General features: G+C 39.9%; 1 protein-coding gene across 1 annotated transcript; it reads left to right on the top strand.

Annotated features, from left to right (window-relative positions):
• Positions 1 to 53,070: 53,070 nt before the first annotated feature.
• On the top strand, positions 53,071 to 66,599 carry FLG (filaggrin). The gene is made up of 5 exons (XM_045475123.1): positions 53,071 to 53,181; positions 55,772 to 55,930; positions 56,530 to 59,674; positions 60,035 to 61,096; positions 61,457 to 66,599. Exons 2-5 carry the CDS (start codon positions 55,793 to 55,795, stop codon positions 66,070 to 66,072), a joined length of 8,961 nt encoding a protein of 2,986 aa, XP_045331079.1. The 5' UTR covers positions 53,071 to 53,181; positions 55,772 to 55,792; the 3' UTR covers positions 66,073 to 66,599.
• Positions 66,600 to 72,089: the final 5,490 nt, after the last annotated feature.

Here is a 72,089-nt window from a genome sequence, read left to right as displayed (position 1 = left end):
GAAATCTGACACAGGAACAAATAGAAAATATGGAATGACTGATAACTAGCAAACAAATTGAATAAGTAATCAAAATTCTCCCAAAAAATACAAGTCCAGTGCCACATGGCTTCCCAGGGGAATTCTATCAGACATTTAAAGATACCTATTCTTCTCAAACTGTTCCAAAAAACAGAAATGGAAGGAAAACTTCCAAAGTCATTCTCTGAAGCTAGCATCACCTTGATTCCAAAACCAGACAAACATCCCACTAAAAAAGAGAATTACAGGCCAATATCCCTGATGAACATGGATGTAAAAATTCTCAACAAAATACTAGCAAAATGATCCCAAAGTGCATTAAAAGAATCATTCACCACAAGCAAGCGGGATTTATTCCGGGGCTGCAAGGATGGTTCAATATTCACAAGTTAATGTGTTACACCACATTAATGTAAGGATCAGAACTACATGATCCTCTCAATAGACGCAGAAAAAGCATTTGACAAAGTCCATTTGACAGCATCCAATTCTGATTAAAAATAAAAAATAAAAAAAATTTAAAAACCTCAACAAAGTAGGGATAGATGGAATTTACCTCAACATCATAAAGCCCATATATGAAAGACCCATAGCTAATATCATCCTCAATGGGGGAAAACTGAAAGCTTTTCCTCTACAGTGAAGAACAAGACAGGGATGTCCACTCTCACCATTATTACTTTAGTACTAGAAGACTTAGGAGAGTTAAGATGGCGGAGGAGCAGGGAGACCCTAAGCTTGTCCCATACCTCCAACACTACTAAATAGTAATCAAATCATTCTGAACAGGCAAGAAATCAATTACAGGTCTGAGAGAACAAAACCACAAGTTTGCAAGTAAAAAAGTGACCACCTTCCGGAAAACAGGAGGTGCAGAGATATGATTTGGGGGAGACAAAGCTGTGGTTACAGCAGCAGAGAGGGAGCCTGTTTATGGAAGCTACCGCAGAGTATTATAAGCAGCAGATAGCAAAATCTGAACTTTTAGCAGTCTACTATAGTGGGAGATGTGCCTGGCTCAAAGGTGCTTAGGTGGCAAAGTGGGGAGGAATCCCAGGAATGACCTCATGGTCTGAGGATCCCCTGGGTTGAAAGAAGGGTGGGTGGCGCCAATGTGCTACACTGTTTCAGGCATAGGGGAAGGTTACTGGGACTGAAGGTAGCAAGCAGGGGTTCCGGCTTTCTGCTATGTTTTGACATAAATTCTGAACAGCTGTGAGGTCATGGGATCACTTTCCTCGGCAAAAGGCACAGTGAGACCCTCCCCCAGAGGAACAGAGTGCATCTCTGGAGTGGAAGTCCCTAAAATTTGGAGTTTTGAAACTCAGTCACGTGCCTGAGATTAAAAAGCTTGGATATAGGCAATGTGAACACAGGGTTCTGATGGAAACTGGGGACAAAAGAGGGGTTATTGATTGCTCTTCTGCGAGGGTTCCCTGAAGAGAGGGGAACACAATCTTTATGCTCTGGGGCTAGACAGAAGGGCTCCACTATATTCATCCAACCAATCAGCAGTGAAAGCAACACAGCACCACCTACTGGAAGCCAGATCTGCCGACACTAAGCCCCAACACCTGAGACGGAAGATGCATTTCCCCTGAAAGAAGTCAGCCTGAGAATAAATACAGCAGGCCCTTTCCCCAGAAAGGACTTGCTTGAACCTAGTCTACTGACCAAAGAGTGATACAAAAGTTCAGCTCTAGCAGAAACAGGATCTAATTTCATGTTTATTTTTCTCTTTATTTTTAATTTTCACTTATTTTCTTTGTTAAAATTTTTTATTACATATATATATTACATTTTTTATTACATATATATATATATATATATATATATTAGATTTTTTCAATGCTTATTTTGGAGAGAGAGAGCACGCACACTGGTAGGGAAGGGGTGGGGGGGAGGCACAGAGGATCTGAAGCGAGGTCTGTTATGACAGCAGATAACCTGATGTGAAGCTCTAACTCATGAACTGTGATATCATGACCTGAGACAAAGTCAGATACTTAACTGAGCCACCCAGGCACCCATATACATATATACATACATATATATATGTGTGTGTATATATATATATATATATATATATATATATATATATATACATATATATATATATACATATATATATGTATTTTTTTTAACTTAAAAACTTTTTTGTTTGTTCATTTTCATTTTATTTTATTTTACATTATTTTTATTTTTGGATCTAGATTTTTTTTAACAAGCAGACCAAAACACGCCCAGGACCTAGCTTGGTTTTTTTGTTTGTTTCATTTTTGGTTTTTTTTTTTTAGGGAGATTTTTTGGTTTTGCTCTTTGTTACTTTTTTCTTTTCTTTTCTGGACAAAATGACAAGGAGAAGAGGAAGTAGGACTCACAGCCAGGGATTTAATCAATACAAATATAAGTAAGATATCTGAACTAGAATTTAAAATAACAACTATAAAGTGGTGCCTGGGTGGCTCAATCAGTTAAGTAGTGGACTTCAGTTCAGGTCATGATCTCACAGTTTGTGAGTTCAAGCCCCACGTTAGGCTCTATGCTGACAGCTCAGAGCCTAAAGCCTGCTTCAGATTCTGTGTCTCCCTCTCTCAATGCCCCTCCCCTGCTCACACTCTGTTTCTCTCTCTCTCAAAAATAAACATTAAAAAAATTTTAAATAACAATTATAAGGATACTAGCTTGCCTTGACAGAGGCAGTGAAGATAAAAGAGAATCCCTTTCGATGTCCACTCTTGCCACTGCTATTCAACATAGTATTGGAAGTCTTAGCCTCTGCAATCAGACAACACAAAGAAATAAAAGGCATCCAAATCAGCCAGGAGGAGGTCAAACTTTCACTCTTCACAGATGACATGACACTGTATAAGGAAAACACAAAAGATTCCACCAAAAAACTGTCAGAATTAATTCATGAATTTAGCCAAGTTTCAGGATATAAAATCAACACAGAGAAATTGGTTGCATTCCTATACACCAACAATGGAGTGACAGAAAGAGAAATCAAGGAATCAATCCCATTTACAGTTGCACCAAAAACCATAAAATACCTAGGAATAAATCTAACCAAAGAGGTGAAAAATCTATACACTGAAAACTATAGAAAGTTTACGAAAGAAATTGAAGAAGACACAAAGAAATGGAAAAAGATTCCATGCTCCTGGATAGGAAGAACAAATATTGTTAAAACGTCGATACTACCCAAAGCAATCTACATATTCAGTGCAATCCCTATCAAAATAACACCAGCATAACACTCTCCAGTTCCATCCACATTGCTACAAAAGGCCATGAGACTCTTAAAAACTGAGAATTGAGGGTTGATGGGGGGTGAGAGGGAGGGGAGTGTGGGTGATGGGTATTGAGGAGGGCACCTTTTGGGATGAGCACTGGGTGTTGTATGGAAACCAATTTGAAAATAAATTTCATTTAAAAAAAAAAAACAAAATAGCACCAGCATTCTTCACAGAGCTAGAACAAATAATCCTAAAATTTGTATGGAACCAGAAAAGAGCCCTAATAGCCAAAGCAATCTTGAAAAAGAAAACCACAGCAGGAGGCATCACAATCCCAGACTTCAAGCTATACTACAAAGCTGTAATCATAAAGGCAGTATGGTACTGGCACAAAAACAGACATTCAGATCAATGGAACAGAATAGAGAACCCAGAAATGGACCCACAAACATATGGCCAACTAATCTTTGACAAAGCAGGAAAGAATATCCAATGGAATAAAGACAGTCTCTTCAGCAAGTGGTGCTGGGAAAACTGGACAGCAACATGCACAAGAATGAACCTGGGTCACTTTCTTACACCATACACAAAAATAAACTCAAAATGGATGAAAGACCTCAATGTAAGACAGGAATCCATCAATATCCTCGAGGAGAAAGCAGACAAAAACCTCTTTGATCTTGGATGCAGCAACTTCTTACTCAACCCGTCTCCGGAGGCAAGGAAAACAAAAGCAAAAATGAACTACTGGGACCTCATCAAAATAAAAAGCTTCTGCACAGCGAAGGAAACAATCAGCAAAACTAAAAGGCAACCGATAGAATGGGAGAAGATATTTGCAAATGACATATCAGATACAGAGTTAGTATCCAAAATCTATAAAGAACTTATCAAACTCAACACCCAAAAAACAAATAATCCAGTGAAGAAATAGGAAAAAGACATGAAGAGACACTTCTCCAAGGAAGACATCCAGAGGGCCAACCGACACATGAAAAAATGCCCAACAAAACTCATCATCAGGGAAATACAAATCAAAACCACAATGAGATACCACCTTACACCTGTCAGAATGGCTAACATTAACAACTCAGGCAACAACAGATGTTGGTGAGGATGCAGAGAAAGAGGATCTCTTTCGCATTGTTGGTGGGAATGCAAACTGGTGCAGCCACTCTGGAAAACAGTATGGAGGTTCCTCAAAAAACTAAAAATATAACTACCCTACGACCCAGCAATTGCACTACTAGGCATTTATTCAAGGGATACAGGTGTGCTGTTTTGAAGGGACACATGCACCCCAATGTTTATAGCAGTACTATCAACAATAGCCAAAGTATGGAAAGAGCCCAAATGTCCATCAATGGATGAATGGATAAAGAAGATGTGGTATATATACAACAGAGTATTACTCGGCAATCAAAAAGAATGAAATCTTGCCATTTGCAACTATGTGGATGGAACTGGAGGGTATTATGCTAAGTGAAATTAGTCAGAGAAAGACAAAAACCACATGACTTCACTCATGTGAGGACTTTAGGAGACAAAACAGTGAACATAAGGGGAGGGAAACAAAAATAATGTAAAAACAGGGAGGGGGACAAAACAGAAGAGACTCATAAATATGGAGAACAAACTGAGGGTTACTGGAGGGGTTGTGGGAGGGGGGGATGGGCTAAATGGGTAAGGGGCACTAAGGAATATACTCCTGAAATCATTGTTGCACTATATGCTAACCAATTTGGATGTAAATTAAAAAAAAAACATAAAAAATTAAAATTAAAAAAAATAAAAATTAAAGAGAATCCCTTTCTGCAGAGATAAAAGAACTAAAATCTATTCAGGTCAAAATTAAAAATGCTATATCCAAGATGCAAACCTGAAAGGATGCCATGACAGCGAGGATAGATGAGCCAGAGGGGCAAATTAGTGACAGAGAATATGAAATTATGGAAAACAATGAAGCTGAAAAGAAGAGGGAAACAAAATTCAAGGATCACAAAGGCAGACTTAAGGAACTCCTAGGAATCTCAGAAAACAAGAGAAAAAAAAGGGCAGAAGGCTTATTCAAACAAACTATACCTGAAAACTTGCCTAATCTGAGGAAGGATCAGACATCAAAATTGAAGCACAGAGTACTCCCATTAAATTCTTCAAAAGCTGACCATTGCCAGGACATATCATAGTCAAATTCACAAAATACATAGGTAAGGAAAGAATCCTGAAATCAGCAAGGCAAAAAAGCCCTTAACCTACAAGGGAAGACAGATCAGGTTCACAGTAGATCCGTCCACAGAAACTTGGCAGGCCAGAAAGGAGTGGCAGGATGTATTCAATGTTCTGAATAGGAAAAATATGCAGGCAAGAATTCTTCGTCCAGCAAGGCTGACATTCAGAATAGAAGAGACAAGGGTTTCCCAGACAAACAAAAACTAAAGGAGTTTGTGACCATTAAATCAGCCTTGAAAGAAATTTTAAGGGGAGACTCTTCAAGTGGAGAGAAAAAAAAAAAAAAAAAAAAAAACCAAAGCAGCAAAGACTAGAAAGAACCAGAAAACATCATCAGAAACACCAAATCTACAGGTAACACAATGGCACTAGATTCATATCTTTCAATAATCACTTTGCATGTAAATAGACTAAATGCTCCAATCAAAAGACACAGGGTGTCAGAATGGATTAAAAAAAAACAAGTTCTATCTGTATGCTGCCTATGAGAAACTAAATTTAGACCTGAGGACGCCTGCAGACTGAAAGTGAGGGAATGGAGAACCATCTAGCTTAATGGGCACCAAAAGAAAGCTGGAATATGGCCAACTAATCTTTGACAAAGCAGAAAAGAGCATCCAATGGAAAAAAGACAGTCTCTTTAGCAAATGGTGTTGGGAGAACTGGACAGCAACATGCGGTAGAATGAAATTAGACCACTTTCTTACACCATTGACAAAAACAAACTCAAAATGGATGAAAGACCTAAATGTGAGACAGGAAACCATCAAAACCCTAGAGGAGAAAGCAGGCAACCACCTCTTTGACCTGAGCTGCAGCAATTTCTTACTTGACACATCTCCAAAGGCAAGGGAATTAAAGCAAAAATGAACTATTGGGACCTCATCAAGATGAAAAGTTTCTGCACTGCAAAGGAAACAATCAAGAAAACTAAAAGGCAACTGACAGAATAGGAAAAGATATTTGCAAATTACATATTGGATAAAGGGCTAGTATCTGAAATATATAAAGAATTTACCAAACTCAACACCCAAAAACCAAATAATCCAGTGAAGAAATGGACAGAAGACATGAATAGACACTTTTCCAAAAAAGATATCCAGATGGCCAACAGACACATAAAAAGATGCTCAACGTCACTCATCAGGGAAATACTAATCAAAGTCATAGGGAGATACCACCTCACACCAGTCAGAGTGGCTAAAATGAACAAAGCAGGAAACTACAGATGCTGGCAAGGGTGTGGAGAAATGGGAACCCTCTTGTACTGTTTGTGGGAATGCAAATTGGTGCAGTCGTTCTGGAAAACAGTGTGGATTTTCCTCAAAAAAATAAAAATAGACCTACCCTATGACCCAGCAATAGCACTACTAGGCATTTACCCAAGGGATACAGGAATGCTGATGCATAGGGGCACATGTACACCAATGTTTATAGAAGCGCTTTCAACAATAGCCAAATTATGGAAAGAGACTAAATGTCCATCAACTGATGAATGGATAAAGAAGATGTGGTTTATATATACAATAGAATACTACTTGTCAATCAGAAAGAATGAAATCATGCCATTTGCAGCAATGTGGATGGAACTGGAAGGTATTATGCTGAGTGAAATAAGTCAGTCAGAGAGAGACAGATATCATAAGTTTTCACTCATATGTGGATCTTGAGAAACTTAACAGAAGTCCATGGGGGAAAGGCAGGGGGGAAAAAACAGTTACAAACAGAGAGGGAGGGAGGCAGACCACAAGAGACTCTTAAATATAGAGAACATACTGAGGGTGGATGGGGGCAGTGGGACACAGGAGAAAATGGGTGATGGGCACTGAGGAGAGCACTTGTTAGGATAAGCACTGGGTGTTGTATGTAAGCCAATTTGACAATAAATTATATTTTAAAAAAAGAAAATTGGAGTAACCATACTTCTATCAGACAAACTAGATTTTAAAAGAAAGACTGCAACAAGAGATGAAGAGGGGTATTATATCATAATTAAGGGGTCTATCCATCAAGAAGATCTAACTATTGTAAATATTTATGCCCCCAACTTAGAACACCCAAATATAAAAATCAATGAATAACAAGCATAAAGAAACTCATTGATAATGATACAATAAGGGAGATTAACATTCCTCTTATAGGAATGGACACATCATCTAAGCAGAAAATCAACAAGGAAACAATGGCTTTGAATGACACACTGGACCAGATGAACTTAACAGATATATTGAGAACATTGCATCCTAAAGCAGTAGAATACACATTCTTTTTGAGTACACATGGAACATGCTCCAGAAAAGACCACTTATTGGGACACATCTGTCCTCAACAAGTACAAAAAGATCAAGGTCATACTATGCATATTTTCAGATCACAACTCTATGAAACTTGAAGTCAACCACAGAAAACAATTTGGAAAGCCCTCAAAAACATGAAGGTTAAAGAACATCCTACTAAAGAATGAATAGGTTACCAGGAAATTAAAGAAGAAATTTTAAAAATGAATGAAATCCAATAAACATGAAAACAAGACAGCACAAACCATTTGGGATGCTGCAAAAGCAGTCCTAGAGGGAAATATATTGAAATTCAGGCCTATCTCAAGAAGCAAAAAAGGTCCCAAATACACAACCTAACCTTACACCTTAAGGAGCTAGAAAAGGAACAGCAAATAAAGCCTAAAACCAGCAGAAGGGAAATAATAAAGATTAGAGCAGAAATAAATGGTATGGAAACAAACAAACAAAAAAATACCAGTGGAGGGGCGCCTGGGTGGCGCAGTCGGTTAAGCGTCCAACTTCAGCCAGGTCACGATCTCGCGGTCCGTGAGTTCGAGCCCCGCGTCGGGCTCTGTGCTGGCAGCTCAGAGCCTGGAGCCTGCTTCCGATTCTGTGTCTCCCTCTCTCTGACCCTCCCCCGTTCATGCTCTATCTCTCTCTGTCCCAAAAATAAATAAACGTTGAAAAAAAAAAATTTTTTTTTAAATTAAAAAAAAAAAAAATTAAAAATAGATCTACCCTATGACCCAGCAATAGGACTGCTAGGAATTTATCCTAGGGATACAGGAGTGCTGATACATAGGGGCACTTGTACTCCAATGTTTATAGCAGCACTTTCAACAGTAGCCAAATTATGGAAAGAGCCTAAATGTCCATCAACTGATGAATGGATAAAGAAATTGTGGTTTATATACACAATGGAATACTACATGGCAATGAGAAAGAATGAAATTTGGCCTTTTATAGCAACGTGGATGGAACTGGAGAGTGTTATGCTAAGTGAAATAAGTCACAGAGAGAAAGACAGATACCATATGTTTTCACTCTTATGTGGATCCTGAGAAACTTGGTGGAGGACCATGGGGGAGGGGAAGGAAAAAAAAAAAGGAAAGGTTAGAGAGGGAGGGAGCCAAAACATAAGAGACTCTTAAGAACTGAGAACAAACTGAGGGTTGATGGGGGGTGGGAAGGAGGGGGGGGGGATGGGTATTGGGGAGGGGACGTGTTGGAATGAGCACTGGGTGTTGTATGGAAACCAATTTGACAATAAATTTCATATTTAAAAAAATAAAATAAAATAAAATAAAAAGCCAAAAAAAGAAATAATAATAATAATAATAAAGAAGAGTTAATACCTATTCTTCTCAAACTGTTCCAAAAAGTAGAAATGGAAGGAAAACTTCCAAACTCATTCTCTGAGGCCAGCATTACCCTGATTCCAAAACCAAAGATCCCACTAAAGAAGACAATTACAGGCCAATATCCCTGATGAAAATGGATGCAAAACTTCTTAACAAAATACTAGCAAATCGAATTCAACAGTACATTTAAAAAATTATTCACCATGATCAAGTGGGATTTATTCCTGGGCTGCAGGGATAGTTCAATATTCACAAATCAACGTGATACACCACATTAATAAAAGAAAGGATAAGAACCCTATGATCCTCCCAATAGATACAGAAAAAGGATTTGACAAAATACAGCATCGATTCTTGATAAAAACCTTCAACAAAGTAGGGATGGAAGGAACATACCTCAACATTATAAAGGTCATATATCAAAGACCCATAGCTAATATCATTCTCAATGGGAAAAAACTGAGAGTTTTTCCTCCATGGTTAGGAACAAGACAGGGATGTGCACTCTCACCATTGCTACTTAACATAGTACTGGAAGTCTTAGCCTCAGCAATCAGACAACAAAAAGAAATAAAAGGCATCCAAATTGGCAAGAAAGAAGTCAAACTTTCACCATTTGCAAATGACATTTGTGCACTCACTGCCATTTTTGACCGACATCCACAGAAATGAATCAGGCAATGCCTTGGCCTCTCCATCCATGGAAGCCCTTTCCTGCCTATCCACCCCAGGCATTCGGACCTGTCACTGCCAGTAGCCTCTGTGCTCTGTGGTTTTCCTCCCTCCCGCCCTATTCATCCCCTCTCTGATTCTGCAAGTCAGAGATTTCTCTCTCCCCCCAGCCAGCCCCAGCAGCAGCAGCCAGTCATATCCATTGTTTTGCTCTGGTGCAGTATACCACCGGCCAATTCCCCTGGAGGTTGCTATCCGCCCCAGCCACATACTGCTTCTGCTCTGTGCATGTACAGAGGTGCAAGGGCAAGAAAGGTTTTCTATGTAGAAAACCCAAAAGAGTCCACCAAAAAATTGCTAGAACACATGAACTCAGCAAGGGTGTAGGATATAAAATCAATGTGCAAAAATCTGCTGCATTTCTATACACCGATAACGAAGCAACAAAAAAAGAAATCAAGGAATCAATTCTACTTGCAAATGCACCAAAAATAATAAGGTATCTTTGAATAAATCTAACTAAAGAGGTAAAATATCTGTACTCTGAAAAGTATAGAACACTCATGAAACAAATCGAAGAGGACACAAAGAAATGGAAAAGCATTCCATGTTCATGGATTGGAAAACAAACATTGTTAAAATGTTATACTGCCCAAAGCAAACTATATATTTAATGCAATCCCTATCAAAATATAACAACAGCATTTTTCACAGAGAAAAACAAGCAATCTTAAAATTTGTATGGAATTACAAAAGATTCCAAATAACCAAAGCAGTCCTGAAAAAGAAAAGCAATGCTGGAGGCATCATGATTCCAGACTTCAAGCTATATTACAAAGTTGTAGTCATCAAGACAGTATGGTACTGACACAAACACAGACACACAGATCAAGGGAACAGAACAGAAAACCCAGAAATGGACACACAACTATATAGTCAACCCATGTTTGACAAAGCAGGAAAGAATATCCAATGGAAAAAAGTCTCTTCAACAAATGGTGTTTGGAAAACTGGACAGCAACAAGTAAAAGAATTAAACTGGACCATCTCTTATACCATACACAAAAATAAATAAAAAATGGATGAAAGACCTAAATGTGAGATAGGAAGCCATCACAATCCTGGAGGAAAACACAGGCAGCAACCTCTATGACCTCGACCAGAGCAACTTACTAGATATGTCACTGAAGGCAAGGGAAACAAAAGCAAACATGAAGTATTGGTACTTCCTCAAGATAAAAAGGCTGCACAGTGAATGAAACAATCAACAAAACTAAAAGGGCAGCATATGGAATAGGATAAGATATTTGCAAATGACATATCTGAGAGAGGGTTAGTATGCAAAATTAAAGAACTCATCAAACTCAACACCCAAAAATCAAATAATCCAGTTAAGAAATGGGTAAAAGACATGAATAGACACTTTCCAAAGAAGACATCCAGATGGCTAACAGATACATGAAAAGGTGCTCAACATCATTCATCATCAGGGGAATACAACCCCTGTCAGAAGGGGTTCACTTCACACCTGTCAGAAGGGCTAAAATTAGCAACATGAGAAACAATGGGTGTTGGCAAGGACGCAGATAAAAAGGACCTCTCTTATACTGTTGGTGGGAATACAAACTGGTGCAGCACTCTGGAAAACAGTATGGAGGTTCCTCAAAAAACTAAAAATAGAACTACCCTACAACCCAGCAATTTCACTATTAAGAATATACACAAAAAATAAAAAATATAGAAGAGTACCTGCATCCCAATGTTTATAGCAGCATTATCAACAATAGCCAAACTAGAGAGAGCCCAAATGTTCATCAATTGATGAATGGATAAAGATGAATGGATATGTATAATTCCATGTATAATATAATGTAATATTACTCAGCTGTCAAAAAGGATTAAATCTTCCCATTTCCAATGATGTCAATGGAGTTAGAATGTATTATGCTAAGTGAAAGAAGTCAGAGAAAGACAAACACCATAAGATTTCACTCGTGGAATTTAAGAAATAAAACATATGGGAGGGGGCAAAAAGGAGAGAGGGGTACAAACCACAAGAGACTCTTAAAATAGAGAACAAACTGAGGGTTGATGGAGGGAGGTAGGTGGGAGATGGGCTAGATAGGTGACGTGTATTTAGGGAGGGCACTTGCTGTAATGAGTACTGGGTGTTGTATGTAAATGATGAATCACTGAATTCTACTCCTGAAACTGATATTGTCCTGTATGTTAACAAAATTTGAATTAAAACAACAACAACAACAACAACAAAAATAGAACTACCCTATGACCCAGCACCTGCACTAGTAGGGATTTACCTAAAGGATACAAAAATAGTGATTCAAAGGGACACATGCACCCCAATTTTTATAGCAGCACTATCAACAATACCAAATTATGGAAAGAGCCCAAATGTCCATCAACTGATGAATGAGTAAAGAAGTTGTGGTATATATGTGTAATGAAATATTACTCAGCCATCAAAAAGAATGAAATCTTGCCATTTGCAATGATGTGGATGGAGCTAGAGTGTATTATGCTAAGAGAAATAAGTCAGAGAAAGACAAATACCATATGATTTCACTCATAGTGGAATTTAAGAAACAAAACAGATGAACATAGAGGAAGGAAAAACCAGAGGGAAGCAAACCATAAGAGACTCTTAACAATAGAGAACAAACTGAGGGTTGATGGAGGGGAGGTAGGCAGGGGATGGGTTAAATGGGTGATGGGTATTAAGAAGGGCACTTGTTGTGATGCTCACTAGGTGTTAATATAAGTAATGAATCACTAAAATCTACTCCTGAAACTAATATTACATTATGTGTTAACTCGCATTTAAATAAAAACTTGTAGGGGCACCGGGGTGGCTCAGTCAGTAAAGCGTCCGACTTCAGCTCAGGTCATGATCTCACAGTTCGTCAGTTCGACTCTTGCATCGGGCTCTGTGCGGACAGCCCAGAGCCTGGAGCCTGCTTCAGATTCTGTGTCTCCCTCTCTCTCTGCCCCTCCCCCACTCACACTCTGTGTGTGTGTCTCTCTCTCAAGAATAAATAAAAAACATTAAAAAATGTAAAAATTTTTAAATAAAAACTTGTAACAAAAAAATGAAGGAAAAAAAGAAATTTAAATATTATGTTTAATGTCATCCAAACAATTTCTATTGTAGGTAAAATATATGACAGAGAGATTAACCTGTCTATATCATGCAGCTAATGAGAAGTGCTGCTATCACCAGGGTATACATTTCTGATTCTCAAGCCTCTTTCGACTCTGCTAGGGGTTCTGTCTATACATCTGTAATGTTGCATTCTTTAATCTCTGAGTATAAATTTAGGAGTGTCTGAAATTTTACCAGTCTCCTGAATCAATTTAATTTGCCGCTACTGTATGTGTTTCTGTGTATATATGTGTATGTATAAATATATAGATCAAATATTTACAAATGATTCCTATAATCCTTTGACTGCATTCATTTGAAGTTTATATGTAATGCAAAAAAATTTATATTCCAGGTCACTAAAACATTCAATAATTTGTTTTAATCCAATTGAAGGCAGTTGTACCTTATAAGTTACACCAAAAGTATTCCAAAACAACGGGGGGACTTTGGCCAAATTAGAAGAAACAAGGCAAAACTATTCTTCTTCCAAGCTTTCTAGGTAAAGAAATATTTGGATGTGGGAAATTGGATGTCAGTTACTGGTTACTGGATCTCTCAGTACCAGAGATACTACATGCACATAAGTCCTGGTGCCCTGTGTTATAAGAGTTTTCATAACCAGAAAGTACCTTCTAATAGAATACCTCAAACTGAGTGCAACCTGTGTTGAACAATCTAATGCAATTAAACATGAGGGTATAAGCTTCAAGAGCAATGAGCAAGAGAAAGGATGAAAATTGAGACAATTCTGGATTCAACTGGAAATAAACCAAGCCAGTAAACAGAGGACAGCTCCCTCTGTGATAATAAATAATATGGCATTATTAAAAGGCCACTAACACAAACTCTGAAAGTTATCTTAAGCAACATCTTACCTAATCTTTGGGGAGCATGGTAAGTGAAAGTGAAGCTCTGCTTACAAGCACATAGAGTTATCCATAGAAGTTTAGAAGTATTATCTTGTATTATAAAGCCATCTAGCACAAGGAAATATGGAATTTGCAAGGGAAATGAGTCCCTTTTTAAAAGATTATTTAGATATCTTAAAATGTCTCTTCTATTGCTGATTTTTTCCATTTCTTCATGATGTACATTGACAAAAATCTTGTGTCCTCCTGACTGCCTACCATAAAGTACAGCAATTAGGAAGAGAATAGAGTGGAGAGTCATCCTGTCACTCCAAATCACTTAGATGTGTCTCTGGCTTTACCTCCTCCTTTCTTTAGGATTAAAGCTTTAAGGGTTGACTGCCTATCAGTCCTTCATTAGAACATAGACATGAAAGGTAAGAGAAGCAATTTTCCATAGTACAGCTATTAGAAAAGAGGAAATATAGGGGTGCCTGGGTGGCTCAGTCGGTTAAGCGGCCGACTTCGGCTCAGGTCATGATCTCGCGGTCCGTGAGTTCGAGCCCCGCGTCAGGATCTGTGCTGACAGCTCAGAGCCTGGAGCCTGTTTCAGATTCTGTGTCTCCCTCTCTCTGACCCTCCCCCGTTCATGCTCTGTCTCTGTCTCAAAAATAAATAAATGTTAAAAAAAAATTAAAAAAAAAAAAGAAAAGAGGAAATAGAGAGAGACTGAAATATACAAATGAGATGATCTGCTTGGGCTGAAAAACAAAAACAAAAACAAAAACAGGACCTAAGGAGCTCAAGAACTCATATAACAGTATAGGCAGACTACCACCAGCTTAAAATCATTACTTCAAGATTCCTCTAGGGCTGGGGATCAAAAAACTGAGTTCTAGTCTGCTGCTATTACTTACTACAAAACATTCAATATTTGTGTTATTTATTCTATTGTGGATCAAAGGGGAAAAAACCCTAAAATTTATTGAATGCCTACTTTCTATGTTTCACTTTCCCTATAACAATCTTGCACATAAAAAATTATCCATACTTTAAATACAAAATTGAGGGTCAGAGAAATTAAAAAAAAAAAAAAACTTACTCAAATCCACACAACTGGTAAGCAGCAAAGCAGCATTGAAGTCAGACCCCACAAACACAAAAGCCCAGGTGTCGTCTATCCCTCAGGCTACACAATACAAAATTCTGACACCCAGAGAGCACACATCCAATGCTGGTTTCCCTTACCTTCTTTTCTCTAAAAGTCAGTTCATGTCTCTTCTTTTAGATAAACATAGGTAGGTGGGTAGATAGGTAGATATGTAGGTAGGCAGGCAGATGATAAGTGATAGACAGATAGATAGATAGAGATAAGAGAGAGATTATTGAATTCTTTAAATGTTAATTAACATCTTCTCAATACCTCACTTAGCAGTGTCTTTCCCTTTTGTCAAGAGGGCTTTAATAAAACCATTCAACCCTTCTTCCTCATATTCTCAAGATGACTTTTATCAGCTCTGATGTTGTTGAACTGCTTCTCTGGCTGGATGTCTTAAAAGCCAATCAACCAATAAACAAAATCACATTTCATTCAAATTAATTTATTCCAAGTAGCAATAAAACATGCATTACAGCCTGTAATTGTTTCCAATTGGTGCAATTCCATTGGCTGGATGAGGGTTAATGTTGCCTCTCAAAGCACACCACATAAACTCCAGTTTTGAATATTTGGAGTAGGGGAATACCTGAGAGCTTTATTTTCCAGCAATGTTACTGTCTAGTTCCTACTGCTCTTTTCTTCCAAATCCTTCCTCACTTCTCCTAACACCTTTCCAACAAGTTTTGTCAGGCTCAGCTAGCCAAGCCTGTGGGAATAAATGTTTTAGCTCCACCTATGTGTGACAAAATACTCACATTTCTACAGCACTCCTTCAACAAGTAATCCAAGAATGTGGGATAGGCTGATCAGCAATCCCTCTCTGATTAGTTTGGTGGCAGAATCCAGATGATCCAGATAATGTGGGTGTTGTCAATGCAACACCAGGGTCACTCGTTCATTCATTCATTCATTGGAAGGAAGTTAATAACTACTTAGTTGACAGACACTATACTTGGTACTAAAGTTACAAATATGAGAAAGACACTGTCCCTGTCCTTTAGGAGTTTACATGTTCACTGAGGAGACTAACATATGAGAAAGCAATAGACATGAATATTGTAGCAAGTGCTATAAATGACTTACCAAGGGACTGTGTTTGCAGTGAAGTGATAAGCTGATTAAAAGTGAAGAAAAAGGATTCAAAGAAATCTTAAAAGGAGAACTTTGCAGTGGGTCTCCAGAAAGGGCCAGGAGTTACTCAGGATTGCTTGGGAAGACTAATCCAGGCATATATAAATATGAAGTCCATGGAAGATCTAAAATAAAAAAGACCATGGTGAGCTTAGGAAATGTGAAAATAATTCCACATAGTTAATACACAGGTTGTACGTGGCAACACAGCAAGAAATGATGCTAGAAGGATAAGCAGAGGCTGGATCACAATGAACCTTATAAGCCTTGGTAAGAATTTTTGTCTTCATCTATAAGCAATGAAGAATCATCAAAGGCCTTTTTAAAAAATCACATGATCATATATTCATTTCAGAAAATTTTTTTTTGTGGCAGAGAAGCAACACTGGAAATGTGAGGATCAATCTGGAAACTACTATGATAATCCAGGTAAAAGATGACAGAGGTTACCTGGTGTGCATAAGAGGGGTTACCGCGAGATCATGACCTGAGCCGAAGTCGGATGCTTAACCGACTGAGCCACCCAGTGCCCCTGTGTTGCTTGACGTTTATAAATGATATGTATATATCCTTTTAAATAAAATATCGATTAAAAACAACATCTAAAACAACTCATGTTTACACTTACAAAAGTACAAATTATACACAGAAAAGTTTGGAGCCAACTATAGAATAAGAGAGAAATGGAACACAGAAGGAATTTTTCAGAAGCGTTATGGTGGACTCATAATTTAACCCCTTAACGTACTTTAAGAGACCTAACAGGTATTAGAATTGCTTTTTAATAATTTTTGTTTGTTATACTCTGCTTCTGGAAAACTCTACTATACACTTGTGAAAGAATGGCAATGAAAAAAAAAAGACAAATAATGTCTTGATATTAGGATGAAAAGAATACACTGTGACTTCACATGTACCCCAAGGCATTTTGCGAACCACCACCATAGAAAATTTTAGCAAGCACTTGAAAACACGGAATTTTATTCTTGGTTGTTAGGTTTTGAATAAGCTTTCTAGGCCTTGGATCCTCTAGGTAAGAAAAGTGAGGAAATTTTGGAATACAAAGCCAAACTCTGGACAAAACTAATATTGACTGCCTATCATTTTCCAGGTTTAGGAAAAGCTAAAACTCTCATTTTATTGGGTTTCAGCTGATTTTCTTAATCTCAGAGCTCACCTTTCAGAGCTTTCCAGCCCTAAACATTAATTGCTTCACAATTTTCCAAGGAGCGAAAAATCCACAGGACTAGCTTATTTATTGGCGTAAGGAATCAAGGCTGCTGTTTTAACACTAACAAATTCCATTACAATTCTTTAAAAGATCTGTTTGTTGTTAGCTTACTATGTGCAGATGGTGGTAAAGGGCTTTACATGGATTATTCCATTTAATAATCATGTTGACTTTGAGAATTAAGTATTATTAGTCTTTATTTTATAATTGATGAAACTTTTAAACTGTTCTGTCTCTGTTTTAGGAGTCTGATGAGTGGAAAGAGAAAAGGACAGTATAAAAGAGACTCAGTGATTACCTTCAACAGAATTTCATAGCTGAAAAAGACAATGAAGATCAGCTGGATCAATGGCTCTAAACCTTCTGCTGTTTTTGTTGTTCCAGAACCATTTAAGACTCTCTCTCCCAAATGCCGTCCCCATCAAAAAAACATGCACATCCCTACCTACACATCATTGTTTCCTGTAATTTCAGGGACCCTGAAAAGTCCATTCCTAGATATTGCCAAGTTAGAGACCCCATGATAATTCCTTTGTTTTTTGTTTGGGGAAAGTAAATCCCAATCTCATACAACTAATAAGTATCAACTGTTTAATCAGAACAAAGCACAGACCATATCCCAGCCCAGGGCTTTTTCTACCATAGTCTGTCTTTTTGGAAATAGACCAAAGAAAAATGAATTTTTGTAGGTATGGACTGAAGTTAAAAGAGAATTCAACATGGGAGCCCAGATTTTAAGTAGTCTCAATACTTTTTCTTTTCATATATCTGCATATTACATAAACATGCAAGCCTGCTAGTACAATGAGTCAATTTACTATTATAAAGAAAACTCACACCAACACATAAGCATAAAAACTACTGTGCAAACCATCAGTACATACAATGCATTGTTTCAACACAAATATACCACAGAATAATAGCAACTATTTTTAAAATTAATTTTAATTATGAAATAATAAAAAATACATTTTTCCCTTTAAAAATTAGAATACTTGTGCATAAACCTTGTCTCCTCTGACCTTCATCTCAGATCAACCCCTTCCCTCCGCTCCCCAGGGATAGCCACCGGATAGCTGAATTTGGTTCCCTCCAGATACCTTAAAATATTTTTACACACATAAACAGAGACAAAAAGAAAATATATAACATTTAGTGTGTGTGCTTTATATAAAAGATGTTATACTGTATTTATTATTTTTCATTATACATTTTTCACTGAATATTTGGAGATGATTTATATAAATCTAGTTTGTTCTTTTAACTTGTCAAATAGAATTCCATGATATGGATACGCTAAATTTTAATTTAGCCATTCATCTATTGGTGGGCATCTAAGTTGTTTGGAGTTTTTTAGTATTAAAACAATGCTGCAATAAATATCTTGCCATTGTCTCCTTGTCCACGCTTGTGTATTTCTTAGGGTGGAGTCCTAGAAATGAAATTACTGGCACAAAGGGTGTATGCAATTGAATTTTAAATTTAATAGATATTGCCAAATCAACCTGTAAGTAACTACCAATTTACATTCCTATTAGAGGTTCCCTTTTCCCAACTCTGGGCCAAAACTTTATATTATCAACTTTGGAAGTTTTACCAATATTTTAGGTAAATAATAGCATCTATCATCATTTTAATTTGCATTTTCCTGAATACCAGTGAGTTAGTGTCTTTTCTAAATTTTATTGTGTTGTTAGGTTTTTTTCTTTTTTTTTTTCTTTGCCATTACCATCAACTGTTAGGTATAAATAAAGGAAATAAGTCATCCTAAACATAGGGAAGTACTGAATAGTTACTATTCACGAAGCGTGACCATAGATGAACATTTATTTAACACTTCACCAATTTCTTCCACCACCCAGGCCCAGCTCCCACTTCTGGCAACCACCAATATGCTCTTTGTGTCTATGAGCTTGGCATTCATTCATTCATTCATTCATTCATTTATATCTACACATAGCATTTGTCTTTCTCTATATGACTTATTTCACTTAGCATAATGCCTCTAGGTTCCCTCCATGTTGTCAAAATGGTATAATTTCACTCCTTTTTTCTTTCTGAAGTTTTGTTTTTTGTTTGTTTGGGTTTTTTAAATGTTTATTTATGTATTTTGAGAGAAAGAGAGAGAACGGGCAGGGGAGGGGCAGAGACAGATGGACAGAGAGAACCCCAAGCAGGCTCCATGCTCAGCACAAGCCCAATGCAGGGCTCAATCTCACGACAGCAGGATCACAACCTGAGCCAAAATCAAGAACTAGATGCTTAGCCAACTGAGCCACACAGGCCCCTCTCTTTCTCAAATTTTTATTTAAATTCCAGTTAGTCACCATACAGTGTAATATTAGTTTCAGGTGTAGAATTTAGCAACTCATCACTTATATACAACACCTGGTGCTCATCATAACAAGTACCTTCTTTAATAACCATCCCCTCACGGCACCTCCTCTCCAGGAACCCTCATTGGTCTCTATCGTTAAGAGTCTGTTTCTTGGTTGCCTCCTTTTTTTGCCCCATGTTCATGTTTTATTTCTTAAATTCCACATATGAGTAAAATCATATGGTATTTGTCTTTTTCTGACTTATTTTGCTTAGCATAATATGCTCTAGTTTCATCCACATCATTGCAAATGGCAATATTTCATTCTTTTTGATGGCTGAATAATATTACAGTGTGTGTGTGTGTGTGTGTGTGTGTGTGTGTGTGTGTGTGTACACATATCAGAACTTATCAAATTTACATACCAGTTCTATTTTTTGGTGGAGTCTTCTGGTTTTCTTTATATATAGAGTATCAGGTCATCTGCAAATAATGAGAAGTTTGACTTCTTCCCTGCTGATGTGGATGCCTTTTATTTCTTTTTGTTGTCTGATTGCTGAGACTAGGACTTCCAACACTACATTAAATAACAGTAGTGAGAGTGGACATCCCTGTACAGGAAAAACTCTCAGCTTTTCCCCATTGAGGATGATATTAGCTGTGGGTCTTTCATATATGGTCTTTATGATATTTAGGTATATTCCCTCTATCCATACTTTATTGAAGGTTTTTATCAAGAATTGCTGGTGTATTTTGTCAAATGCTTTTTCTGCATCTATTGGGAAGATCATATGGTTCTTATCCTTTCTTTTATTAATGTGGTGTATCATGTTGATTGATTTGCAAGTATTAAGCCAGCCCTGCAGCCCAGGAATAAATCCCACTTGATCATGGTGAATAATTCTTTTAATGTACTGCTGAATTTGATTTGCTAGTATCTTGTTGAGAATTTTTGCATCCATTTTTATCAGGGATATTGGCCTGTAATTGTCCTCTTTAGTGGGATCTTTGTCTGGTTTTGGAATCAAGGTAATGCCAGCCTCAGAGAATTGGTTTGGAAGTTTTCCTTCCATTTCTACTTTTTGGAACAGTTTGAGAAGAATAGGTATTATAACTCTTCTTTAAATGTCTGGTAGAATTCCCCTGGGAACCATTTGGCCCTGGACTTTTGTTTGTTGGTAGATTTTTTATTACTGATTCAATTTCTTTGCTGATTATTGGTCTGTCCAAATTTCCTATTTGTTCCTGTTTCAGTTTGGGTAGTTTATACGTTTCTAGGAATTTATCCATTCCATCCAGATTGCCCAATTTGTTGGCATATAATTTTTCATAATATTCTATTATAATTGTATTTCTGTGGTATTGGTTGTGATCTCTCCTCTCTCATTTGTGATTCTATTATTTGGGTCCTTTCTCTTCTTTTTGATAAGTCTGGCTAGGGGGTTATCAATTTTATTAATTCTTTCAAAGAACCAGCTCCTGGTTTCATTGATATGCTCTACTGTGGGTTTTTGTTTGTTTTGTATGTTAGGTTTTTCTGGTTTCTGTATCATTTATTTCTGCTCTAATCTTTATTATTTCCCTTCTTCTGCTAGCTTAAGGCTTTGTTGTCCTTTCTCTAGCTCCTTTAGGTAAGGTTAGGTTTTGTATTTGAGACTTTCCTTGCTTCTTGAGGTAGACCTATATTGCAATATACTTCCCTCTTATGATCACTTTTGCTTCATCCCAAAGGTTTTGAACCATCATGTTTTCCTTTTCATTTCTTTCCATGTATTTGCTTCTTTAATTTCCTGGTTGACCCATTCATTCTTTAGTAGCATATTGTTTAACCTCCATGTATTTATAGACCATAAATGGTCTAAATTTTTCTCTTGGTTGACTTCATGTTTCATAGCATTATGGCCAGAAAATATGCACGGTATAATATCAATCTTTTTGTACTTGTTGAAGCCTGATTTGTGACCTAGTATGTGGTTTATTCTGGAGAAAGTCCCATGTGCACTCAAAAGTAACGTGTAATCTGCTGCTTTAGGATGAAATGTTCTGAATATCTGTTAAGTTCATCTGGTCTATAGGAGAACCTCGGTAGCTCATTCAGTTAAGTGTCTGACTCTTGATTTTGGCTCAGGTCATGATCTCACGATTGTGAGACTGAGCCCCACATCAGGATTCTCAAGATTCTGAGATTCTCTCCCCACCCCCTTCTCCCTCTGCCTCTCTCTCCCCCAATCTCTCAAAAACAAACAAAAAAAATCCACGTGGTCCAGTGTGTCATTCAAAGCCATTGTCTCCATGTTGGTTTTCTGCTTAGATGATCTGTCCATTGATGTAAATGGGTTTTAAAGTCCCCCATTATTATGGTATTATTATCAATGAGTTCTTTTATCTTTGTTATTAATTGTTTTATGTATTTGGGTACTTCCAAGTAGAGGGCATACATATTTACAATTGTTAGATCTTCTTATTGGATAGCGCCCTTTATTATGATAGAGTCCCTTCTTCAACTCTTATTATATCTTGGTTTAAAGTCTAGCTTGTCTATTTAAGTATGGCTACTCTGGCTTTCTTTTGACATCCATTTGCATAATAAATGTTTCTCTGTCCCCTCGCTTTCAATCTGCAGGTGTCTTTAGGCCTAAAATGAGTCTCTTGTAGGCAGCATATAGAGAGGTTTTGGGTTTTTTTTAATCCATTCTTATAGTCTATGTCTTTTGGAACATTTAGTCCAATTATATTCAGAGTGATTATTGATAGATATGAATTTAATGCCATTGTATTACTTGTTTTGTCATTGTTTCTGGAGATTTTCTCTGTTCCTTTCCAGTTTTTGTCACTTTTGGACTTTCCTTCTCCCTCAGAGTCCTCTTTAGTATTTCTTACAGGGCTGATTTAGTGTCATGAACTCCTTTAGTTTTTGTTTGTCTGGGAAACTCTTTAACTCTCCTTCTATAATGATGATAGCATTGAGGGATAAAGTATTCTTGGCTGCATATTTTTTCCATTCAGCATGTTCAATATTTCATGCCCCTCCCTTCTGGCTTGTCAAATTTCTGTGGAGAGATCTGCAGCTAGCTGTATCGTTCTTCCCTTGTAAGTCAGGGACTTCTTTTGCCTTGCTGCTTTTAGGATTTGTTATCACTATATTTTACAAATTTAACTACAATGTGTCTTGGTATTGGTCTGCTTTTTTTTTTAACTTTGATGGGAATTTTATGTGCCTCCTGGATTTGGATGTCTATTTCTTTCCCCAGGTTAAGGAAGTTTTTAGCCATTATTTCCTCAAATAAACCTTTTTCCCCTTTTCTTTCTCTTCTTCTTCTGGGACTCCTATTATAAGAATGTTATTAGGTCTGATGCAGTCACTGAGTTCCTAACTGTACTCTTGTGATCCATAATTTTTCCTTCTCTGTTTTGTTTAGCTTCATTATTGTCCATAATTCTATCTTCTTTATCACTTATTTGTTCCTCTGCTGCTTCTATCCTTGTGGTCATTACATCCAGTCGGTTTTGAATCTCAGTTATTCTACCTGATTGTTTTTTAGCTCTTTTACCTCTGGGTGTAAGGGTCTCCCTGATGTCTTCCATGCTTTTCTCAAGCCCAGTGAGTATCCTTATGATTATTGCTTTAAATTCTCCAGCAGGCAAATTACTTATATCTGTTTTGATTATATTTCTCACCACGAACTTTTCTTTTCTTTCTTTTTGAGTGAATTCCTCCATCTTGGCATTTTGTCTAGATCTCTGTCTTCTTCTGTGTATTAGGAAAGCCTGTTATGTTTCCTGTTCCTGAGAGTAATGGTTTCATGAAGAAGTCACCTACTGTCCAGGGCATAGCACTTCAGTGAGTGTCTCTGGTGTGTGCTGTGTGTACTCTGCTGCTGTGTTTTGGTTGCTCTACCCTTCAGGTGAGTCATCTGTAGAGGTTCTCCTTGCTTACAGTGGGCAGTATTTGGACCTTGGCCAGAGTGTAGTGAGTTTGAACAGACGTGCTCTGGTCTGTTTGTTAAGTGAGACCTGATACTAATTCCACTAGAACTGAAGCCTTGCGGAATGCTATGGTCAATAGACATGGTACATGCAGAGGTTTCTGCTGGTTTTCTGGGGAAGGGGCCTGCTGCCCTCATGCATAGGCACACTTGCCCAAGAAAAGCAGTACCAGCAGAACTCAGGGGGGTGGGGCTCAGTGTAAGCAGGTTAAGCAGCCTGTGTTGGCACTGTGATGTTTACTGAAGTTAGTTTATCCTGAGGTGTGGGGGAGGCAAATGACACCAGAAACTTCCTTTTTTTCCCAGAGACAGGACTCACTGCTTACTGTTCTCAAGGAAGCACTCCCAGAAGAGCAAATAATTTCTCCTCACACATCCCAGGCATTTTTCAGATCACTGTTTTCACGCTGTCTTGGGTTGTCTGCCTGCCTGGAGCAGCACAGTGCACTTCAGGCTCTATCCTAGCCATACCTGCTGACTTTTTAAAAGTCCAAACTTTAGGGGCCTGGTGTGGTGGGGGCCTGTACTGGTCTTCTGTCTTCTGGGGGAGGGTCTCAATGCACTGGGACTGATGGAGGTTTGACTGAGAAGGGCACTCATGCCAGAGCATAGGACCATGGGATCTGGAGTAAAGCAAGATAAACAGCATCTGATTTAGCCACACTCAGCAGATATCTCTGAGCCCATGCTGGGGGGCAGGGAGGGAAATTGTGCCCACTGGATCTTTTGTCCCTGAGAGGCAACTCTGTGAACATGATCTCCTACAGATGTGCTCCAAGAAGAGCAGTCTCTCCTCATTCACCTTAGCATTCCTCAGATTGTGCCATCTTCCCATGGGTTGCTTGCCTGCCTTCACTTCAGGAGTAGGGCAGTGCCCTCAGGGCTCTATCCCAGCCAGGCCTGCAGACCACTAAAACTCCAGTCTTTGAGCTCCACTTGTTGCAAAAACTCACAAAATCAGACCCTCTCCTTTTCCCAGCTAGTGGCTTTTGGAAAGTGTTCTTGTGCATTCCACTGTGTGCCTGCCCCCCCCCCAACTCTTTCTCTATCTCTATCTCTCTCTCCCTCTCACCTTTCTCTACAACAAGGGCTCCCTCCCCTCTGAAGCACCTGCAATCCATTTCTCCCGCAAACCATGTCTCCTCACTTCCTACCTTCCTCAATGTGTTCTATCCTCTACCTCTGGTTGTGAAGTTTGTTCTGTCAGTCCTCAGGTTGATTTCATGGGTATTCAGAATGATTTGATGGTTATATAGCTGTGTTCAAGGGATGAAGCAAGCCTCTGTCCTCCTACTATGCTGCCATCTTAGCTCCCCTCATTCTTTTTTTATGGCTGAATGATATCCCATTGTATATATCTACCACATTTTCTCTACCCATTCATCCAGTGGACACTTAGGTTTTCCTGTATCTTGACTATTGTGAATAATGCTGCAATGAATATGTGAGTGCCTATGTCTTTTCAAGCCTGTGTTTTCATTTTGGATAAATACCCAGAAGTGAAATTGCTGTATCATACAGTAATTCTACTTTAAATTTTCCATTGTGGCTGTACCAATTTACATTTCCACTAACAGTGCACAAGCACTCCCTTTTCTCCACATCTTTGCCAACACTTGTTATTTCTTATCTTTTTGATCATTGCCATTCTAACAGATGTGAGGTGATCTCTCATTGTCTGATGATTACTGACATAGAGCATATTTTCATGTGTCTGTTTTCTATCTGTATGTCTTTGGAAAAATGGCTATTCAGATCTTCTGCCCATTTCCTAATCAGTTGTTATTTTGCTATTGAGTTGTATGAGTTACTTACATATTGTAGACATTAACTCCTTGTCAAATATATGATTTGCAAATATTTACTCCCATTCTGTAGGTTGCCTTTTCATTCTATTGATGGATTCCTTTGCTGTGCAGGTTTTTAGCATGATGTAGTCCCACTTGTTTATTTTCACTTTTGTTGCTTTTGTGTTTAGTGTAAGATTCGAAACATCATCACCAAGATCTATGTAAAGGAGCTTACTGCCTATGTTTTTTTCTAGGAGTTTTATGGTTTCAGATCTTGTGCTCAAATCTTTAATCCATTTTGATTTAATTTCTACGTAAGGTGTACGATAATGATTCAGTTTCATTCTTTTGCATGTGGCTGTCCAATTTTTCCAGTACTATTTTATAAACTATCCTTTCACCAAGATATTTTCTTGGCTCCTTTATCTTAAATCCCACTTGGTCATGGTAAATGATCCTTTTAACATATTGCTGAATTCAGCTTCCTAATATTTTCTTGAGGATTTTTGCATCTATGTTCATCAGGAATATTGCCTTGTAATTCTCTTTTCTAGTAGTGTCATTGTCTGGTTTTGGTACCAGAGTAATGCTGGCCTCATAGAATGAATTTGGAAGAGTCTTCTATTTTCTGGAAGAGTTTGAGAAAGACTCGTATTAAGTCTTTTTTTGAATGTTTGGTAGTGAAGCTATCTTGCCCTATACTTCTGTTGGTTGGGAGATTTATTATTTATTCAATCTCCTTTTGTAATAAGTCCATTCAGACTTTGTTTCATTATGAGTCAGTCTTGGTATGTTGTATGTTTCTAGGAATTTATCCATTTCTCCTAGGTTGTCCAATTTGTTGGCATATGATTATTCATATAATCTTTTGTATTTCTGTGGTATCAGTTATAACCTCTCTTTCATTTCTGATTTTGAGTCCTCTCTCTTTTTTTCTTTTTTTTTTTTTTTTTTTTTATTTTTATTTATTTTTGGGACAGAGAGAGACAGAGCATGAACGGGGGAGGGGCAGAGAGAGAGGGAGACACAGAATCGGAAACAGGCTCCAGGCTCTGAGCCGTCAGCACAGAGCCCGACGCGGGGCTCGAACTCACGGACCGCGAGATCGTGACCTGGCTGAAGTCGGAAGCTTAACCGACTGCGCCACCCAGGCGCCCCCCCCCTCTCTTTTTTTCTTAATGAGCTTAGCTAAAGGTTTGTCAATTTTGTTTATTTTTTCAGAGAACTAGCTCTTAGTTTCATTGATCTCTTCTAAGTTTCTATTTCAATAATGTCTGCTCTAATCTTTATTTTCTTCCTTTTACTAACTTTAGGTTTTATTTGTCATTTTTCTAGTTCTTTGAGGTGTAAAGTTAGGTTGTTTGTTTGAGATTTTTCTTATTTTTTGAGGTAGAAATTTATTGCTATGAACTTCCCTCTTAGAACTGATTTTGTTGCGTCCCATAAATTTTAGTATATTTCCACTGCTGTTTGTCTCAAGATATTTTTTATTTATCTTTTGGTTTCTTCCTTCATCTACTTATTGTTCAGTTGTTTAAATGTTGTTTAATCTCCAAATATCTGTGAAATTTTTCTTCGTGTAATTAATTTCCAGTTTCATACCATTGTGGCTGGAAAAGATGCTTGATATGATTTCAATCCTCTTAAATTTATTAAGACTTGTTTTGTGGCCTAACATATGACCTATCCTGGAGAATGTTCCATGAACACCTGTGAAGAATGTATATTCTGTTGCTTTTGGATGGACTATTCTGTAAATATGTTAGGTCCATCTGGTCTAATGTGTCATTTAAAACAATGTGTCCTTATTGATTTTCTGACTGGATGATCTATCCGTTGATGTAAGTGGAATATTAAAGTCCCCTACTATTATTGAATTGCTGTCTATTTCTTCCTTTAGGCCTGTTAATATTTGCTTTACACATTTAAGTTCTCCTATGTTGGGTGCATAACTACTTACAAATGTTGTATTCTCTTCCTGGATTGACCCCTTTATCATTAAATACTGCCCTTCTTTGTCTGTTACTATAGTCATTATTTTAAAGTCTATTTTGTCTGATGTAATATAGCTACTCCAGGTTTCTTTTGGTTTCCATTTGCATGGAATATCTTTTTCCATCCCTTCACTTTCAGTCATTATATGTCCTCACATCTAAAATGAGTCTTTTGGGGGTGCCTGGGTGGCTAAGTCAGTTGAGTTTCTGACTCTCGATTTCAGCTCAGGTCATGATCCCAGGGTCATAGGATCAAGCCACACATTAGGCTCCATGCTGAGTGTGGATCCTGCTTGAGATTCTCCCTCTCTCTCTCTCCCTCCCTCTGCCCTTCTCCACCATTTGTGTGCTTTCTAATAATAATAAAAAATAGTAAGAATAAGAATAAGGAGGAGGAGAAGGACAAGGAGAAGAAGAAATAATGAGCCTTTTGTAGGCAGATAAAGATGGGGTTTTTTTTATCCATTCAGCCACTATGTCTTTTGATGGTAGAATTTAGTCCATTTATATTTAAAGCAATTATTGACAGATATGTACTTACTGCCATTTTGTTAACTGTTTTCTGGTTGTTTTTATAGATCCTCTCTGTTCCTTTCTTCTCTTTCTCTCTTCCTTTGTGGTTTATTGACTTTCTTTAGTAGTATGTTTATATTTCTTTCTCTTTCTCTTTTGTGTATTTACAGAAGGTTTTGCTTTGTGGTTACATTAAGGCTTACATACAGATATGTTATATCTGTAGCAGCCTATTTTAATTTGATAACAACCGAAGTTTAATCTCATACTAAAACAATATTTTTACTCTCCCCTGTCATGTTTTATGTTTTTGATGTCACATTTTACAAGATGTGAAATGTGGCAGGAATATTATTGGAAGAATAATGGCTGAAAACTTCCCTAACTTTGAGAAGAAAACATATACTGAGATCCAAGAAGACTGGAGAGTTCCAAATGAGAGGAACACAAAGACACCCATACCAAGACACATTATAATTAAAATGTCAAAAGTTAAAGGAGAGAATCATAAAAGCATCAAGAGAAAAATAACTTGCTACATACAAGAGAATCCCCCATAAGACTACGAGCAGATTTGCAGCAGAAACTTTGCAGGCCAAAAAGGAATACCATAACATATTTAAAGTGCTGAAAGAAAAAGACTTCTAACCAAGAATACTCTACCAGGGCAAAGTTATCATTATGAATCAAAGGAGAGAGAGAATTTTCCAGAGCAAAAGCAAGAGCTAATCACCACTAAACCAGCCTTCTAAGAAATGTTGAGACTTCTAAAGAAGATGAAAAGAAAGGGTACTAATTAGTAATAAGAAAATATATCAAAGAAAGCCACTGTACAAGTACCTATATATAGGGTGCCTGGGGGTCTCAGTCAGTTAAGCATCTGACTTCAGCTCAGGTCATGATCTCATAGCTCGTGAGTTCGAGCCCCACATCAGGCTCTGTGCTGACAGCTCAGCTCCTGGAGCCTGCTTTGGATTCTGTGTCTCCCTCTCTCTCTGTCCCTCCCTGGCTCACGCGCACGCTCTCTCTCTCTCTCTCTCTCTCTCAAAAATAAACATTTTTAAAAAGTATATATACACCTGTTGGGATGAGCACTGGGTGTTGTATGGAAACCAATTTGACAATAAATTTCATATTTTAAAAAAAGTACATATATATAGTAAAGGTAGTGGATTAATCATTTATAAAGCTAGTATTCAGGTTAAAAGACAAAAGTAGTAAAAATAACTATGATTATAATAATTAGTTAAGCAATATACAGGATAAAAAGATGTAAAAATGGTTTTCTATGAAATGTTTATTTTAATCCTTGATCCTTTTATTTGGTTATTGCATCTAGATATCTTATCTCTTTATGTAGTTCAAATATCAAGTCTTTGCTTTAAATATATTACTAATATTTTCTTCTAATTCAACAGTTCTGTTTTACCATATAGTGCCTTTTGTCAAACAAGAAATTTAAAATTTAAAATTTTTATGTCATTAAGTGTATCTACCTTTTTCTATATGAATTCAGTTTCTAGGGACATATTCAAGAATGCCTCTTCTACTAGAAATAAAAAATTTATTTTTCATTCTCCTTTATCTTCTTCAAATAACTTAAGAGCCTTTTTTACTTTGTTTGGGTGTGTCTTTTATCCATCTGGAATTCATTTTTGCGTGAGGCATGATCTGATTTTCTCTATAGAGTTATCTATTTGGTTTTATCATCAGAAAATTGTCCCATGCCATTTTCAATAATAATCTCTCCATGTATTTGAAACACTACCTCTAGCATATCCCAAAATCCCATTTATAGATAAGTCTGTTCCTGGTTTTTTCCTCTAGTCCATTGTCCAGACCATGTTTTATTCTTTAAAATTTTTTTAAATGTGTATTCATTTTTGAGAGAGAACACATGGACAGGGGAGGGGCAAAGAGAGAGGGGGACAGAGGCTCCAAAGCAGGCTCTGAACAGACAGCAGCAAGCCCAATGCCAGGCTCAAACTCATGAACCGTGAGATCATGACCTGAGCCAAAGGCAGAGACACTCAACCAATTGAGCCACCCAGGTGCCCCTCCATACCATGTTTTAATTAAAACTTAATAAATGTGTAGATCACTAGGGGCCAATTTCTACCCACTTTGTTCTTGTATTCCAAAGAAACGGTGACTTTTCTTATATATGTATGCTTCTACATGAACTATAGAATTTTATCAGATTCTATAGAAATTCTCTCAAGGATGGTAAAAGGAATTGCATTAAAATGTTTAAACTAATATGGAGACTAACTGCCATCTTAACATGCTATCTTTATCAATTTATTCAAGGGTTCTTTTATGTCCTTCTGTAAATTTTTAAAATTTTTTTCCTAGAAAGATATTGTACTTTTTCATTAGCCTTACTTGAGGACGCTTTCTATTTTAGTTGTTAATGTACATGGGATTTTTCTATTTAATTTTTGAATTGACAATTTCTATTATATAGAAAGTTACTAATTTGTTTATGCTAATTGTGTATTTGGCTATCTTGTATCTTCTTATTTTCTTTGAATATCAATTTTCTTCGGTACATTTTGTCTGAAACTGATACATAAATTCTCTTCCTTTTCCATATATATCTCTCACTTCTTTTTTTGTAGTGAAATACACAAACATAAAATTTACCATTTTAGTTATCTTTTGTTATACAGCTCAGTGGCAATAGCACATTCACATTGTTGTGTAGCCATCACCACCATCCATCCCCAGAACTTTTTCATTCTCCTAAACTGAACCTCTATCCATGAAACAATAACTACCCATTCTCCTTACCCCCAGTTCCTAGCAACTAATTCTATTTTCTGTCGCTATGAATTTAGCTGCTCTAGACCTCAAATAAGTGGAATGATGCAATATTTGTCATTTGTGTCCAGCTTAGTTTGTTCATACAGTGTGTTTTCAAGGTTCATCCAGGAACCCGTATGTATGTATCAGAATTTCATTCCTTTCTGAGGCTGAATAAGGTTCCACTGTATGTATAAACCATATTTTGTTTATTAATTCATCTGTCTTTGGATATTTGAGTTTTTTCTACATTTTCAGCTATTGTGAAAAATGCTGCTATGAATACAGGTATGCAATTATCTCTTTAAGATCCTGTTTTTTATTCTTCTGGGTACCTACCCAGAAGCAGAACTGCTACTTCATTTCTTACTGGCTAGGGCTATGAAATACTAGTGATAGCAAGTATCCTTGTCTTATCAATGTTATCTTTCTACAATGCTTCATAATGTTTGCTACAATTTTTTATTTCTGTGTTAAATAACCTGTATCAGATCAAAGAAGTCTCCTTCTAGTCATAGTTTACTGAGAATTTTTACCACAAGTGAGTTTTGAATTTTACCAAGTGTTTTTTTCAATCCATTGAGAGAATTAGAGGGATGGTCTTCTTTTTTTTTTCCAACATATTTTATGAATTACATTAATTGATTTTCAAAGGTTGAACTGATCTGGCAATCATCTGGTAAACTTTATTTAGTCCTTGTGAAATATATTTGATACTCTCCTATATTTTATATGCTAATATTTTGTTAGGGTATTTGCATCTCTGGAAAAAAATCTTTAAAATAAAAAAAAAAAATTTGAGTGCCTGGGTGGCTCAGTTGGTTAAGTGTCTGACTCTTGATTTTGGCTCAGGTCATGATCTCACAGTCATGAGATCAAGCCCCACCTCAGGCTCTGCACTGAGAATGGAGCCTGCTTAAGGTTCTCTCTTTCTCTCTGCCCCTCTCCCCAGCTCATGCTGTCTCTCTAAATAATGAATGAATGAATGAACAAATAAAAATAAAAAATAAAGGATATTTGCACCTCTGTATTCATAGTAAAATTGATCTAATTTTTTAAATTATTTTTTAAAGTTTTTATTCAAATTCCAGTTAGTTAACATATAGTGTAATGTTAGTTTCAGATGTACAATATAGTGATACAACACTTCCATACAACACCCAGTGCTCATCACAATTCACTCCTTAATCCCCATCACCTAATTAACCCATCCCCACACCCACTGCCCCTCTGGAAACCATCAGTTTGTTCTCTATAGTTAAGAGTTTGTTTTTGGATGGCCTCTCTCTTTTTATTCCCCTTTGCTGTTTTTTTTTTTCTTAAATTCCACATATGCGTGAAATCATACAGTATTTGTCTTTCTCTGACTTATTTCACTTAGCATAATACTCTCTAGCTCCATCCACATGAAACAGTCAATCTTTCATACTTGAAATAGCCAAAAAGAAACAGAAATATAGATTTCCTGGGCAAATTTTGGTGGTTTACATATTCTGAAAAAAGAATCCATTGGACTTCATTAGTATTTAGTTGCTCATAGTACTTATTTTGAAATTACTGGGGCGCCTGGGTGGCGCAGTCGGTTAAGCGTCCGACTTCAGCCAGGTCACGATCTTGCGGTCCGTGAGTTCGAGCCCCGCGTCGGGCTCTGGGCTGATGGCTCAGAGACTGGAGCCTGTTTCCGATTCTGTGTCTCTCTCTCTCTCTCTCTGCCCCTCCCCCGTTCATGCTCTGTCTCTCTCTGTCCCCAAAAAAATAAATAAACGTTGAAAAAAAAAAAAAAAAAGAAATTACTATTTTACCTGTAGCTATTCCTGTTAGGTTTGTTGTTTTTTTTTTTTATTGTGCTTTAAAGTCATTTTTGTTTGCTCTTCTCTTATTTATGCTATTATTCTTTTAAAAAGATGTTCATGGTTTTGTGAAAGACATAGAAGTTTTCACCATCAATTTCTGCTTTTATCATTATTATCTTCCTCATTCTATTTCTTTTAGGTTTGTTTTGCCATTCCTTTTCTACCTGAAAGCTTAATTTTTTCCCCATTTTTCTTTGTAGTTAATAAGTGTATATAAGCTTGTAAGTTCTTTTCTGAGTGCTTTATCTGTATCTCATGGATTTTAAATATATTGCTTTAGTTGTCATTTGATTCCAGATATTTTGCATATCCATTTTTATTTCGTCTGTGTCTCATGAATTACCTAGAGGTGTGTTTTTGATATGTGTGAAATTAACATTTCAAGATATATGGATTACTTGGATTTTGTTTTACCTATCCTTCATTTTTGACTTCTATTTTTTCATTTTAGTTAATTACTGTGGTATGTCTGATATCCAATTTTTGCACCTTGTTAACACTTCCTTTGTAGCCTAATATATGGTCAATTTTTATTCACTTTGCATGTGCTATTGAAAAGAATGCATATTCGGGGCGCCTGGGTGGCGCAGTCGGTTAAGCGTCCGACTTCAGCCAGGTCACGATCTCGCGGTCCGTGAGTTCGAGCCCCGCGTCAGGCTCTGGGCTGATGGCTCGGAGCCTGGAGCCTGTTTCCGATTCTGTGTCTCCCTCTCTCTCTGCCCCTCCCCGTTCATGCTCTGTCTCTCTCTGTCCCAAAAATAAATAAAAACGTTGAAAAAAAAAAAAAAAGAAAAAAAAAAAAAAAAAAGAAAAGAATGCATATTCTCTGTTGAAAGCAGAATTAGATATATAGTTCACCCTTGAACAACACAGGTTTGAACTGCACAGGTCCATTTTTATGCATTTTTTTATAAATACAGCATGGTACTATAAATGTATTTTCTCTTCCTTATGATTTCCTTAATAACATTTTCTTTTTTCTAGCTTACTTAATGGTAAGAATATAGTATATAGTACATATAATATAGAAAGTGTGTGTTAATCAACTGTTTATATTATCAGTAAGGCTTCCAGTTAACAGTAGCATATTTCTGGTTAAGTTTTGGGGAAGTCAAAAGTTATAGGCAGATTTTTGACTCTGCAGGAGTCAGTGCCCCAACCCTGTGTGTTACATGAGGACCAACTACATAGCTATCAAATTATGAATGCTTGTTAGCTGTATTACTCAAGTCTTCTATATCTTTTAATGATTTTGACTTTTAACAAAAGTGTAAAGGTTGCCTACTATAATTATAGATTTGTGCATTTTTTTCTTTATTGCAATTAGTTCTTACTTTATATATAAACCTCAAAAAAAATAGTAGGTGCTTAAAGGTGTTAGGGTTAAGAGATATTTCTTTATGAATTCTTCCTTTTAGCAATATGGTATGCTTTTAATTACTAATATGTTTTACCTTTAATTCTATCTGGGGGTGCCTGGGTGGCTTAGTCAGTTGAGCATTTGACTTCAGCTCAGGTCACGATCTCACAGTTCATGGGTTCCAGCCACATATCAAGCTCTTTGCTGACAGCTCAGATTCTGTATTTTCCTCTCTCTCTGCTCCTCCCCCACTCACACTCTGTCTCTCTCTAAAATAAATAAACATTTTAAAAAATTTTAAAAATTTAAAATAAAATTTTTAAAAATTCTTTCCGATATTAATTTTATTAGTGTTTTCCTGGCATATCTGTTCCATTCCTCTCTTTTCATTCTTTCATTGTAGGTTTATTGTAGGTACGTCTCTAATAAACAATATATAGAAATATGTGGGTTATTTATTTATCCAATCTGAGTTTATATCTGTTAATACAAAACAATAATAGTTCAGCTTATCACAAAAAGAAAACCTACAGCCCTTGGGAAGTAAGAAATAAGATAGCAGAAATAAGTCTTAATATTACCATAATTTCACAAATGTAAATGGACTAAACTAACCAATGAAATGACAGGGACTTTCAGATTTGATAACAACAAAAAAGATTCAACAAAATGCTATCTACAAGAGACACGATTGCCACAAAAGGCATAGAATAGTTGCAAATAAGAGGATGAAAAAATAAATCAGACAAATATGAACCAAACGTAGCTGGAGACGAGCTCTTAGTACCTGAAAAAAATCTTGGAAAACATAGGGAACAAAAAAGATACAACTATCAAAATATATGTGCAGCTAATGTTCAGGCTCAAAATATAACAGACAACTAACAGAATTGCAGGAGAAATAGACAAATCAATAAATATGATTTTAAAAGTCTAACATGCACTCTCAGAAACTGATAGCCCAAGCAGGCAAAAAGTATGCAGAGATGTCAAATATCTACAAAATTTTATAACCACCCAAGTGTCCATTAACAAATAAATAAAACAATGCTGTAGGGGCACCTGGGTGCCTCTGTCAGTTAAGCATCTGACTTCAGCTCAGGTCATGATCTCACAGTTCGTGGGTTCCAGTCCTACATTGGGATCTGTGCTGACAGCTCAGAGCCTGGAGCCTGCTTCAGATTCTGTGTCTCCCTCTTTCTCTGCTCCTTCCCTGCTTGTGCTTTGTCTCTCTCTCTCTCTCAAAAATAAAATAAAAACATTTAAAAAAATTTAAGAAAAATGTTGTTTACACTTAAAGTGGAATATTATTTAGGCTTTAAGAAAAAAAAATCCTACCATTTGCAACAACATAGAAGAACCTTGAGGTCATTATGCTAAATGAAACAAGCCAGTCACAGGAGAAATATTGCATGATTCCATTTACAGGAGGTATCTAAAATAGTAAAACTCATGAAAATAGAAAATACAATATAGTTGTCAGGGGCTGGAGGAAGGGGGAAATAGGGAGTTGCTGTTCAATGGGTAAAAAGTTTGTTAAGCTAGAAAAATAGGTTCTAAATATCTGCTCTACAACAGATGGCCTATATTTAATAATATAGTATTGTGCACTTCAAAATTTGTTGAGAGCATAATTCAATCATTATGTCATACACCTGTAACTGAAGTAACACTGTATGTCAACTATACTCAAATTAGAAAGAAAAAAGAGGGTAGATCTCATGTTAAGGGTTCTTACCATGAAAAAGGGGGGTGGAGGGAGGACATAAGGAAATTTTGACATGTGTTGGATATGCCTATTACCTTGACTGTGGTAAAGGGATCAAGGGTGTTTGCATATGGGGAAACTCATCAACTTGTATTCACTAAATATGTGCAGTTACTTGTACATCAATTATACACCAATAAAGCTGTTTTTAAAAAACTAAAAATAGAGTAAAAGCTCAAGCTATTACAAACATACAGAATTCCATCCCCCAAACTGAGAGTATGTATTCTTCAGATGAGATAGTCTGAAAAACAGACCATTCAAGCAATAAAAGAATAAATTCCTGAAGATCAATATCATATGGCCTATAGTCTCTGACTGTAATACAATAAATAATTAATAACAAATGGATATCAAAAAAAAGTCATTTTTTGGAAACCAACTAGTCTTTGGGTTAAAAATAAATAATAAAGAGAACTTAAAAGCACTTAAAACTAAATTATGATGAAAATATTACACGTAAAAATTTGTGAAACAGACATAAAACAGTTCTTAGAGGGAAATTTATGGCATTAAATACACTTATTAGGGGAAAAGAGGGTAAAAATAAATGTGCTAAATATTCAAATGAAGGCACAGGAGAACAGCAAGAAGGAATAAAAGAATAAAGTGATACCTCCCCAACAAATTTTATAAAATAGAGTAACCTTGATTCTAAAACTAGATATGAATGAACAATACAATAAAATTACAGTCTCATTTAATTTATGAAGCATATTCAAAAATCCTAAATAAAATATTACCTAGCTATATCCAACAAAGTGTTTAAAAATATATCATTATCCACCCAGGTTTATACCAAGAATCCAAAAATGATTCCAAATCAGATAACCCAGGTTTGTAATCTGCCACATTAATATGCTAAAAGAGAAAAAAGAGTATATTTCTCTCAAAGCAGAAAAGTATTTGACAAATCTTAATGTGCATCAGAAATAAAAACTCAAACTAGAAATAGGCAGTTTACTAACGTGGTAAAAGTTATACATCAAAATTTATAATATACCTCGTAATTAATGAAGAAACTTTAGAGGCATTCCCTTTAGAAACAAAGGCAGAAAGAATGAAATATGGCCTTTGGAAGCAACATGGATGGAAGTGGAGAGTGTTATGCTAAGTGAAATAAGTCACACAGAGAAAGACAGATACCATATGTTTTCACTCTTATGTGGATCCTGAGAAACTTAATAGAAGACCATGGGGTAGGGGAAGAAAAAAAAAAAGTTAGAGAGGGAGGGAGCCAAAGCATAAGAGACTCTGAAAAACTGAGAACAATCTGAGGGTTGATGGGGGGTGGGAGAGAGGAGAGGATGGGTGATGGGCATTTGAGGAGGGCACCTGTTGGGATGAGCACTGGGTATTGTATGGAAACCAATTTGAAAATAAATTTCATATTAAAAAAATAATAAATAAATAAATAGCCAGGGATAATATCATTGTTAGTATTTAACAAAGAATGAGGTATCCTGCCCAATGCTACAAAGGAAAAAAAAAGAAATAAGAAGTATACTGATTGGGGGAGAAAAAGGAGAGAAAAGACTGTCACTATTTGTAGATGGTATGATCCTCCAGCTTAAAAATAAAAACAAAACAAAACACAATCAACCAATCATTACAATAAGATAATATGGTAAGGGCAACGTAAAAGAATTAAAAGTCATCCCTCCCACTAACACCTCCCCTCTGATAACCATCAGTTTATTCTCTGTAGTTAAGAATCTGTTTTAACTCTTAACTCTGCTTCTGCCTCTCTTTCTCCTTTTTATTCTTTACTTATTTGTTTCTTACATTCCCCATGGTGAAACCATATGGTATTAGTCTTTCTCTGATCACCTTATTTCACTTAACATATACTCTCTAGCTCCATCCATGTTGTTGCAAATAGCAAGATTTCATTCTTTTTGATGGCTGAATAATATTCGATTGTGTATACACTACATCTTCTTTATCCATTCATCAGTTGATATCCATTAATCAAACATTTGAGCTCTTTCCATAATTTTGCTATTGTAGACAATGTTGCTATAAACATCAGGGTGCATATATCCCTTTGAATTGGTATGTTGCTGGATCATAAAGTAGTTCTAATTTTTAACTTTTGAGGAACCTCCATACTGTTTTTCAGAGTGGCTTCACCAATTTGCATATCCACCAACAGTACAAGAGCGTTCTCCTTTCTTCACATCCTCACCAAAACCTGTTGTTTCATGTATTGTTGATTTTAGCCATTCTGTGAGGTGATATCTCATCATGGTTTTGATTTGTATTTTCCTGATGATGAGTGATGTTGAGCATCTTTTCATGTGTCCTATTGGCCATCTGGATGTGTTCTTTGGAAAACTGTCTATTCATATCTTCCACCCATTTTAAATTGGATTATTGTTTTTTGAGTGTTGGATTTTAGAAGTTCTTCATATATTTTGGATATTAACCCTTTATCAGATATGTTGCTTGCAATTATCTTCTCCCATTCTATAGGTTGCCTTTTAGTTTTGTTGATTGCTTCCTTTGCTATGCAGAAGATTTAAAAAAATATATATTCAGGGGCACCTGGGTGGCTTAGTCGGTTGGGTGTCAGAATTCAGCTCATGATTATGATCTCAGTTTGTGAGTTTGAGCCCTCCATCGGGTTCTGGGCTGACAGCTCAGAGTTTGGAGCATGCTTGAGATTCTGAGTCTTCCTCTCTCTGCCCCTCCCCCATTAGCACTCTGTCTCTTAAAAATAAACAAACATTTAAAAAAATTTTAAATAAATATATGCAGAGTAGCAATAAAAACATAAAGTAACTAGAAATTAATGACAATACATTACCTCTTCATGGAGGAAATTTGGGGATCTAATAAATAATACAGAAAATCGTCTGAATAAATGGAGAGACATTTCAGCTCTTGGTTGGGATAACTTAATATTATAACTATATCCATTTATCCCAAATTAGTTGATCAAATTAATCCATAAATTGAATACAATCACAAATACTTCAAAATGTTTTGTTGAATTTTTTGAGAAAGGTGATAACTTTAATCTAAAATTTTTTTGAGAGAGACCAGGGGGTTGGGGGGAAGGGGCAAAGGAAGAGGGAAAAAGAGAATCTTGAGCAGGCTCCATGCCCAGTGCAGAGCCCCACATAGGACTCAATCTCAGAACCATAAGATTGTGACCTGAGCCGAAATCAAGGGTCAGACACTTAAACAACTGAGCCACTCTTAATCTAAAATTTAGATTAACCTTAATCTAAAATTTTTATGGAAGAATAAAGATCCATGAATAGGTTAAGTCAACATTTCAAAAGAAGGGCAAAGAGGAGGAATTTGTCCTACTAGGTATTAGGAAATACTACACAACCATAATAAAAATATAAAAGGGTACAATATTATTGCAGTAACAAATAGATCAATGAAATATAAATGAAGAGTTTAGAAATATAACCATGTTTACAAGGGAATTGAATATACAGTAATGTGGGCACCACATATCAATGGGAAAAGAATAGATCATTTAATAGATGGAGTTGCAAATCTAGCTAATGCTATAGATTAAAATAAAACTGGATCTGTGCCTAAAACTACATCAAAGATAGGCTCCAAATACAATAAATGTCTAAATGCAAAACTTAATAATGTAAATAGAAGAAAATATAGGAAAATACCTATGTATTTCCCTTATTCTTTGCTTATTTGTTTCTTACATTCCCCATTGTGAAATCATATGGTATTAGTCTTTCTCTGATCACCTTATTTCACTTAACATATACTCTCTAGCTCCATCCACGTTGTTGCAAATAGCAAGATTTCATTCTTTTTGATGGCTGAATAATATTCCATTGTGAAGGACATTGTAGAAAAGGACATTGTAGATAGAACTTTACATGCATACAACATAAAACAAAAATAGTGATTACCTTTTATTACATCATAAAGATTTCTGTTCAGTGAAAGGTACCATGAATAAAGTTAACAGATAACAGACTGAGAATTATTCGCAATGTCTAAATCTAACAATGAACTAGTATCTAGAACATACAAGGAACTCCTTCAAGTAAAAAATAAATAAAATAAAATAACTGGAAAATGCTAAAAGTATTTGAATAGGCAATTTACAGAACAGGAAATCAAAATAGTTTAGAAATATACATTGGGGTACTCAAACTTATTAATTAGAGAAACACAAGCTGACATAACAGTGAAATAGACTAGATAATACTAAGCGTCAAGAGATGAACGTGGGTTTAGGAAACCTCAGGCACTTCTGGGAGGAAAGCAAAGCATACAACTGTTCCAAAGGGTGATCTCAGTGTTCAGTCAAATCAAGCATACACACATGCTACTACTCAGCAACTCTACTTCTGTGTTTACAGCCTCCAGAAAACACTTCTCATAGACCCATAATGGATGTAGATAAGAGGATATTCATCACGGCATTGTTTTTGGCACTGGGTAACTAGACGCAATCTGAGCATCCATCACTGGGGGGAGTGCATAGTGCACAACAGTGGCACAGTAACAGGTGACGGACTAAATATACATAAAGCAAAATGGACAAAGTGAAAAAAGGTAAGAAACAGAATGAGATCTACCACATAGGAGCATGTATATAAAAGAAAACTATGCACACAAATATAACAATGCATATTCTTAAGGAACCCATACAAATTAAGAGATACAAAGTAAACTCATTAGAGCAACTGTCGGTTGGGGGAAGTATAGGGAGGAATGAGAATGAAAAATGGAAATAAGAGTTCATCAATCAATCAACCATTCCAAAAAAGAATCTGCATAGACCAATACTGACATATGCCATGAAGTGAGGAATACAGTTGACTCAAATCTCTACAACTGGAATTTAAAAATAGACCTCGGTATCCTAGGTGCTGATAGTCTCAAATCAGCAAAAAGTCTAGGGCTAAATTCTATGAATGGTTAACTGTATAAGATCATAAAATGGAATGTGAGAAGGGATGAACATCCTTGGGAAGGGTGAAGGCCTAGGAGAGATTAGAAGACCTAAGAACAAATGGATCTGGAGTCTGGATCTCTGACTTGAGAAGATAAAAGGAAAGTTAGACGAGGGGGCAGTTAAATCATTTTCTAAAGCAGGATAGTCAGGTAGTTCCCAAAGTGGAACAGCACTGGGGCCACAGACTCACACATCTACTTCTGCAGAAGTTCCTAGAAGCAGGTCCCCAACATCCCCAGATGGGCCCCCTGCTCTTGCTCCCAAAAGAATATACCCTTTAAAAATAAAGTATTATGTGACTGATATTGGCTCAGTCTTTTCTTTGGAGGGAAAGGTGAGCCACGAAAGAATGGGCGGGAGGGTTTGTTCATTCCTCCTCCCTTTTCACTATTACCACTCTTTCCTTAATATGCCCTAGTTATCTTGTTTTTTATATTTATTATAAATGTGGAACATAGTCAAAAGCAATCAGCAAAACTCAACTAAAACTTTGATAAATGAAAAGGAGAATGTATTGGTTTGTGTAATTGAAAAGTCTCGGATGGATCTTGTAGGCTCAAAGGGTATCATCATGGTTGAGTGAATCTCTCAGTCTCTCAGGTCTACTTTTCTCTCTGCTGACTCCATTTTCAGGCAGACTGTTGGCATACAGTCACAAGATGGCTGCAGCAGCTCAGCCTACAAACTTCCAGGCTCAAATCTCAAGGTATAGGGGGTGGAGGAGCATGGAATGATATCTCCTTGCCAGCAGTCCTGAGATCCACTCTGCCTTAGTTAACCCAGGTTACATGCCCACACACCACTGCCCACTAATAACCAAGTAGCATTCTTCACCTTCCAGGTCAAAAGTAGACCCTCCACCCCACCACAACCACATTGAGTAAGAGTGGGCATTGAGGGAATGACCCCGTGAAAATCAGGGACTGTTGTGGAAGGTAGAATGTATACAAGGGAGGCAAACAATAAATGTACCTAGAGTAATTTTCACCAAGGTTTTAGTATTTACGTTTATCATTCACTATTCATCTAAAGCTACTCTCTTCCTAAAACAAATGAAAACCATCTCCCGGGGCGCCTGGGTGGCGCAGTCGGTTAAGCGTCCGACTTCAGCCAGGTCACGATCTCGCAGTCTGTGAGTTCGAGCCCCGCGTCAGGCTCTGGGCTGATGGCTCAGAGCCTGGAGCCTGCTTCCCATTCTGTGTCTCCTTCTCTCTCTGCCCCTCCCCCCTTCATGCTCGGTCTCTCTCTGTCTCAAAAATAAATAAACGTTAAAAAAAAAAAAAAAAAAAAAAGAAAACCATCTCCCTTATCTCCTAAATTTAGTAAAGGAATCCAGCAGATCACACTGCTCCTATAGGACCTCCAATAAGTTTCATAATCTCAGGGAGACAGGGTCAACTCTTGAAGGAAAAGTCCTTGAAAAAGAAAAGAAAAAGATACATATTTTCTGCTCTTCTCTCTTAATGGAAACCATACACATGTAAAAATTAAATCAAAATAAAAATGCATTAAAAAAAGAATGCCTTATACTGGGTTCTAATTCCATAAGGTTTCAGAATTACATAATATTAGTAATTACCATTTATTGGACACCTGCTATTAATATCAGGCACAGTGTCAAACCATTGTATGTAATTCATTTAATAACTGTGACAACCATGCAAAGTGTACATTATCATCCTTACTTTAAAGATGAGGTAACAGGTTCGGGGAGATTAGGAAATTTGCTCAGTCACAGACCCAGTAACTGGAGTAGCCAACAATCAGAGGCAAGTCTGTGCAGCTTGCAACGCAGTGCTCTCAAAACTGTATCATGGATTTTGTGATCGTGGCACTTACTAAAGCTCTGATACTGTGACCACAGTGTTATTTGAATCCAATCATTTCATGTACCTCATCTAAAAAATTCTTATAATTTGGAATTTCATGGAAAAAAAAAACCAATTGCCTGAATTACTAAATCTGTACTGTAAAAAGAACTGCAAATAGTTTTCTGTGAATTGCTCTTAAACATAAATATATATTAATTACTGCCACAGTACACTTTGCAAGAGTAACTGAGGTTCTGGTTGGAAAAATGATAGAATGTGTTAAAGAGGTAGAATCAGGGAAATATGGATTAAAATTATTAAATAAAAACTGAGGGCAAAAACTACCTCAATTTCTCAAGAACTGCCACAGAAGAGCAGAGAAGTCATCCTGGAAAAAACTGCAGACAAAAGATATGGGCTCCAGACTGACACACCCATTCAATAATACGCAATATGGGATGCCAAAAAAGTTGTCTGATCCAGCCCAGGGGACTTTGCCCCAAGTTATCTGGATATCCCCTGAAATGAATGCTCTCAGAAATTGGAAAAATATGGTCATATTTCAGGCAATGCTGACAAAAAGGGAGACATGTTGGTGGGGCAAGAGTCCATCTCTACTTCAACAAGATCACCAGTGATGTGAAAATCTAGAAAAGTAACAAGAAGAATCTCATTCATCTTACAGTCACACTTTAAAGACTTTGGAGGCTTGGGTCTCAGTGACTATTGGGGACATATGATACTTTAGAGTCCTGCATGACTGTTTTTAACTTTTGCTGTAAGCACAAGTTGTAAATAATATGCCAGTATAACTTCAGAGTGGTTCTGATGTTCACCTTCTGAACCCATCAACTCCCAGGTGATTCGACCATGCAACACTGCTGGCCCTGCAGCTAAGCCACGTACACTACTCTGGGTCCTCCCCTGGCTGTGCCCGGGTGACAGAGGTGTGGTGTAGTCAGAGTCTGGAGCTAGCTATACCAATAATCATGGGGGTTATCAATCAAGCATCTGCCTAATCTACAGGGTGTAGGCAGGAAATTATGATGGATGAATAAACAAGAGACTTGCAAGCAGGGGACTAAAGTCCAAGCTGATAAAAAGTGGGCAAAGAGTAGATGGAAGGGTCTTCAGGTATCAGGAGTTCAGATTTCCCAGCACCCAGAACAAGTACTGACCTTCAGCAGGAGGAATTTAAGGATGGACATTCCTCAGAACTCAGGAATCAGTATCAGATCATCTGTGCTGATAATTTAGCTTTGATGCCTGTCAGTTACGGTAACAAGGTCTCTGCCTGGTTCTTTGTCTTTGAGTGTCTCACGTTAGAATCTCTTTTATTTTTTGGTCTTCCCTACTTCCAAAATTAAAATCCTGGCCTGAAAGATGAACCCTAAGGTCCTGTTGGTACCAGCTGCCCATCACATGCCCTTATAAACCTGTCTCGCTCACTCTCCCTCTCTCTCTCCCTCTCTCTCTTCCTCTCGAGAGGGAGAGCGAGAGGGAGAGCGACTATACTTGGCTTCTTCGTCATTGAGTTCGACTTTATTGAGATTGTCCCTTCCTAACCTGTCTTCCCAAGACTCTGACCTATTGCCCCTTGTGCTTTGCGCTCCCTCAGCCTCCACATCTAATGCACTGTCAAGCTCTACTTCTGAATACCTCTTCCCTTCAATACTAAAGTGCTAACACTTTAGTATGAAACCTCATTATCCCCCCTCCCTTTTTCAAGTTGTCTGCATCCTTGCCAGTGTCAAACTCTATTCACCATTCATATTCTTAGCAGAATTATTTTTACTAAATAAAAATCTGGTCCTGTCACTTTTCTACTTAAAAACTCTGCACCACAGGGAGGCTGGGTGGTTCAGTCAGTTAAGCATCCAACTCTTGAATTCAGCTCAGGTCGAGCTCCACACTGAATTTTGTGCTGACAGCACTGGGAGCCTTCTTGGAATTCTCTCTCTCCTCTCTCTCTGCCCCTCCCCTTGCTCACAATTGCACTTTATCTCTCTTTCTCTTTCTCTCGCTCCCTCTCTGAAAACAAATAAATAAACTTAAAAAAACATTTTTTTAAAACTCTTCACCACAAGAGACTCTTAATGATAGGAAACAAACTGAGGGTTGATGAGGGGAGGTGGGTAGGAGATGGGCTAGATGGATGATGGGCATTACAGAGGGCACTTGTGATGAGCACTGGGTGTTATATGTAAGTGATGAATCACTGGATCCTACTCCTGAAACCAATAATGCACTGTATGTTAACTAAATAAAATTTAAATAATAACAAAAACTCTTCAGTTGCTATCTAATGTAAATATGATAACATCCCCGTCACTTAGCATGGCTTTTGAGGCCTTTCCATATAGTCTTCCAGGTCCACTGCCCTGTTTTCTCCCACACAATCCAAAGGCTCATTCTTTAAAGATTAGCTCAAATATCACCTTGTCTGGATCTTCTAAAAGGGAATCAGCTAAAATAAATAAATGGGACTACATCAAACTAGAGAGCATCTGCACAGCACAAGAAACAAGCAATAAACTGAAAGGCAACCTACAGAATGGGAGAAAATGTTTGCAAACCATGTATCTGATAAGAGGTTAATATCAAAATTATGCTAAATGAAATAAGTCAGTCAGAGAAAGACAAATACCCTATGATTTTACTTATATGTGGAATTTAAGAAACAAAACAGATGAGCATGGGGGAAGTGAAAAAAAGTAAGAAGCAAACCATAAGAGACTTAACTATAGAGAACAAAGGAAGGGTTGATGGAGAGGAGGCGGGTGGGAGGATGGACTAAATGGGTGATGGGCATTAAGGAGTTTACTTGTTATGATGAGTACTGGGTGCTATATCTAAGTGATGAATCACTAAATTCTACTCCTAAAATCAATACTACACTATATGTTAACTAACTTGAATTTAAATAAAATCTTGGAAGAAAAAAAAATTCAAACAAGTTAAAAGGAAAAAAAAAAAAGAAAAGAATCCAATTTAAAAATGGGCAAAATATCTAAAGAGGCATTTTTCCAAAACAGACATACAAATGCTCAACAGGTACATGGAAAGATGTTCAATATCACTAATTATCAGAGAAATGCAAATCAAAACCACAACAAACCACAACCTCACACCTTTTAGGATAGCTATTGTCAAAATGACAAGAGATAACAAATGTTAGTGGGGATGTGGAAAAAAGGGAACCCTTATATACTGTTCATATGAATGTAAATTAGTATAGCCACTATGGAAAACAATATGGCAGTTCCTCAAAAAAATAAAAATAAAACTACTATATGATCAAGAAACCCCACCCAATTCCTGGGAACTGAAATCAGTATCTCTAAGAGATTATCTGCACTTCCATGTTCAATGAAGCATTACTAATAATAGCCAAGATATGGAAACAACCTAAATGTCCTTCAGCAGATGAACAGATAAAGAAAATGTGGTATATACATACAATGGAACATTATTCAGCCACTAAAAAAAAAAGGAAGGAAATCCTGCCATTTGCAACAACATAGATGAACCTGGAGAACATTATGCTAAGTATCGTTAAGTCAGACAGAGAAAGAAAGACAAGTACTGTATGGTATCACCTATATGTGGAATCTAAAAACAAACAAACAAAAAAAAAAAACACATCAATTTCATAGACACAAAGAACAATAATTGTGGTTACCAGGAGCTGGGCAGGGGTGGTGGTCAGGGAATGGGAGACGTAGGTCAAAGGGTACAAACTTAGTTATAAAAAGAATAAGTTCTGGGTATCTCTTGTAAACATGATGACTATAGTTAGTAATACAACATCATATACTTAACAGTTGCTGAGAACACATTGTAAGTATTGTCACCACACATACACAAACAAGAGAAAACATGTGAGGTGATGGATGTGTTAATTATCTTGATCTTGGTAATCATTCCATGTTTAAATCATCACATATACACTTTAAATATATACAACTATCATGTTCCAATAATTCCTCAATAAAGTTGGGGGAAATTTTTAAAAATAGAAGAGAATGAGTTGCTTCCTCATCTTTCTGCAGTAATTTGTAAATACCTTTATTATAACACATGTCACATTGTTTCTTCATTAGATTATGAACTCCTTGAGGACAGGGAGCATGACTTCACTGATAGGCCTATGACAAGCATCGTGATTAGGGAGTAGTCAGCTAGTAACAAATGTTTGTTGAATGAATGAATGATCCCTGAACACTGTGACCTGTCTCTTAATCTGAACTTCCCTCTGACACCTGTTTCCCCTCTAGAATACACTCTAGTCTATCCACCTGTCTATAATATCCCTACATATACAGTGAGCAGGTAGGAAAGGGGAGTGGGCACTTATTCCAGTTCTAGCCCTCCTAATCTTCCACATTGATCTGTAATTGCTGGCCTGTTCTAGATCCTATGTGAACAGAAGACACTGGTGAAATCTGGTCAGAACGGCTATCATGTCTCTGTCCTAGCTTGCTCCTCGGTCCTTCTTTTCCAGTTTTCCCAGTGCTGCACCACTGTCACCACAGTTCAATGTTTCTATGGGACGAGGAATGGTGATGGCCCATCCTTTACTGCTGATACTAAGCACTGCTGACATGGCCACTCTAAAGATCTTATACTGTCCTTTCTCATAACCATTCAAAAGTTAAGTCAGAAAAACTTTTCCCTTAACTACATGGGGTGATCTGTTGCTTTTCTATTATTCCTTCTATCATTTTTTCTGTTCTTACTTTTATCATTAATTGTTAAGAACAACTTTCATAAATATAACATAGCAACTGCATAGATACATCCATCACACCCTAGAATGCAATGCCTCTGGCAATCTCTGCAGTTGTATAGATGGTTTAATGAACCATCATGATTTTTATTTTATTTTATTTAATATATGAAATTTATTGTCAAATTCGTTTCCATACAACACCCAGTACTCATCCCAAAAGATTCCCTCTTCAATGCCCATCACCTATCCAACCCTCCCTCCCACCCCCCATCAACCCTCAGTTTGTTCTCAGTTTCAAGAGTCTCTTATGCTTTGGCTCTCTCCCACTCTAACCTCTTTTTTTTTTCCTTCCCCTCCCCCATGGGTTTCTGTTAAGTTTCTCAGGATCCACATAAGAATGAAAACATATGGTATCTTATTTCTGCACAGCAAAGGAAACAATCAACAAAACTAAAAGGCAACCAACAGAATGGGAAAAGATATTTGCAAATGACATATCAGACAAAGGGCTAGTATCCAAAATCTATAAAGAGCTCACCAAACTCCACACCCAAAAAACAGAGAATCCAGTGAAGAAATGGGCAGAAAACATGAATAGACACTTCCTTAAAGAAGACATTCAGATGGCCAACAGGCACATGAAAAGATGCTCAACATCACTCCTCATCAGGGAAATACAAATCAAAACCACACTCAGATATCACCTCACGCCAGTCAGAGTGGCCAAAATGAACAAATCAGGAGACTATAGATGCTGGATAGGATGTGGAGAAACGGGAACCCTCTTGCACTGTTGGTGCAAATGCAAACTGGTGCAGCCACTCTGGAAAACAGCGTGGAGGTTCCTCAAAAAATTAAAAATAGACCTACCCTATGACCCAGCAGTAGCACTGCTAGGAATTTACCCAAGGGATACAGGAGTACTGATGCATAGGGGCACTTGTACCCCAATGTTTATAGCAGCACTCTCAACAACAGCCAAATTGTGGAAAAAGCCTAAATGTCCATCATGATTTTTAGAAAAATAACATTTACTGATATAAGCGCTTCCTGAAGAATATGTCTCCACTGTTCAAAAGACCTGTCTTTGATCATTGCTTTCTCTGTGACTGTCTCTCACACATATTCTCACTGGGCAAGTGTAATACATGGTATTTCAGCTACTGCAGATGCAGAAATCACACACACACACACACACACACACACACACACACACACACACACAGTATGTCTTCTCCATACCTCACAGAAACTGTCAGTGAGTGCCTAGGAACAACTGTGTTGGGCATGGAAAAAACTGCAAGGCAATCCAGACTGGCATAAAATGGCTTGTTTATATTAAGAGTACACTTATCTTGAGCACTGAGTAATGTACAGAACTGTTGAATCACGATATAATATATCTGAAATGAATATAACATTGTATATTAACTACACTGGAATTAAATTTGGGGAGGGGAATTAAAAAAATTTTAATAGCTTTATCTGGAAAAAGCTCTTTCTCACTTATATTCCCCCCTCTCTAGTGTCCCTTCCCTCCTTCTCTCCATCTCTCCATCTCTCAATCTGTCTTTCCATCTCTCTGTCTCCATCTCTCTGACTCTGTCTCTCTCTCTCTCCACACACATACACACACACAGAGAAAAGGCTAATGAAAGCAGACTCTGAGGTCACTGAAGACAAATTGAAATTTTTTTATGGGATCGACCTTTCTCTCTTTCACCTCTGTCCTGGCAAATACAAGCTGCGAAAACAGGTGTTCTTGTCAGATTGTGCTCCACTCTGTAGGGCTAAGCAGGTACATGGCGACTACCATGCCAAGGAATCCAAGTGGATATCCAACATGGAAAAGTGCCAACCCAAAACAGCACCTCCCAGGAGATGACTACAACTCCTGTAGGAAATCATTTAACCACAAATTCCAACTCCCCTTCACTCCCACAGCCTGTCACCCATCTCAAAGGGCTGGTCCCTTGAATCGTGACAATCTGACCCACATCAGCAGCCCCGAGGCCAAATGGCAACATAAGGCCTTTCCAGCCCATTGGATAGGAAAAGGGAGGGACAACCACTTGAATGATTGTAATTGAAATCCTGTAATTTGGGATTTGTTAATAACTGCTAACTTTTGGGGAGTTTTCTTTACCCCCAACACACTCTGGCAGCCACAATATGTAACTGGACACCTACAATGCTTCTGAAACCATTTCATCATCTAGTAACAATGAAACAAAGAATAAGTTCTGAGGATAGAGAAGATGCCCCATATCTCAGAGGTCACTGTTCCATGGTCAGTAATTTAAAATGTTTAGAGAGAAAAACTACTTGGTATTCTAAGGGTAAAAAACTAATATGCAAAAGGATCAGCTGTGTTGGCAGGAAGTGGGGTACGGAAAGCCAAGTGCTATCTTCCAGTTCATGCTATAAAATGGAACTGATAGTCCTGTCACCCCTGCAGTTATTAAACTGCACTGATCAAATCGTCATCTGAATCAAGTCAGGCAAAGAAACTTACTTGAATAACAGAATCATAGCTCTCAGGTTGAAAGAGGAATTTATCAGACATTTGTCCAATGTTCCTCTACTTAATAATCCCCCTCCAAAATATCCCTGGTCTCATGATCATCTCTGATAGCTGATATAACCTGATGCAAAGCAAAGGGGATTTACAGTGAAAAGTCCTGAGTTGGAGGCCTGGGTCCTGACTTTCTGATTCATCAGCAACACTACATTGGACCTGCTGGTCATCAACTACAATATGATGAGGCTAGACTACTTGACTACCAACTTCTCAAATGATTCAAAATTTTCTAGGCTGTGATAGGGAACTCACTATCTCCAAAGATAATTCTTCTCATGTTTGGAAAATTCTGACTAGTAAAAAGTTCTTCCCTATACAGAGTCAAATATGCTTCCCTGCAGTTTCTACCCACTTATCTGACTTTTTTATATAACCTATGTATAATCCTAATTCTATGTAACAGCCACTCATATAATTGAAGACAGACACTTATCTCCCATCCATCTACTTCTCACTCAGTTCCCTTTACCACCCATCTGGCCAATCATCCTGTTTACTTTACTCGGAACCCATAACAAGTTGTCCACATCTTTACTGAAAAGTGACCATATATAACTGAACAAAAACCTACAGAAACAATCTGGCAAATGCCAAGTGAAGACCAGCACCACTCATTCTGTTCTAGCTAATGTGCTTCTTTCATGCAGCCTAAATCAGCATTACCTTCTGGATACTACATCACACTGCTGCCATCACAGTATCCCTGCTTTTACTTATGTCTTCTACCCTGTCCTTGCAAAGGTTAATTTAGACCCAAAGTCAGAATTCTACTTTTCTTTCAGGAGGATTTATTATTATGTCTGAGCTGTGTTGTGACATGCTAAAATCTTCTTGGAGCTTCAGTCTATCCTAAAATTATTTGCCAGGTGCCCATATTTTCATCCAAGTGACTGATGAAGATGTAATGACTATGATCGTGGCCAAGAAAATAGTCCTGGAGCAGACCAACAGACTGTCCTCCATATTTATATGAATCTAATATTTTGGTCTTCTACCATTAAAACATCAGATCCCAGCTTGCCTCATCCTTGCCACTCTCTGGACTCCACCTTTCCGAGCTCATATGCCACAGCCGAGTCTTTCTGCTGCCCCTACAATGGTCTCCACAAGTAAGTTCACCCAGGACTTAGGGTAATTTCAGAGAAACCGCTGTTTAATACACTAAAAAGATAAATAAACCTAACAAAAAAGGAGAAAAGTTCACACCCAGAGTTATGTGGGACAGTGGAAATAATGTGGGAGTTGGATTCACAATGACCTGGGATTGAATCCTGGTGCTGTAACTTACTCACTGGGTAACTGCGGGCATCCTACCACTATCAGTTCCCTCATCTCAAATATAGGGATAATAGTAATGACCTCACAGGGTTGTTCTGGGGGTTAGAAGTGATACGTGCAAAATCTTAGCCCATCCTCAGCACATAATCTAAGCAATACAGGTTACTTTTATTATTATAGCATGGTGAGAAAGACAAAAACACAGTAACTACTGGCCCAGAAAGACAATTAAACCCAAGAAGGAAAGGAGAGAAAAATGAAGCCCTGTGTCTTGTAGATGTTAACTATTGTTCCACAAAAGAAAGAACTGATGGTTTCATTGGAAATAAGAGCATTAAACCCAGTTTTTAAAACTCATACATATTTCTATCTCATTGGCCCTAAATAAGATTGGCCACCTCCTTGCACATCTTATTTTTATCATTCTCCAGAAACTCGTAAGATACAAAAGATGACTCAGACCCAGTAAATACCAGGGTGAGAAGAAACACAAAATGGGAAAGGAGGGGGTGCAGACACATAAGTAAATAATTACAATAAAATATCACCAATGCCACAAGAAAGATAAATATAGAGCATATGAGGAAACTGTGATCTATATGGAGATTTCAGTTAAGGTTTATGAAGGAGGGGATGATCCCAGATAGTTTTAAAGGATGAGGAGAAGCTACGACTGAGAGACACTCCAGGTAGTAAGGACAGCATGTAGAGATTTTAAATAGTGGTAGACCATTAAAAGATCATCCAAGAAATGTCGATCAGTCTAGAGTGACTTTCCCATAGAATACAAACAGTAAGAGAGGCAGCTGGAAAGATACAGATTCATGTCTATTGTGAAGGAACGTCTAGGTCTAGAAAAACGTTGGAATTCTACAAGAGGGAATGACGTGATAAGATTAGAAGATGAATCAGGCAGCCTGTAGCAGAGGGGCTCGTTATGACACTTTTTACAAACAGCCATGTGAAAGATGATGAAGTTCAGAACTAAAACTGCAGCTCTAGAGATAGAGAACAGGCCTACATGTGCAGGAAGGTAATCTACAGAGAACTGGCAGGATGTGGCAGCATTTGAGGGGTAAATGAGAGGGAGAAATGAAAAGTGACTGGGAATAGCTTGAGACACTCCGTGGATAGGGATGTCAGTAACCAATATGTGGACTTCTAGAAGACAGTACACTTTGGTGCAAGCCATGACAATGAGCTCAGTTTTGAATAGCATGGGCAGAAGTAACCAGGGGATATCTGAATGGAGCCATAGTCTGTTCAACATAAAAGTCTGGAAATCAAAGGAGAGGCCAAGAAAAGAAGCCTCCTGTATATTTATGAGAATAAGTGAGAAACCCCACAGTTTAACCTATAGAAAGAGTAGGTAGAACATATCTCTGATATCCCAAGGTAATAACCTTGAAAACAATGTAAAATTAGATTAATGGTTCTTGTCTAATAAAGTCATGCTAGCTTCTGGTGATCACTGCTTTTAACTTAAGAGCTCATTTTCTTGCTTCCTTTTGAAAAATCAAAATTAAATTTGCCTATTTCTCCTCTGTTTACCATAACTTCTAGAAAACCAATATTCATTTCATGCCAAGTTCTCCCAGTATCCACACATAGAATTCATAGATAAAAAGGGACATGCAGTGGGTACCTGTGATGTTTTTCTACCCCAAACTCAATTTGAGGATCTCAAAATGTGTATTTTACTTCTCTAAAGACACAGTTAAGAAAGTATATTTATCAATAGATATTTATCAAGCACCTACCAAGTCAAAGTGGGGGTTATAAAAAAAAAGTAGAAGGTGTGGACCCTGCACACCAAAGAAAACCTTCCTCAAAACATCCAGTACATGGGGTCTATGTAAAACTAAATCTGGAACTTGGTAAAACAAGTACAGATGAGTACGTGAGGAAGTTGGGAGGTAAACACACTGCTAGAGAAATACAGGTGGAGATACGGGTGGATCTGGGTTTGGTTAGGAGTGATTCAGACCTCCTACAGACAATGGCTCCTCCCTGGATGGACTTGCTATAAAAGGGCCACTATCCCAGACTTCAGCACCCAGCAAAGCTCCTTCAGGCTACATTCTACTTACTCTTGTGGTGAAGAACGTAAGTAAAAGGGAATACATCTAACTTTGCCTACTTGGTATTAAGCAAGGTGGAAATACGGGAGGTATGTGTGCTCTGAGGGAAATGTTCTGGATGTTTGAGGATCTTCATTTTTAGTGGAACTGTTACTAAAACCTTATTTTGATATAAAAGGAAAATGAAGCATAAATGTGTTTCCTATGAAGCTGCTCAATACTCTCTGTATTGCTGGAGTTTCCATTTATTCATTCATTCAATAAATATATACAAACTGCCTTCTATTTGCCAAGTGCTGCACTTGGCTGATTATGCAGCAGTGACGATATAAACTCCCTACTCTAAGGAGCTTGCATTTAGTAGAAGGAGACATCCAGTAAACAATAAATGAACAAGAATTTCAAATAGTGCTAAGAACAATGAAGAAAATAAGAGAGTGGTGTAATAAAGTGATGGGAGGAGAGAATTTTAGATTAGAAGGCCGGGGAAGATCTCTCTGGGGAATTCTCCTTTAAACTGAGATCTTAATGACAAAAGGAACCAGCCAAAGCAAAGGGCAAGATTCTAAATAGGAGTCAATTTGTTTCAAAGAATAAAAAGAAGCTAGTATGCCTAGAGCATATTTAACAAAAAAAACAGTGGTGTGTGGTGACATCAGAGAGCTAGATGGAGTAAACCATGTAAAGAGAGGCATAGAATTTGTACATTACTTTAACTACATCAGAAGTAATTGGAGAGTATTCAGCATAAAGAATGAGATAATCTAATGCATGTTTTTAAAAGATCATTCTGGGGGCTGAGTTAGTTAAGCATCTGACTTCGGCTCAGGTCATGATCTCATAGTCTATGAGTTTGAGCCCCAAATCGGGCTCTGTACTGACAGCTCAGAGCCTGGAGCCTGCTTCAGATTCCGTGTCTCCCTCTCTCTCTGCCCTTCCCCTGCTCGCTCTCGCTCTATCGCTCTCTCGCTCTCTCTCTCTCTCGCTCTCTCTCTCTCTCTCTCTCAAATAAATAAACATTAAAAAAATTTTAAAAGAGCCACATCAGTATGGATATATGAATATATCCAGTAGAGAAGGATGACAATTGCAAAAGCAAACTGTTTGAGTAGGCAAAGGGGTTCCAGTGCCAAAACAGAGGACAGGAGCACAGACTGTACACATACACAACATCACTGCTGGTTAAAGTCTATGGACACAGATGCACCAGGCTGGAAGATCAGAAATTGGCAAAGAGAGGAAATTCTTTTCATTAGCTTCCAAGCTCTCAGTGAAATAAAACTCAATGACTTCTTGTGAGATAAAGTACAAAAAGTCACTGTTGAGCTTTTGCCAGTAAGTACAAAAAGACGGGGTACATGCTAGAAGCAATGACAGAGATTAACCAAATGTCTAACCAGAGTAAAGAGGTAGGTGAATACATAAAGCAGAAATAAACAATGAGGCCACAGAATTATTGAAATCAGAGTACAAGAGGAGGTCAGAAAGTGCAATCATTGAGATGCAGACTTTTGGGGACAGCACAATTACACATAAATTCAAGGTCTGGAATATCAACATAAATGACAGTGCCTGAAAAAAATCTTAATTTCTTTTTGTAAAAAGCATACAACTGTATTTTTTAATTCAATCTTTGCAAACTGTCTTTTAGCCAACCAGTCTGATCAATTCACATACATAATTCATGATAAAATTATATGTAATCCTACTTTTATATTTTACACTTTCTGTTTACCCTCCCTTATCTATGCTTCTTATTTTCTTCTTTCCTGGTTTCCAATGCATTGATTGAAGCTTTTTTTTTTTAATTTTTATTTTTCCTCTCTATGGTTGAAAAGTTATAAACTGCATTATTTTAGTGGTTACTCATAAACTTATCAAAATACAGGTTTAACAATGTCAAGAATTAACACCTATTTCCTCTCATAAAATAATCCAAGGTCCATACATACTTTAGCTCGATTTCAGTCATGTCTTTCACATTATTGTTTCCTATATCATATTAGTTTCATCTGGTTTTATAACTTCTAAAGTAGTCTTTACAATGCTTTTATAAAATAAATGCTTATTTGGATGTCATTACAATGCTTTTATAAAATAAATCCTTACTTAGATTTATTGACCTGCTTAGTAATTTCTTTGTTCACCAATTACATAAATTGAGCATGCCTTAAATGCTCTTCATTAAGTGGCAAAATGAAAGCCAGTCAACAACAACAAAAAAAATGTATAATATTGAGAAGCTATTAAAGCCACCCTATCCAATTAAAAATACTGTATACATCATGAAATGTTGATTTTAAACAAAGGTGGAAATTCAATCTAATAATTGATAAGATCTTAGAAAAATAAAAGACAGAGGCAGTAGGGTGGCTATGTCAGTTAAGCATCCACTTCAGCTCAGGTCATGATCTCACAGTTCCCAGGTTCAAGCCCCACATCAGGCTCTGGGCTGACAGCTCAGAGTCTGGAGCCTGCTTTGGATTCTATACCTCTCACCCCTCCCCTGCTTGCACTCTCTCTCTCTCAACTAAATAATCTTTTTTTAAAAAAAAAAAAGAAGAAGAAGAAGAAGAAAAGACATACAAAAGTACATTTTTATTTCTTCCTTCCAGGTTCACCTTTACTACCAAAAGATGTCTACTCTCCTGGAAAACATCATTGCCATCATCGACCTATTCCATGAGTACTCAACAACAGACAAGGAGACTGACACACTGAGCAGAGAAGAACTGAAGGAGCTCCTGGAAAGAGAGTTTCGGCCAGTCCTGAAGGTAAGGGATATCAGCCAGGACCCAAGAGTGTATCATGTATGTTTTGCAGCAGCATTGTGACAATATCTGTGAAGTCTTTGTAAATTATTACTTTTGGAAAAGAAAAGAGACTTCATCTTAATTCAAAACAAGTATTATTTTCCTCTCTTTACACATTTGATATACTATGTGCACACAAAAATGTGCACAACACACACACATTCATCTCCTATGAAAGAAATATAAATACTTAATGACAAAAACTGAACACCAAAAATTAGTTCTTCATATTATGCTTCCTAGTCTCAAGAATGCTAACAAGCTCCACTAAATAGACAATGCACTGATGGATTTCATAACATATGTACATTAAAAAGAAAAAACAGGAATATGACCCATCCAAATTATTACTTTTCACAAACTACTTTTTAAAATATATTTTTAGGTACACTATCTACACTTTCCTGTAACTAATCACAAACTGAACATTAGCAAAGATACAAAACCACATATGGTCCCACATTTCCTTACCAAAAATCAGAATCACCAGTTGGTTGGATTATTCAACTGACCATGTGAATCACTCTCATGTAATCTCCCTGTATCTTCCATATGTACAGAATCCAGATGACCCAGACACTGCTGATGTCTTCATGCATATTCTTGATCTAGACCATGACAAGAAAATTGACTTCACTGAGTACTTTCTAATGGTATTCAAGTTGGCTACAGCATACTATGAGTCAAACAAAAGACAGAACTTCCAAGCAACGGAGCAAAACCAAAACCACCATGCACACCATACAAAAGATGAAGACGATGATTTAGATGAAGACAAAGTACAATTAGAAAAAGAAGAAAAATTGAGAAAATCCACACAATCAGGAAAAACCCATGAAAAAAGGAGGGAGACAAGATCCAAAGGACTAAAAGGAAAAGGAAAATATAGACACAAGCAAGGACCTGACAATTCTAGACAGACAGGATCCCTTGAGGGTGAGGAGGCCGATGGTGGACACTCGGAGCGAGGATCTCGTCACCATCAGTCATCCACTCAGGCACACGGCTCTAGACACTCACACCCTGAGCATGGACAATCCTCATCTGAATCCAGGCCACTGAGAAACCGAGGGTCCAGTGTCAGTCAGGACAGCGACAGTGAAGGACACTCAGAAGATTCGGACAGACAGTATGGGTCTGGTTCAGGAAACCAACGTGGGTCTGCCCATGGCCATGCGGGAGACGGCTCTAGACTCTCTCACTCTCATCGAAGGCAGGGAGACAATCATGGGCACTCTGATTCTGCCCATGGACAGTCAGACTCTGGTACCAGAAGAGGACAAGGATCTAGTCATGGACACGCTGTAGACAGCTACACACAATCAGGGTCTCATCACGGAGAGACATCCTCTCGGGGACACACTGACTCCTCCCGTGGGCAGTCAAGATCCGGCACAAGAGGACGACAAGAATCCCAGCATCACCGGTCAGCAGACACTTCCAGACGCTCAGCCACTGGACATGGACAATCGTCCTCTGGATACAGGGCAAGCAGACAGCGGGGATCCAGTGTGAGTCAGGCCAGCGACAGCGAAGGACATTCAGAAGGTGCAGGCAGAGAATCTTCAAATACCCTCGGAAGGTCTGGGTCCACTTTGAGGAAGGAACATGGGTCTAGCCATGGGCAGTCAGGAGACAGGTCTGGGCACTCAGGGACCCGTCAAGGGCAGACGGCCTCCCGTGGGAGGTCAGACTCTGCCCACCGAGAGTCAGGATCCACCACCAGGGAAAGGCAAGGGCGCGACCACCAGCAGTCAGGAGACAGATCTGGGCACTCAGGATCCCTTCACGGGCAGACAGCCTCCCTTGGGGGATCAGACTCTGCCCACCGAGAACCAGGATCCACCTCCAGGGAAAGGCAAGGGAGCCACCACCAGCAGTCAGGGGACAGATCCGGGCACTCAGGGTCCCGTCAAGGGCAGACGGCCTCCCGTGGGAAGTCAGACTCTGCCCACCGAGAGTCAGGATCCACCACCAGGGAAAGGCAAGGGCGCCACCACCAGCAGTCAGGAGACAGATCTGGGCACTCAGGATCCCTTCACGGGCAGACGGCCTCCCTTGGGGGATCAGACTCTGCCCACCGAGAATCAGGATCCACCTCCAGGGAAAGGCAAGGGAGCCACCACCAGCAGTCAGGGGACAGATCCGGGCACTCAGGGTCCCGTCAAGGGCAGACGGCGTCCCGTGGGCGGTCAGACTCTGCCCACCGAGAGTCAGGATCCACCACCAGGGAAACGCAAGGGCGCCACCTTCGGCAGTCAGACGACAGCTCCAGACATTCGGGTGCCGGACATGGACAAAGCTCTTCTGGATCTGGTAACAGCAGACACCGGGGATCCAGAGCCGGTCAGGCCAGTGACAGTGAAGGACAATCAGAAGACTCAGATACTCAGTCAGGGTCAGTCTTGGAACAGTCCAGGTCCAGTCAAAGGAGACAACATGACAATGTACGTGGCAGTTCTGAGCACTCAGGGGCTTATTTCTACCAGATAGCCTCCCAAGAACACTTGAATTCTGCCCACGGGCAGTCTCAATCCAGCACCAGAGGGAGACAAGGATCCCGCCCTGAGCAGGCACGTGACAGCTCTAGACAGGCAGGATCCCTTGAGGGTCAGGCAGCTGATGGTGGACACTCGGAGCGAGGATCTCGTCACCATCAGTCATCCACTCAGGCACACGGCTCTAGACACTCACACCCTGAGCATGGACAATCCTCATCTGAATCCAGGCCACTGAGAAACCGAGGGTCCAGTGTCAGTCAGGACAGCGACAGTGAAGGACACTCAGAAGATTCGGACAGACAGTATGGGTCTGGTTCAGGAAACCAACGTGGGTCTGCCCATGGCCATGCGGGAGACGGCTCTAGACTCTCTCACTCTCATCGAAGGCAGGGAGACAATCATGGGCACTCTGATTCTGCCCATGGACAGTCAGACTCTGGTACCAGAAGAGGACAAGGATCTAGTCATGGACACGCTGTAGACAGCTACACACAATCAGGGTCTCATCACGGAGAGACATCCTCTCGGGGACACACTGACTCCTCCCGTGGGCAGTCAAGATCCGGCACAAGAGGACGACAAGAATCCCAGCATCACCGGTCAGCAGACACCTCCAGACGCTCAGCCACTGGACATGGACAATCGTCCTCTGGATACGGGGCAAGCAGACAGCGGGGATCCAGTGTGAGTCAGGCCAGCGACAGCGAAGGACATTCAGAAGGTGCAGGCAGAGAATCTTCAAACACCCTCGGAAGGTCTGGGTCCACTTTGAGGAAGGAACATGGGTCTAGCCATGGGCAGTCAGGAGACAGGTCTGGGCACTCAGGGACCCGTCAAGGGCAGACGGCCTCCCGTGGGAAGTCAGACTCTGCCCACCGAGAGTCAGGATCCACCACCAGGGAAAGGCAAGGGCGCCACCACCAGCAGTTAGGAGACAGATCTGGGCACTCAGGATCCCTTCACGGGCAGACGGCCTCCCTTGGGGGATCAGACTCTGCCCACCGAGAATCAGGATCCACCACCAGGGAAAGGCAAGGGAGCCACCACCAGCAGTCAGGGGACAGATCCGGGCACTCAGGGTCCCATCAAGGGCAGACGGCGTCCCGTGGGCGGTCAGACTCTGCCCACCGAGAGTCAGGATCCACCACCAGGGAAACACAAGGGCGCCACCTTCGGCAGTCAGACGACAGCTCCAGACATTCGGGTGCCGGACATGGACAAAGCTCTTCTGGATCTGGTAACAGCAGACACCGGGGATCCAGAACCGGTCAGGCCAGTGACAGTGAAGGACAATCAGAAGACTCAGATACTCAGTCAGGGTCAGTCTTGGAACGGTCCAGGTCCAGTCAAAGGAGACAACATGACAATGTACGTGGCAGTTCTGAGCACTCAGGGGCTTATTTCTACCAGATAGCCTCCCAAGAACACTTGAATTCTGCCCACGGGCAGTCTCAATCCAGCACCAGAGGGAGACAAGGATCCCGCCCTGAGCAGGCACGTGACAGCTCTAGACAGGCAGGATCCCTTGAGGGTCAGGCAGCCGATGGTGGACACTCGGAGCGAGGATCTCGTCACCATCAGTCATCCACTCAGGCACACGGCTCTAGACACTCACACCCTGAGCATGGACAATCCTCATCTGAATCCAGGCCACTGAGAAACCGAGGGTCCAGTGTCAGTCAGGACAGCGACAGTGAAGGACACTCAGAAGATTCGGACAGACAGTATGGGTCTGGTTCAGGAAACCAACGTGGGTCTGCCCATGGCCATGCGGGAGACGGCTCTAGACTCTCTCACTCTCATCGAAGGCAGGGAGACAATCATGGGCACTCTGATTCTGCCCATGGACAGTCAGACTCTGGTACCAGAAGAGGACAAGGATCTAGTCATGGACACGCTGTAGACAGCTACACACAATCAGGGTCTCATCACGGAGAGACATCCTCTCGGGGACACACTGACTCCTCCCGTGGGCAGTCAAGATCCGGCACAAGAGGACGACAAGAATCCCAGCATCACCGGTCAGCAGACACCTCCAGACGCTCAGCCACTGGACATGGACAATCGTCCTCTGGATACGGGGCAAGCAGACAGCGGGGATCCAGTGTGAGTCAGGCCAGCGACAGCGAAGGACATTCAGAAGGTGCAGGCAGAGAATCTTCAAACACCCTCGGAAGGTCTGGGTCCACTTTGAGGAAGGAACATGGGTCTAGCCATGGGCAGTCAGGAGACAGGTCTGGGCACTCAGGGACCCGTCAAGGGCAGACGGCCTCCCGTGGGAAGTCAGACTCTGCCCACCGAGAGTCAGGATCCACCACCAGGGAAAGGCAAGGGCGCCACCACCAGCAGTCAGGAGACAGATCTGGGCACTCAGGATCCCTTCACGGGCAGACGGCCTCCCTTGGGGGATCAGACTCTGCCCACCGAGAATCAGGATCCACCTCCAGGGAAAGGCAAGGGAGCCACCACCAGCAGTCAGGGGACAGATCCGGGCACTCAGGGTCCCGTCAAGGGCAGACGGCGTCCCGTGGGCGGTCAGACTCTGCCCACCGAGAGTCAGGATCCACCACCAGGGAAACACAAGGGCGCCACCTTCGGCAGTCAGATGACAGCTCCAGACATTCGGGTGCCGGACATGGACAAAGCTCTTCTGGATCTGGTAACAGCAGACACCGGGGATCCAGAGCCGGTCAGGCCAGTGACAGTGAAGGACAATCAGAAGACTCAGATACTCAGTCAGGGTCAGTCTTGGAACAGTCCAGGTCCAGTCAAAGGAGACAACATGACAATGTACGTGGCAGTTCTGAGCACTCAGGGGCTTATTTCTACCAGATAGCCTCCCAAGAACACTTGAATTCTGCCCACGGGCAGTCTCAATCCAGCACCAGAGGGAGACAAGGATCCCGCCCTGAGCAGGCACGTGACAGCTCTAGACAGGCAGGATCCCTTGAGGGTCAGGCAGCCGATGGTGGACACTCGGAGCGAGGATCTCGTCACCATCAGTCATCCACTCAGGCACACGGCTCTAGACACTCACACCCTGAGCATGGACAATCCTCATCTGAATCCAGGCCACTGAGAAACCGAGGGTCCAGTGTCAGTCAGTACAGCGACAGTGAAGGACACTCAGGAGATTCGGACAGACAGTATGGGTCTGGTTCAGGAAACCAACGTGGGTCTGCCCATGGCCATGCGGGAGACGGCTCTAGACTCTCTCACTCTCATCGAAGGCAGGGAGACAATCATGGGCACTCTGATTCTGCCCATGGACAGTCAGACTCTGGTACCAGAAGAGGACAAGGATCTAGTCATGGACACGCTGTAGACAGCTACACACAATCAGGGTCTCATCACGGAGAGACATCCTCTCGGGGACACACTGACTCCTCCCGTGGGCAGTCAAGATCCGGCACAAGAGGACGACAAGAATCCCAGCATCACCGGTCAGCAGACACCTCCAGACGCTCAGCCACTGGACATGGAAAATCGTCCTCTGGATACGGGGCAAGCAGACAGCGGGGATCCAGTGTGAGTCAGGCCAGCGACAGCGAAGGACATTCAGAAGGTGCAGGCAGAGAATCTTCAAACACCCTCGGAAGGTCTGGGACCACTTTGAGGAAGGAACATGGGTCTAGCCATGGGCAGTCAGGAGACAGGTCTGGGCACTCAGGGACCCGTCAAGGGCAGACGGCCTCCCGTGGGCGGTCAGACTCTGCCCACCGAGAGTCAGGATCCACCACCAGGGAAAGGCAAGGGCGCCACCACCAGCAGTCAGGAGACAGATCTGGGCACTCAGGATCCCTTCACGGGCAGACGGCCTCCCTTGGGGGATCAGACTCTGCCCACCGAGAATCAGGATCCACCTCCAGGGAAAGGCAAGGGCACCACCACCAGCAGTCAGGAGACAGATCCGGGCACTCAGGGTCCCGTCAAGGGCAGACAGCCTCCCATGGGGGATCAGACTCTGCCCACCGAGAGTCAGGATCCACCACCAGGGAAACACAAGGGCGCCACCACCAGCAGTCAGGAGACAGATCCAGGCACTCAGGGTCCCGTCAAGGGCAGACGGCCTCTAGTGGGCAGTCAGACTCTGCCCACCGAGAGTCAGGATCCACCACCAGAGAAACGCAAGGGCGCCACCTTCAGCAGTCAGACGACAGCTCCAGACATTCGGGTGCCGGACATGGACAAAGCTCTTCTGGATCTGGTAACAGCAGACACCGGGGATCCAGAACCGGTCACGCCAGTGACAGTGAAGGACAATCAGAAGACTCAGATACTCAGTCAGGGTCAGTCTTGGAACGGTCCAGGTCCAGTCAAAGGAGACAACATGACAATGTACGTGGCAGTTCTGAGCACTCAGGGGCTTATTTCTACCAGATAGCCTCCCAAGAACACTTGAATTCTGCCCACGGGCAGTCTCAATCCAGCACCAGAGGGAGACAAGGATCCCGCCCTGAGCAGGCACGTGACAGCTCTAGACAGGCAGGATCCCTTGAGGGTCAGGCAGCCGATGGTGGACACTCGGAGCGAGGATCTCGTCACCATCAGTCATCCACTCAGGCACACGGCTCTAGACACTCACACCCTGAGCATGGACAATCCTCATCTGAATCCAGGCCACTGAGAAACCGAGGGTCCAGTGTCAGTCAGGACAGCGACAGTGAAGGACACTCAGAAGATTCGGACAGACAGTATGGGTCTGGTTCAGGAAACCAACGTGGGTCTGCCCATGGCCATGCGGGAGACGGCTCTAGACTCTCTCACTCTCATCGAAGGCAGGGAGACAATCATGGGCACTCTGATTCTGCCCATGGACAGTCAGACTCTGGTACCAGAAGAGGACAAGGATCTAGTCATGGACACGCTGTAGACAGCTACACACAATCAGGGTCTCATCACGGAGAGACATCCTCTCGGGGACACACTGACTCCTCCCGTGGGCAGTCAAGATCCGGCACAAGAGGACGACAAGAATCCCAGCATCACCGGTCAGCAGACACCTCCAGACGCTCAGCCACTGGACATGGACAATCGTCCTCTGGATACGGGGCAAGCAGACAGCGGGGATCCAGTGTGAGTCAGGCCAGCGACAGCGAAGGACATTCAGAAGGTGCAGGCAGAGAATCTTCAAACACCCTCGGAAGGTCTGGGACCACTTTGAGGAAGGAACATGGGTCTAGCCATGGGCAGTCAGGAGACAGGTCTGGGCACTCAGGGACCCGTCAAGGGCAGACGGCCTCCCGTGGGCGGTCAGACTCTGCCCACCGAGAGTCAGGATCCACCACCAGGGAAAGGCAAGGGCACCACCACCAGCAGTCAGGAGACAGATCTGGGCACTCAGGATCCCTTCACGGGCAGACGGCCTCCCTTGGGGGATCAGACTCTGCCCACCGAGAATCAGGATCCACCTCCAGGGAAAGGCAAGGGCACCACCACCAGCAGTCAGGAGACAGATCCGGGCACTCAGGGTCCCGTCAAGGGCAGACAGCCTCCCATGGGGGATCAGACTCTGCCCACCGAGAGTCAGGATCCACCACCAGGGAAACACAAGGGCGCCACCACCAGCAGTCAGGAGACAGATCCAGGCACTCAGGGTCCCGTCAAGGGCAGACGGCCTCTAGTGGGCAGTCAGACTCTGCCCACCGAGAGTCAGGATCCACCACCAGAGAAACGCAAGGGCGCCACCTTCGGCAGTCAGACGACAGCTCCAGACATTCGGGTGCCGGACATGGACAAAGCTCTTCTGGATCTGGTAACAGCAGACACCGGGGATCCAGAACCGGTCACGCCAGTGACAGTGAAGGACAATCAGAAGACTCAGATACTCAGTCAGGGTCAGTCTTGGAACGGTCCAGGTCCAGTCAAAGGAGACAACATGACAATGTACGTGGCAGTTCTGAGCACTCAGGGGCTTATTTCTACCAGATAGCCTCCCAAGAACACTTGAATTCTGCCCACGGGCAGTCTCAATCCAGCACCAGAGGGAGACAAGGATCCCGCCCTGAGCAGGCACGTGACAGCTCTAGACAGGCAGGATCCCTTGAGGGTCAGGCAGCCGATGGTGGACACTCGGAGCGAGGATCTCGTCACCATCAGTCATCCACTCAGGCACACGGCTCTAGACACTCACACCCTGAGCATGGACAATCCTCATCTGAATCCAGGCCACTGAGAAACCGAGGGTCCAGTGTCAGTCAGGACAGCGACAGTGAAGGACACTCAGAAGATTCGGACAGACAGTATGGGTCTGGTTCAGGAAACCAACGTGGGTCTGCCCATGGCCATGCGGGAGACGGCTCTAGACTCTCTCACTCTCATCGAAGGCAGGGAGACAATCATGGGCACTCTGATTCTGCCCATGGACAGTCAGACTCTGGTACCAGAAGAGGACAAGGATCTAGTCATGGACACGCTGTAGACAGCTACACACAATCAGGGTCTCATCACGGAGAGACATCCTCTCGGGGACACACTGACTCCTCCCGTGGGCAGTCAAGATCCGGCACAAGAGGACGACAAGAATCCCAGCATCACCGGTCAGCAGACACCTCCAGACGCTCAGCCACTGGACATGGACAATCGTCCTCTGGATACGGGGCAAGCAGACAGCGGGGATCCAGTGTGAGTCAGGCCAGCGACAGCGAAGGACATTCAGAAGGTGCAGGCAGAGAATCTTCAAACACCCGCGGAAGGTCTGGGTCCACTTTGAGGAAGGAACATGGGTCTAGCCATGGGCAGTCAGGAGACAGGTCTGGGCACTCAGGGACCCGTCAAGGGCAGACGGCCTCCCGTGGGAGGTCAGACTCTGCCCACCGAGAGTCAGGATCCACCACCAGGGAAAGGCAAGGGCGCCACCACCAGCAGTCAGGAGACAGATCTGGGCACTCAGGATCCCTTCACGGGCAGACGGCCTCCCTTGGGGGATCAGACTCTGCCCACCGAGAGTCAGAATCCACCACCAGGGAAACACAAGGGCGCCACCACCAGCAGTCAGGAGACAGATCCAGGCACTCAGGGTCCCGTCAAGGGCAGACGGCCTCTGGTGGGCAGTCAGACTCTGCCCACCTAGAGTCAGGATCCACCACCAGAGAAACGCAAGGGCGCCACCTTCGGCAGTCAGACGACAGCTCCAGACATTCAGGTGCTGGACGTGGACAAAGCTCTTCTGGATCTGGTAACAGCAGACACCGGGGATCCAGAACCGGTCAGGCCAGTGACAGTGAAGGACAGTCAGAAGACTCAGATACTCAGTCAGGGTCAGTCCAGGAACAGTCCAGTTCCAGTCAAAGGAGACAACATGACAATGTACGTGGCAGTTCTGAAAACTCAGGGTCTTATTTCTACCAGAAATCAGTGTCTCCTCCAGGGCAGAGAGAAAATTGCGGGAAGTCTGATTCAGATTTTGGACAGTCTCAGTATGGTCGTGTAAGTTATGATTGTACCAATATGGCATTCAGGGACAGACCTCACTCTGGAGATGAATTTATAACATCCAATATATCAGACAGTAATATGCAGTCACGAACATATGGTCATTCAAGTGATAATTCAAAACAGTTGGGATTTGGTCAGTTAGAAAGATATTATTATTATGAGTGAGAACCCAATAGAAAAATAATTAATACTGAGAGTAGGTAAGTGAAACAAGACATAACTTTGCATCAAGAAACTTCTCATTATACTTCCAAAGGGTTTACGTTACCATTTTATTTTGAATAAGTTACACAATTTCTTCCCTTGGGCATAGTTTAGTTTATTCTCTAGAAATTTATGCCTTTGTTTGGAAATGGTGAATGGGAATAAACAATGTTATTTAGACCTAAATTTAGAAAACACAGTATTTTGGGTGTTGGGGTTGAAGTAAGCATTTTTCTTTTCTGAGCTTAAATTTTAGGACCTTTGTAGATTTGTGCACTGATCTTTGTGAAAAATATTATAAAATCACTGTTCTCGTGGCAAAAATTATAAAATCACTGTTCTAGTGGCCAAACCTCCAATGTTATTATCAGGGCTCAGTACATCTTTCTGGACTATCCTTGTAATGGAATTCTATATTATTCTGGCTTCATTAAAATCAAAAAAGTGTATTGCATAAAGATTCAAAATAAACAATTGGGCATATGTCATAATGTGTCTCTTCTATGCTTATTTGTCATAGATCCCAGAAAACTTACTTCCCCATAGCCAAAATTACGTCTTTTTCTTATATCACTAGAAAGATATATGACCAAATGGCAATTATACACCATGCAAAAGTAATAAGGAGCCCAAGGAAAAAAGAACTTAACATAATCATTGTCCCACACAATCACCTTCAGGTTGAAAAAAGGCTTAGCTTAATCATGAATTACACCATAATCATTACCCAAACATCAACCCAAGTGCGTATTAGCCAAGTCAAACCAAGATTAGTACACAGAAATTACTAACCACAGGTCCTTCTTCCAAAGACACTAGGAGCTGTTTTCCAATGGAGATTAATGAAAGCAGAGACTTTTTTGCTGAAATATTTTGACAAAGGAAAAGCAACAAAGAAAATGCCCTCTCCGCCCTGGAAAGAAAACACAAAGAGTTGATGCTGGCAGGTGAAGAAATAAAGAAAGAACAGTACAAATGTGTACAAGTTCTACCATTAGAAGCAATATCCCTCTGTGAGAACCATACCCAAGTTTTCCCTCTCCATAACATCAGACCAGAATGCACATTAGAGAATATCTAGGCCAGTGCTCCCATTCTGCAGATGCATGTGTCACACAAATAATCCATACCAAAACAGCAATTAGTCCTCACGTCTCCTAATTCTGAGTTTTATACAAGTACTTACAAAAGCTATCTCTCCTTCACTTTTACTTGAACAGATCAAGATAAAGTGAAATTAACAGCCAAGGTTTAAATGATCCCCAATGTGGACAGGTATTTAATGAAACGCAACAAACAAGCTCATTTTTTTCTAAGTGTTCTCAAACAATATTCTGTCTATGCTTGCTCTCCACAAGCCACTCGAAGGGGGCACTACCCCCTACTGGCTTCCTCCTTCCCTGTTTGAAGTACTGTCCCCAGGTACCCCTACCAAAGCTGCAAAATCTATAGAAGGTACCAGCTGTGCAGGCCTCACTGAATTGCACCATCAGGAATGTGAAAACAATTCCTCTCTCCATTTCTGTGGCACAATTTGCCACCTTGCCTCCAGTGTCATAACCAGCTAGTTCAGCTTCTGAGGCCCTTCCCTAGAGGAGTCAGGCCTAACTAACAGGCTGAAGAACTAGAAATTACAATGAGGGAAACAGTGCAGACCTAGCCTAACTAAGGTGGAGGTACTGATGGAATGATGGGCAGTCATTACAACAGAGATAGCCAGGTATGTATATCTCTCAGCACTTTCAGAAGAACCCATAGACAACTGAAATTGTTTTCTTTCATATCTCTGTCCACTCAACAAGGGAATCACCAGACACTCCTCTTTGCTAGCTGAGAGAAAATGGTTTAGCCAAAAAGATACAAGCAAGATTCACTGGGCAAATCCCAGTTACAATTTTCTGTCCTCTCTTTCCCTTATGAAACGTGTTTTTGACTGTTCCTTAACTCAATCAGCCAACTCCCTCACATGTGAATCAACGATCTTCATGCAAAATAACTAAATGCCTGAGTTTTTCTTTCACTGGGACACTCTTAAGGTGCAGACATTTTCCTAGCTCGCTCTTAACTTCCTTCACATAAACTAAACTAGCCTGCACATAAACTTCCTTCAAAGTATACCAATCCATGGCAAGTTTATCTGATGGACAGAGGGATACAGAGCAGTAGAATAGGGAAGTGAAAGAGAGCAACGCAGGCTTATTATTCACAATCACTTCACAGCCAGTCTCATGTGACAAGTCTTCTTAAAGTATGGGCCTGCCTTCCATTGTTGGTCTGCACACTGTTCTTGGTGCAGAGCAAGGTAAGCACAGAAATTAAGGGTGAAGATTTAGAAACTTTTTATAACAATTTAGCAGTGGTGCAATATTCAAGGTTTGACCACTTTTATTTTTTTTATTGAAGAATAATAGGGGCGCCTGGGTGGCGCAGTCGGTTAAGCGTCCGACTTCAGCCAGGTCACGATCTCGCGGTCCGTGAGTTCGAGCCCCGCGTTGGGCTCTGGGCTGATGGCTCAGAGCCTGGAGCCTGCTTCCAATTCTGTGTCTCCCTCTCTCTCTGCCCCTCCCCCGTTCATGCTCTGTCTCTCTCTGTCTCAAAAATGAATAAAACATTAAAAAAAAAAAAAAAAAGAAGAATAAACTTGTGGTCTTATATTACTTTCAGGTGTACACTATAATGGTTCAACAATTCTACATATTTCTCACTGCTCATTGAGACAAGTGAACCCTCAATCTCCCGTATGTATTTCACTCAATCCCCTACCCACCTCCTCTCTGGCAACTACTAGTTCGTCCTCTATATTTTTTTTTCTGGTTTTTTTTTAAGTGATGACTTTCTGGAAACATTTTATTTTTTCTCCTTAACTTTTTTAGTTGTCTACTAGACATGTAACATTATACTCATTTCAGATGCACAACATAATGATTTGATATTTGTGTACACCATGAAATGATCACTACAATAAATCTAGTACCATCTGTCACCATACAAAGTTATAATTTTTTTTCCTTATGACAATGAGAACATTTTTTAAGTTTATTTATTAAAGACAGAGAGAGAACCAGTGGGGAGGGCCAGAGAAAGAAGGGGACAGAGGATCTGAAGCAGGTTCTTTGCTGACAGCAGAGAGCCTGATGCAGGGCTTGAACTCACAAACCATGAGATCGTGACCTGAGCCAAAGTCAGAAGTTTAACCAACTGAGCCACCCAAGTGCCCCTACAATGAAAACTTTTTAAAGATTTACTCTTTTGGCAACTTTCAGTATGCACTACAATACTATGTCACCATGCTGTACATTACATCCTCATGACTTAGTTATTCTATAACTAGAAATTCATACCTCTTGAGCCCCTTCATCCATTTTACCTACTCTCAACACCCCTCCCCCTGGCAACCACCATTCTGTTCTCTATATCTACAAGTTTTGTGTTTTTAGATTCTCTGTATTTAAGGGCAATTTTTTTGGTATCTTTTTTTCCTTGGTCATTTGTTCCTTAAATACACATGGGAGTGAAATCTTAGGGTATTTGTTTTTCTCTGTTAGACTCATTTCACTTAACACTATACCCTCTAGGTCCATCTATGTTGTTACAAATGGCGAGATCTCATTCTTTTTCATGGCTGAGTTATATTCCATTGTAGGTATATGTGTATGTACGTATATGTGTGTGTGTATGTGTATATGTGTATGTATGTGTCACATCTTTTTTATCCATTCATCTATCAATGGATACTTGGGCTGCTTCCATATCTCAGCTATTGTCAATAATGACCATTTTTATTTTAAGAAAGTCTCAGTCCCTTAAGAAAGGTAAATCCTGATCTTTCACACCTAAATAGTTTTAAAAACACTGTTCTATAATTCTCACTACAAATGGTTATTTAGATTTTACCCAGTAGATAAGCTACAGAAGAATTGTGAGCAGAGAAATTCCTTAATCAAATGTCTACATCAAATGGTATGGACCTTCTCTATCCTAGAGAAGATGAGAGGTAAAGAGGCCTGTCTGTGAGAGGGCAATGGTGCAAGGGAGAAATACAAGAGTGTGAACCACTCTTCATGACAGTAACATACGAACAATGAAGTCAACCGAATTTGGTCATCAATTGAATCTGGAGGTAGAGAAAGGGAAGGAATCTAAGGTTATTCCTAGGATTCTATCTTCAGCAACTGGATGAAGGATGAGGTCATTCAATGAGGTAAAGAGTAAGATTAGAGAAGGAAAAATGGTAAGATCCATTTTGGACACTGTGAGCTTGAGAGTCCCAAGAAAGAGTCAGGCAGAGCTTTCCTGAGCAAATGGATATGTGTGTCTATACATCAAACAAGAGCTCATATCAGAGCAATTCACACAGAAGTAGTTTATTGAACTGTTTAAAATACAGACTTTGGAGCCAAATGCTGTCTAGGGAGAGTCTCAGCTTTGTCATTAATATCCTGTCCACTTTGAGCAACTACTCAAGATCTCTATGCCTTGGTATCCTCACCTAAAAATTATAGATAATAAAGTACCTACCTTAACATGGTTGTGAAAATTGAGGTGATACATGAGTAATACTTAAGATGGTGCCTAGCTCATAATAAGCATTCAATAAATGTTTGCCATTATGGATGAGGCTATAGGAATGATTGAAATGGGAGGGTGAAGAGTGAGAACCAAGGATAGAATATCGAGAAAACCTACCATTAGCCACCCACAGTCACATACAAATAGGCGGTAGAAGCAAGATATGAAACCTCATTCTGATTTCTATGTACTTTTCAATGAAAAGGAGAGAGTGTTATCAACATTTCAACAGTTCAAGTACCCTAGAACGGTCAAATAAAATAAGGAATGAAATATGTTCACTGAATTAGTAACTTGACATTTGACTTGGAAACAGCTATAGCGAGGTGATGATACAAACTCTGTTGGAAGGCTTAGGTGTAAATGGTTTTTAAGGAATTAGATATAAAAAAGGAAGTTTGAAGTAATGAACTAGCCTCACTACTCCTATAAGAAAGCCAAAAATTATTTTCTAACCAAATCCCTTAAGTTTTTCCCAACCCTAAGTGCCCTGGGGTGTAGGGGTTGCAGGGGTGGAGGTTGGGAAAACAGTTTGCAAGAGATAATTTTTGAGAATTAAGCAGGGATCAGATCATGTAGCATCTTGGAAGTCACAGTAAGAAGACTGATGTTTTTTAATTATAGTAAAAACACATAAAATTTATCATTTTATCCATTTCTGAGGACACAGTTCAGTAGTATACAGTGTATTCACATTGTTGTGCAACCAATCTCCAGGACTTTTTCATCTTGCAAAACTGAAGCTTTATACTCATTAAACAATAACTCCCTATTTCCCCCTCCCCCTGGCACCTAGCAATCACCATTCTACCTTCTGTTTTGATTAATTTAACTATTTAAGATACCTCATATAGAATCATAGACTATTTGTCTTTTTGTGACTGGCTCATTTCACTTATTACACTGTCCTCAAGGTTCATCCATATTGTAGCATGTATCAGAATCTCCTCCCTTTTTAAGGCTAAATAATACTCCATTCTTTGTATATACCACATTTTGTTTATTCATTCCTCTATGGATATTTAGTTTGCTTCTACCTTCTGACTATTTACAATAATGCTGCTATGAACATGGGTGTGCAAATACCTCTGTCAGATCCTGATTTGATTCTTTGGGCTATATATCTAGAAGTAGAATTACTAGATCATATAGTAATTTTATTTTTAATTTTCTAAGGAACCACAATACTATTTTCCACAGCAGCTGTATGATTTTACATTCCCACCAATAGTGCACAAAGGTCCCAATTTCTCCACATCCTCACCCACATTTGTTATCTTCTGTTCTTTCGACAGTAGCTATGTTTCCTGCTCCTGAGAGTGCTGGTACTTCAGGAAATGTTTTTGGTGTGTGCTGTGTGCACTCTGCTGCTGTGTTTTGGCTGTTCTTTCCCTCAGGTCAGTCCTCTG

Source organism: Leopardus geoffroyi, chromosome C1 (genome assembly GCF_018350155.1).
Source record: "Leopardus geoffroyi isolate Oge1 chromosome C1, O.geoffroyi_Oge1_pat1.0, whole genome shotgun sequence".
NCBI classification, from domain to species: Eukaryota; Metazoa; Chordata; class Mammalia; order Carnivora; family Felidae; genus Leopardus; species Leopardus geoffroyi.
Note: the sequence above shows the minus strand (reverse complement) of the source record. Positions and strands in the feature narration are given on the sequence as shown.

Coding starts and splice junctions, on each gene's coding strand:
- FLG (XM_045475123.1), top strand. CDS start 55,793: ATGTCTACTCTCCTGGAAAACATCATTGCCATCATCGACCTATTCCAT. Junction 55,931..56,529: donor AGTTTCGGCCAGTCCTGAAG/GTAAGGGATATC, acceptor CCATATGTACAG/AATCCAGATGACCCAGACAC. Junction 61,097..61,456: donor TGACAGCTCCAGACATTCGG/GTGCCGGACATG, acceptor ACTCGGAGCGAG/GATCTCGTCACCATCAGTCA.